Source organism: Procambarus clarkii, chromosome 19 (genome assembly GCF_040958095.1).
Source record: "Procambarus clarkii isolate CNS0578487 chromosome 19, FALCON_Pclarkii_2.0, whole genome shotgun sequence".
NCBI classification, from domain to species: domain Eukaryota; kingdom Metazoa; phylum Arthropoda; class Malacostraca; order Decapoda; family Cambaridae; genus Procambarus; species Procambarus clarkii.
The window spans coordinates 5,196,350-5,268,438 of record NC_091168.1 but is presented as its reverse complement, the minus strand read 5'-3'; positions in this window follow the sequence as shown (position 1 = coordinate 5,268,438).

Sequence of the window (72,089 nt, the reverse complement as noted above, 5' to 3'; positions counted from 1 at the left end):
GACCTCCTAAAGTTTTAGTCTCTGACCGGGGTCAAGAATTCAATGGGAATATATTTAGAGAAGTTTGTAAGATTTTAGAGACAACTTCGGCTTTTACAACGGCCTACCACCCACAAGCAAACGGAATGACGGAGCGGACTAATCGTTCAGTCAAGGATATGCTTGCAATCCTTGCTGAACATGATGCAAACGCCTGGGATGAACACCTACCCTATGTTCAGTTCGCCTTGAATACTGCCATCCACCAATCAATTAACACCCAACCACTTCATTTGTTTACTGGTAATTCATGCAATTTCCCGTCAGGTCTGCTTAACAGACATAATGTTGCATACGGGGAGGACTATCCTTCAGAGGTCCTGGGTAAAATGAGAAATGCATGGAATATTGCAGCTGAAGCGTCCAAGAAGGCACGGACTCGGTATGCTCATTTTTATGACAAGAAAGTGCGCCCTCTTGAGTTGAAGGAAGGAAGCCTCGTATTGAGAGTGAATGAGGCTGCGCCCGCCAATCAGAGCAGGAAACTAGCTCCGAGGTGGCGAGGACCATATAGAGTAATTAAAAGGGCGGGGCCGGTTAATCTTATTATAAAAGGAGTGTTCGAGGACCAGGTGGAAAGGACAATTCACGTAAATAAATTGAAACAATATCATGCTAGAGAGGAATTAGAACTGCCTTCAGCGGGTCTAGTTCCTGACTCAGCAGTGCTGACTCATGGCTTCACCGACGAGTCAGAGGATGAGGATGACCCTCTGTCATCACTCATCAGTAGTCAGGTGCAGTCTCGCCACCCTATGGTGACGAGATCTCGCGCTATACAGTAAAGTAACTTCCTTGGTTAGTATAATTTAGTATTCATTAGATTTTCCTGTAAAGGCAATGAGATGTACTATGTCTATACTTGACTCAGGTAGCAACTTTTACCGTGCTCTGGGGTTCCACCTCCACCAAACCCAGAGTATATCTATGCTTCCGCTGTGTTGTGTCTGTCTGTTCCCAGGTCTGATTGGTACACCGACCCAGTTGTTCCAGCCACACGTGAACCCTTGTCTGTAAAGACCGAGGGGGGAGGCACGTTACACAAAGCCCTCCCCCCACTAGACCCAGTAACCCATACATCAGTTACTTTGGGGATGAGTGACTGTCCAAGAGTCACCCGGCCGACGCCTCACGTCACTAACGAGGTTGTCAGGGCCAGCGAGCTGTCCACATTATAGCAGTCACCGGAGGTGCCATACAACGCCGGGGTAGCTGTCTCGAGATCACCAATACCCACCTGCTGCGTCATCAAGACTGCAGTCATTCCAGCAGTGTTGGAGGAGAGGTCAAGAAATGGAAAGCACGTAGCAGTACTCAAGAATTTCGCCGGAAGATTAATGATTACGTCATCTGAAGTAACAAGAAAGCAGAAGTAAGGCGGTCACAGGTGGAAGGCACGGTTTCCCTACAGAGTACCGGGACTCGCCAATAGAAGGTCGCAAAATTGTCTCCTTTGGCCTAAAGTCGGCGGTACGAGGGTATACACAGTTGGTGTTTACGGCCTAGTAACCTGGTGACATCAAGAAACGCCTGAGATGACGTGACCAATGATGGAAGACGAGATTCACCTGTTCTGCAAACAAGCAACCCGCCTCTACGACCTTCTGACACCACTCCTGCTAAGAGACACCGTTGGTACATCCAGTCCTGCTCTGCTGTGGTCATCTGCGACGTCAAGTTAACATCAAGACTGCCGTGTGAACTGTGATTGATACGAAGGCGTGTGGACTGTCGAGAGCAAGATTAATGGCCGAAGTAACAGTATTCTACAGCTGTCACTTGGCACTCCGCTCTACTACACTCTGTCGTCATTCAGGAGTACCGGATGGGAGTACAAGAGGACCAGGTATTGATGTCTACACATGAAGAAGCAAGATCGACACCGTCATCGTCAGCGACTACATTCAGCATCCAGCAGCATCGATTTTTTTCTCGATTACTCAATATGAACAATTGATACAAACAACAAAGTTGGCTCTGAACATCTGTGTAAAGAACATCTGGACACTTTTGTTTAAATGTTGAAAAACAGATTTAGAATCAATACTTTATAAATGTTGAAAAACAGATTTAAAATAATAATTCTAGTATAATATATGAATTTTACTCTATAAATTGGTCAGTAATCAAAATCGAAGCCCCTGTGTAATTGTCTCAGCCCAGAACAAACGGTTATGGAAAATTATGTTGTGCTATTTTTTTCAGAATGTTTGAACACAGGAGAGGCGGACCAATATAAACATTGACACTTCTAGTGAGTGAGAACACTTGGCTGTACAGTCAGCTGAAACCTGTGATATAGTATAGGATTTTTTTTTAAATTTTTTAGATACATGTAATAAACGTTAGGTGTGTTCCTTAACATGTCAAGGTTGACATTGATGGGGAGTGGTTAGTACACGGATGTGAGCTTGATAGTTCCGTAGTACGCTCCCGGATGACTGAAAGTTCAGTCTGATGATATAACTTTAATGTTTGTTTGAGCACGGTGTGGCCGGCTCTAGAGGACACATGGACTTGGCTAGTGAAGAGCCAAGAGAGTTTAATAGCTAGTTTTTTGATGGTAGAGTAGGGACATGTTATTTAGCTATGTCAGTAAGGATAGGATGTATGTTTCCTGATGTTAGAGGATTGCTGTCAGTTGACAGCTGAGAAATTTATGAAATATGAACATGGTTATTATGATGTTGGACTATTATTTGTCAAAGTTTATTAGTTAGGTTAGCTTTTGTTTGTGGCATGAGTTGAATTGTGGGTTCGGATACTAAACCTCGTGAATTTTAACAAATTAACAAGGTTTACTAAGTGCTTGTGCGGGGGGGTTGTAACAAACTAGGCTGTTGTAAGAATTATCCAGAGTGGTTTATCGACAAAAGAGAATGGGAAGCTGAGCCGCATGGTGACCTGACCCCAGGGGGATTCGCGGTGGAAATAACCGACGCGTTGTTCATAGCTGTGTATAATGAATCATCCTATAGTATTCAGTAATTTAGAGAAATTAGCCTTTATTCATTTTGTATTAAAATTGTATTGTATAATAGTACTGGATACAATATCAAGAGTATTCTAATTATTGAGTTTAAGTCACCATCAGTGACGTCACGAATCAGATCTAACTTTTAAGGCGGAGTGACCGGCGGTCATAGGTCAGCAGGGTTGACATGTCTAGTATTTCTCAAAGTTCAATTAACCATTTTGGGGATCGGGAACAGCTCTGCCGTTAGATGTTTGTAATTTAATTCAGTAAAATAATTCAACCAGTCTGGATCAATTAAGTACAACAGAGGTTAATTGTTATAACTTAAACCTGGCTAGTAACTTGGTAAAACTTTGACTAGGCGGAAGGATACAATACTCTGTCTGGGGTAGACCAGACAAGGAAGAAGTCAGTGTGAATACGGGAGCAGCTGGGAGAGGTCAACCATCTTACCTCTCCCCAAGACCAGCACAACAGCTAGAGCTGGTCGCCCAAGGTATAGTTGCAATTGCTAATTATAGGGATAGTCTTCTCATTTGCCATTCAGGTCAAGTAGGGAGTGTTAAAGTGATAGGGAGTGAACATATTTAGATTTTGTTTTAGTTTTCTTTTAATAAATTAAATTTGTTATTAATTTGCATTTTATTGTTTCCATTTGGTTATGTGTATACTTGTCCTGGTCACGTGGTCCACACGAGGCAGAGTTGGATTGGGCGCCGATTCTAACATCGAATCATTCCCGTGTAATTAATTCCACACTCAAGTTTCCGAGGTTATAAACTACTAGTGGGGATCAAGCCCCAAGGTTGATTAATTAGCGTGATCGATCCAGACCTCGATCATTGCTCTGTGTTACTGGTCTGGTGGTGGCAGCAGAGGTGACTCTAGGGTTTTGCTCAGAGCTTAGGTCACGTCATACTGGGTGTAGAATCCTAAGTCGGTCAATCGTCTTAGGACCACGTGGCGTGGAGTTGGCTTTGGTAAAAGTTTTGGAGTCCCTTGGTAGAGAATAAAAAGTAAGAATACGGGTAGAGGGAGTAGAAGGTAGAGAAGATAAGTAGAGGGGAACCCTAACCCGTGTTACAGTGAGGCGCCCATAATGAGGAGCCAGTATTGAGGCGTCCATAGTGAGGAGCCCATAGTGAGACGTCCATAGTGAAGAGTCCATAGTGAGGCGCCCATACTGAGGAGCCCATAGTGTGACATCCAGAGTGAAGAGTCCATAGTGAGGCGCCCATATTGAGGCGTCCATAGTGAGGAGCCAGTATTGAGGCGTCCATAGTGAGGAGCCCATAGTGTGACATCCATAGTGAAGAGTCCATAGTGAGGCGCCAATGTTGATTCGTCCATAGTGAGGAGCCCATAGTGAGGCGCTCATAATGAGGAGCCCATAGTGAGGCGCCCATAATGAGGAGCCCATACCCTGGAAACACAAACCGAAACTGTCTCTATTTTCCGCTTGTAACAACTTGTAATAAAGTTGTTACATCTTGGCTTAACGTGTTTATGACGTATTGGAACGTTGTTACAACTTGATATATTGGTTGTTATAACTGGTAAGGTGGTGTTACAACTTGTTCGAACGTTGTACCAACGTCGTAGTTTCGGTGTGTGTTTGGAGGGTACTGAGTAGCCCATAGTGAGGCGTCCATAGTGATGCGCCCATAGTCAGGAGCCCATAGTGAGGCGCCCATAGTGAGGAGCCCATAGTCAGGAGCCCATAGTGAGGCGCCCATAGTGAGGAGCCCATTGTGAGGCGCCCATAATGAGGAGCCCATAGTGAGGCGCCCATAGTCAGGAGCCCATTGTGAGGCGCCCATAGTCAGGAGCCCATTGTGAGGCGCCCATAGTCAGGAGCCCATTGTGAGGCGCCCATAGTCAGGAGCCCATTGTGAGGCGCCCATAATAAGGAGCCCATAATGAGGAGTCCATACTGAGGAGCCCATAGTGAGATCCCCATAGTGAGGAGCCCAAAGTGAGGAGCTATTATGTGGTGGGTTGGTGTTGTCTTGTCGTTGTCGTTGTGTTGTTGATCCTTCTTTACGGACAACCCAACCCACAACTCGGTAGAGTGCCTATACTTTACCAGGAGATCACACTGGGCGCTTCTGGCTCTTGGAGAGGGGCTGAACGTCACACGTTAGGGGATACGGCTCCAATACTTAGCCTCGTTGTCACGTGCACACACCCACTCGAGCCGCTGTGACTCCCCACTCTCTCCTTATGATATGATCTCCTCAATCCCCTTTGACTTATTAGTATTACCTTCTACCCTGTCCACAGCGGTGGTTCTTGGTTCTTTCTCTCTCTCTCTCCTTCTTTACTACATCCTGGGAAGCCTCACTAGGACAAGGGCAAACACCAGCAAATTTGAATACATTTACTGGACAAAACACATACACAATACATACACACATATAATAATAATGAATCCTATACTCTATACTATTTCGGTCAGGTTACACTCCAACACCATCAGAACTCAATCGTCTACTTATCAAGTGGTGTTCTATCTCCTGATTCACCACCTACCAACCTCTTCAAGTAGGCCAAGTCTTATAATTCAATGTTGCACTATCGGCAAGAGAATATATATCTATAAACATGTACAAGGAAAATCAGCGTATGAATGCAATAACATATATATCAGTACAAATGTTCCTTGATACACAACAATGATCAATCGATCACCCTATCAGTCCTAGAACACATACATTTGTAGGTAATTCAGCCTACCACTGTAACTCTATACTTCAGTATAAACACTTCTCGGCACAAGAATGGCAAACAATCACTCACCTCTCACTGCGTCTTGCATGCTAATGACAACCAAGCACTCTATCACCTCCCTACAAGTACAACCAGAACTTTCCTTCCACATCTGGAAGTTCACTACCCTGATCTCATCAGGTTCTTCCGGGTTTAACTACCAGGATCCTCTGCAGCACTTCTTGGCTGCTACACCATGAAGTCTTCCTTGAGCAACTATGGTGCTCCACCACTTCTACTAGGGTCCTCCACAGCTCTCCTGGCTGCTACACCATGAAGTTCCCTCGAGCAACTATGGTGCTCCACCACCTCTACAGAAGCACGTGACACTCCTCTTCACTGCTTCTCCTCACAGCTCAAGGTCCTCTCCTCCACTACCTTGGAGTCTCATCAACTACTCCCTCTGTGCTGGCTTCAAAGTTCTCAGCAACTTCTTCCCCAAAGACTAACCTGCAACCCATTGACACTCTAATAAAAACGTTTCCCCTTAAACACATAAACAAAAATAACCACACAATATGTTTGCCTCCACATCTATCTGCTCTCTACATACTTTGAGAGTGGACTCCCCCGTTTTAGGCTGGTCCATGCTCCGCCTTGTCCGGCGGTCCTCACTCACTCTGGGAGGATCCTCCACCGCCAGGAGCTGGGCTCCTTCAGTCACTGCCAGCACTCAGAGGAGACGGACGTCGCTCCGTCCTCCAGAATGTTCCTCCCTCTCCACTCTCTTATTTTAGGCCTTCTGCCATATTAAAACATTTCTAACTTATCAATAAACATTGCTACTGTCGCTGGGCACACGACCAACTACAAGTAATCACTATAGATTGGCTTAAATCGTGCTTACCACAGATTGTCTAGTCGAGGGCGCTCCTCCCTCTGACAGAGTCTGGTCAGGGCACTCCCACGGCCCACAATAATGTCTCTGGGCGGCTTAATAAACACTCCTCGCTGTCCAGGACTTGAGACCACAACGTTCCCAGCTCGATTCCAACAGCTGGAATGCCTGCACACTTCTCTTCTCTTGGAGATATATCACTAGGGGTCCCTCTCTGACAGGAGCTCAAACGGAGCACGGCTTTCCCCTGCAATGTCTGGCACTCAAGTGGGGTCAAAGCCCTCCCGAAGCTAGCCTCACGCCTCCAGCAAATTATCTACATCTCCTAACCAGTCATTTATCTATTTTCTTATTCACTGCCCATAATCTTAAACTCTGTGTAAAATTTACCCAATTATTTTTACATATGAATCTTCATGTCTGTATTTCCGACCTCCTAGCCAGGTCAGGCTTGATAGAATAATTCTCAAAGGGGAGACTCGTTTTTCGGCTACCTGGGATCATAACAGAGCCCATAGTGATGAGCTCATAGTGAGGCACCCTTAGTGAGGAGCCCATAGTGAGGTGCCTGTAGTGAGGCACCCATAGTGAGGCGTCCAAAGTGAAGAGCAAGTAGTGAGGCGTCCATAGTGAAGAGCCCATAGTGAGGCGCCAATAGTGAGGAGGCCATAGTGAGGCACCCATAGTGAGGCGCCTATAGTAAGGCGTCCATTGTGAGGCACCCATAGTGAGGAGCTCATAGTTAGGAACTCATAGTGAGGCGTCCATAGTGAGGAGCCCATAGTGAGGAGCCCATAGTGAGGTGCCCATAGTGAGGCACCCATAGTGAGGTGCCCATAGTGAAGAGCAAATAGTGAGGCATCCATAGTGAAGAGCCCATAGTGAAGAGCAAATAGTGAGGCATCCATAGTCAGGAGCCCATAGTGAAGAGCAAATAGTGAGGCGTCCATAGTGAGGCGTCCATAGTGAGGAACCCATAGTGAGGTGCCCATAGTGAGGAGCCCATAGCGAGGTGCCCATAGTGAAGAGCCCATAGTGAGGAGCCCATAGCGAGGTGCCCATAGTGAGGAGCCCATAGTGAGGAGCCCATAGTGAGGAGCCCATAGCGAGGTGCCCATAGTGAGGAGCCCATAGTGAGAAGCCCATACTGAGGAGCCGGCATTGGGAAACTCCATGATGATATTCAATAAGATGATGCTGTGGATATTTTCCACAATTAGTGTGAGACCTGGTTAATGATAATTAGTGTGAGGACTATTTGAGTATAATTAGTTTAAGGACTTGTTGTGGTGTAATTTGTGTGAGGACTTTGGAAATGTAATTAGTATGAATGCTAGTTAAGTATATTTAGTGGAAGTATGACAACTGAGCCTAATTATAGTGAGAGCTAGTTGATTATAACTATTATGAGGACTAGTTATGTATAATTAATGTGAGGACTATTTTATTATAATTAATGTGAAGACTAGTTTATTATAATTACCGTGGGGACTAGTTGACTGTAATTAGTGTGATTGTTAATTGATTACGATTAGTGTGAGAACAAATTGTATAGATTAAGAGTCACAAAAAGAGAATATCCTATGCGAGGACAAATTCAGTATATATTCTTAGTTGACAAGTTGAGTATATTTCTAGTGAGTAGAAGTTGAGTATATTTAGTGTGAGGACATGTCGAGTACATTTAATGTGAGGTCAAGTTGAGTATATTTAGTGTGAGAACAAGTTGAGCATATTTAGTATGAGGACAGGTTGAGCATATTTAGGGTGAGGTCAAGTTGAGCATTTTTAGTGTGAGGACAAGTTGAGCATATTTAGCGTGACGTCAAGTTGTGTATATATATATATATATATATATATATATATATATATATATATATATATATATATATATATATATATATATATATATATATATATATATATATATATATTTATATAGAAGATAAATGGTATATAATTTGTTTTGAAGACAGGTTGTGCATATTTAGTGTAAGCAGAAGCTGTGTATAACTAGTGTGAGGAAAAGCTGGTTATAGTTACTATAAGATCAGGTTTAATATAATTAATATGATAACGATTTTAGTATAATTATTGTAGGGACAAGTTAAGGAATATTTTTCCAACTGTAACAGGAAAATCACCAATATAGAAATATGTGCTTCTGACAGTTCCCTGCAATATTGTTTCTGATTGAAATAATAATTTCGAAATTAAAATCCATGTATAAAACAATTGTAAAGAATTAATTGGCATAGTGCTAAGACACTAGCCTGGCGTTTCGCAAGCGCTTTGGCCTGGGTTCGTGTCCTGGCTGGGGGGGGGATTTACTGGGTGTCAAGCCTTAACTGTAGCCTTTGTTTACCCAACAGTAAAATGGGTACTTGGTTGTTAAACGATTTGGCGGGTCGTATTCCGGAGAATATTAGGATAAAGGTCTTGCCTGAAACGCTATGCGTGCTAGTGGCTGTACAAGAATGTAAAATCTCTAGTATATATAAATAAATACAAATAAATAAAATTAAAATATATATTGTTGGTTCAATTCAATCATAGTGTGATAAGTGTGGTCACGTTTTCTTTCACCTGCGGCCTTTGTTCACCTAGCAATGAATAGGTACCTGGGAGTTAGTCGACTGTTGTGGCTTGCATCCTGGGAATAGTCTTTCAAAAGTAATGGGAAATGTGATCAACCTAAGAGGCATCGTTCCCAGACATAGGACCACCATGTCAAGTATAAAGATCACGCCAGTACCCGGAGTATATGGCTGATACACTAACTCTAACTTGATCATATAATTCACATGTGAGATGCCCGACCTATGAACCAACGGCACTAAGCTTGTGTACTCCTTACAGAAGTCCAATGGGACGTGTCAAGTCCTGTACACCTACCTGTGTTATGGAGACTCTGTCAACCTCGTCAGCGACCCTGGCTGGAACTACTACGACATGGAGAACTCTCAGGATCCGGTAAGTGTCTTGGGAGGGAGAGTGGACATACCTGGGAGAGATGGGGTGGGGGAGTGAACACACCTAGGAGAGGTGGGAGGGGACATACTAGGGAGAGGTGGAAAGGGACAGACCAGGGAGAGGTGGAAGGGGACATACCTGGGAGAGGTGGGAGGGAACATACCAGGGAGAAGTGGGAGGGGAGAGAGGTATGTACCCTGGGAAGCTAGATGTCCTGATTGGGGCAACTTCGACCTGAAAACCATGAGAATCTTTGAGGCCACTCAGAAGGGAAAACTTGGGGAAGACGGTAGAGCGATGGTCTTGCTTCCAGCAGGTCCGCGTTAGTAGTGGGAGTTATGACTTTACCCGACAATTTTTTTTTCTCATGTATAGTCACAGACGTATTTTCATATTTTTCCCATGCCGGGAATAGTTATAGGAGAGATTTTCATATTTTTCCTATGCCGGGCAAAGTCATAGGGGTGTTTTAAATATTTTCCCCGACAGCTGGGCATAGGCATAGGGGGTGTTTTTTACTTATCATTTATCAAGTTCTCCCTCATAATCATTTATAATCATCATTTATCAACTGCTCTCAATCATCATATATAATTTGCTAAAAGGGGGAAGGGGATTAAACTGCTCCTTTCTAGCCCCTACTGTTTCTGGCAGAGATTAAACTGCAGGCTTCCGTCATACCCAAATTTCGTCACCTCTTTGACCCTGCACATACATCAGTAATGGTCCATGACGTCAGTCAATCTTCATCTTCCCTTAATAAATCTGTTTTCTGTTATGGTGTATTTATTCCCACGTTCAATATTTATGTCAAGGGGATTAAAAGGCCGCCTTTCGTCAAGCCCAGTGTGCAATGACGTTATCCATAATCTTCCCATAGTAATCCCGTATTCAGTAATAGCATATTCAAACCCATTTTTCTTATTGTTTCCCCCAATTTCAAAATTTTATTTTTTCTAGTCAAGACCGCATATGGAATATAAGAAATGAAATTGCAGAAGGCTTCAGTAGGGAACCATACAGGATCTCCTATTTCTTACTGCTCACGTTAAACATAGAACAAAACTCAACCCCCTGGTTGAAGTCACCAAGTACATGCGAATATGTGTTATTATACAATTTTCAAAACAAAAGCTATATTATCACTTATAATATATTATTATCAGACATTTTCATATATTCCTCCCTCACTGATAATCCCGTGTATGCCTCATAATCGCTTAAAAAACATGTTTCCTCCACACCCCACTGTAGCATATACCCATCTATGCCGAATCAAAATACTCATTCAGTGTACACATATATGAACTAGATTGGGTAAATATATATGGAAACTGCCTCATATGTGTAAAATTGGCCTTCTGCAGTTACCTTCATTCTTATGTTCTCATACCCTTAATAGAAATGTCATCATCCCTAATGAAGTCTGCTCCACCAATAGGGTACGATGCTTTAGCTGCCCATGACGTCAGAAAGCGGCTCGAGTGGGGGATTTCTTCAACACCATCTCCAACCTAAATTATCCTCATCACTGGTTTAAGAATATACATTTTATACATTTCCATTCTAATACCCGTGATCATAGACTAGTCATTCCCAGACCTTGAAAATATACAAAAAATATAAATAAATCTAAAGCTGTTATCATTTATTATGCAGTTCTAAGTTCAACCAAAATTAGCTGTCCAAATATCGTACCTCAATTCATACATCTCACAACTCAGCTTGGGACTAGTCATTATATTCTTCATCACTACATGTAACACCATGGGTGCCACCATGACTACATGTAACACCATGGGTACCACCATGACTACATGTAACACCATGGGTACCACCATGACTACATGTAACACCATGGGTACCACCATGACTACATGGAACACCATGGGTACCACCATGACTACATGTAACACCATGGGTACCACCATGACTACATGTAACACCATGGGTACCACCATGACTACATGTAACACCATGGGTACCACCATGACTACATGTAACACCATGGGTACCACCATGACTACATGTAACACCATGGGTACCACCATGACTACATGTAACACCATGGGTACCACCATGACTACATGGAACACCATGGGTACCACCATGACTACATGGAACACCATGGGTACCACCATGACTACATGTAACACCATGGGTACCACCATGACTACATGTAACACCATGGGTACCACCATGACTACATGGAACACCATGGGTACCACCATGACTACATGTAACACCATGGGTACCACCACTACCACTACATGTAACACTATGGGTACCACAACAACATGTAACTCCATGGGAACCACCACTACCCGTAACACGAGGGGTACCGCCACTTCATGTAACACCATGGGTATCACCACAACATGAAACACCATGGGTTCTACTCCCACATATATCACCATGGGTTCTACTTCCACATATTACACCATGGATTCTACTTCCACATGTAACACCATGGGTACCACAACTACATGTAACACCATGAGTATCATCACAACAAGTGACACCATAGGTACCACCACCACTACATGTAACTCTATGGATACAAACACCACCACTACATGTAACACCATGAGTATCATCACAACAAGTGACACCATAGGTACCACCACCACTACATGTAACTCTATGGATACAAACACCACCACTACATGTAACACCATGGGTAAAACAACGACATGTAACACCATTGGTACTACCACAACCACTACATGTAACACAATTGGTACCACCACAACATATAACACCATACGTACTACTACTACATTTAACACCATGGGTACCACCACCACCACCACTACATGTAACACCATGGATACCACCACCACTACATTTAACACCATTGGTACCACAACAATATTTAACTCCATGGGAACCACCACTAACCGTAACACGAGGGGTACCACCACTACATGTAACACCGTGGGTACTACTACTACATGTAACACCATAGGTACCACCACTACATGTTACGCCATAGTTACTACTACTACTACATGTAACACCATGAGTACCACCACAACATGTAACACCATGTGTACCTCCACTACATGTAACACCATGGGTACCACCACAACATGTAACACCATGTGTACCTCCACTACATGTAACACCATGTGTGTTATAACCCTTGAAGTCTAGGTATGGTTCTTTTGCTTGCAGTAATCAAAAAATAATAATTTCGGCCTTGTCTCAAAGTTTGTCTAGGGTATGATTGAAAGACACTGCTTAACATGCAAAACAATGTACTGTACTTATGGGTAACAAGACATATCAAACAGATAAGTGGTAAAAATTATAAGAAGCCAGAATTATCTTTCAGCATGCAATAATATCATGAAATCACTTAATGAGCACAGACAATCTCTTAAACACATGAATGCATAAATGGAGTAGCACAAAATAGTCTTACCAAGAGAATTAACTAAGTATTAAGCAAAATAAACAAAATACACCGACTTATCTCCAATACATGTCTCCTCCCATCGAGCTAACCCACGCGACTAGCTAGCTTCCCGCCAGCATGGCAGGCGTCCTACCAAAAGATCAACTTAGCCCCCTCATGATCTCTCGTGAAAACTCTACTAACAGAGTGTAATACAAAAGAACAATATAATCAGTGGTCTTAATAGTATATAATACTGTTACAGTAATCACAGGAAATAATTACAATCAATAACAAGAAATATTCAAAGGGGGAAATATTGACGCTAGCTTGACAACAGGACGCACACTGGAATCATCCAAATATGGTCATCCCCCTACGGAGAAGCCACCAACTCCCTCCAACATGAAATAACTTGCACAAGCCTATCTAAAATAAGGCAACTCAGGCACACTACAGCATGCTACAATATATATCATGCAATATTAACTGGAACACATATGGATACCATACTAATAATTGTACTGGACAGGGAAAGGATTAAATGCTATACATAGTTGTCATGAATAATGGTAGGATCAATCATAGATTCGTAACAGTGTGTGGGGAAATCTGGCTCTAGTTTAATACTAATAAAATGTATAATTCTATAAATGCAAAACAATGATTAAATCTAAGATAGCTCGAAGGACCAGAATGCATTATTAAATGAGAGAACCAGTGACTTATGGATCTCTATAATTGTACGTGAATAAATTCTATTGAGCAATGATTGTAAATTCTATGCATGCCAGAACCAGCTTCCTATGACACATTTTGGGGGTATTCTATGAGATGAATCTATGTGCAACATATATTATGTAATAATATTAATGATAATATGCACATACATAGATAATGATAAGAAAAAGGTAATGCCAAAAATACTACTGCACATTAAAATTCAAATCATGCATCTGATTAATATGCAATGATTAGAAATGCTTGACCCTCAATAATTAAATTCTACTATCTACAATGAAAACTGATTTAATCTCAGCTGTGACAGAGGGATGTAAGTGTAGTCCAATCTCTACAACAGTCTGGAAACAGCTTGAGATAATGATTTTTGGAACACGTGAGTATGTGTTTGCACACACGCTTCCTCAGTGGTGTTACACCAGGCTGCAATAATTAAATCCCGTAATTTCCACTCCAAATTAGTATTCACACGCATAAATGAAATATATAAATATTTGGAGGGGTAGAAACAGCACTCACATTCGGGGTTATTTTATCGCCTGCAGCGTCACATGGCACCTATATTAATTATTACCAGAGCTCAAAATCATAACTAAAAAGGGTAAAAATGCCTGCCAAACTGGTGTCCGTGATTCTGGTAAGCTGCGTCTTCAACCTGAAGCCCGATGATGTACAGATGCTTGCTAGATTGTAAGATTTATAGGGACCGCTTCGGTACACCGTACCACTAGTTGATCGAAAATGGCCAGAGTCCCCTTCCTGCTCGAAAGTTGCGCATGCGCATAGCTCCCAGTAGGGGCTCGAGCATAAATTATATTTATTTATTAAAGCAAAATAGGGAAGGAAGTGTTTATGAATATTTTATATTTTAATCAAATACTTTATGAGGTGATGTTTGATTCTCACAGTGCAGATCAGTTAATGTTGACTGCACAAATAAAACGAGAATCATTTGGAGGTGGAAATTATTTTAGATTATGATATTATTTACTGGAAAAGCGATCAAGCTGGGTAAAGGAATTCCAGTAAACTGTTGTATACTAAATAAAGTAAACCTATTAGTTAATAATTATCCCTAATAACGGAAAGTAAATGGTTGAACTTCTATTAGATCTACAGATATGTGGAAATTTATTCTCCGTGGGTGGCTAACGCAACACTGCACAATTCTAGGAGGGAAGGGAACTATCAGGGGGAAAGCGCCAAGCCATTACAACTATATAGCACTGGGAAGGGGTCAGGATAAGGATTTGGGATGGGACGGGGGGAAGGAATGGTACCCAACCACTTGGACGGTCGGGGATTGAACGCCGACCTGCTAGAAGCGAGACCGTCGCTCTACCGTCCGACCAAAGTGGTTGGACACACAATTCTAGAAGAAATTACATGATGTTCCACATCCTAATACAATGAATTCTATGATACTAAACTACGGATTAGTAGTATTAGTTAATTATGACAGTACAAGAAATACATCCCATTGTATTAAGGATTAGTAAATGAGTATTAAATGAGTATGAAGCCTAATACAGGAAATACATCCTATTGTATTACGGAGGAGAATAACTGTTGGAAATTTCCAACAATGGGTACTACCACTACATGTAACACCATGGGTACCACCACAACATGTAACACCATGGGCACCACCACTGCATGTAATACCATGGTTACTACTACTACATGTAACACCATGGGTGTTACATGTAGTAGTAACCATGGGTACTACCACTTCTACATGTAACACCATAGGTACCACCATGGTTACTACTACTACATGTAATACCATTGGTACCACCACTGCATGTAATACCATGGGGACCACCTCTGCATGTAATACCATGGTGACCACCTCTGCATGTAATACCATGGGGACCACCTCTGCATGTAATACCATGGTGACCACCTCTGCATGTAATACCATGGGGACCACCTCTGCATGTAATACCATGGGGACCACCTCTGCATGTAATACCATGGGGACCACCTCTGCATGTAATACCATGGGGACCACCTCTGCATGTAATACCATGGGGACCACCTCTGCATGTAATACCATGGGGACCACCTCTGCATGTAATACCATGGGGACCACCTCTGCATGTAATACCATGGTTACTACAACTACATGTAACACCATGGGTACCACCACAACATGTTACACCATGCATACCACTACTACAAGTAACACTATGGGTACCACCACTACACGTAACACCACTACTTGTAACACCATGGGGTACCACCACTACTTGTAACACCATGGGGTACCACCACTACTTGTAACACCATGGGGTACCACCACTACTTGTAACACCATGGGGTACCACCACTACATGTAACACCATGGGTACCACCACTATACGTAACACCATGGGGTACCACCACTATACGTAACACCATGGGGTACCACCACTACATGTAACACCATGGGTACCACCACTACATGTAACACCATGGGTACCACCACTACATGTAACACCATGGGGTACCACCACTACACGTAACACCATGGGGTACCACCACTACACGTAACACCATGGGTACCACCACTACATGTAACACCATGGGTACCACCACTACATGTAACACCATGGGTACCACCACGACATGTAACACCATGGGGTACCACCACTACACGTAACACCATGGGGTACCACCACTACACGTAACACCATGGGTACCACCACTACACGTAACACCATGGGTACCACCACTACACGTAACACCATGGGTACCACCACTACATGTAACACCATGGGGTACCACCACTACATGTAACACCATGGGTACTGCCACTACATATAACACCATGGGTACCACCACTACACGTAACACCATGGGTACCACCACTACATGTAACACCATGGGTACCACCACTACATGTAACACCATGGGTACCACCACTACACGTAACACCATGGGTACCACCACTACACGTAACACCATGGGGTACCACCACTACATGTAACACCATGGGTACCACCACTACATGTAACACCATGGGTACCACCACTACACGTAACACCATGGGTACCACCACTACACGTAACACCATGGGGTACCACCTCTACATGTAAAACCATGGGTACCACCACTACATGTAATACCATGGGTACCACCACTACACGTAACACCATGGGTACCACCACTCCAGGTAACACCATGGGTACCACCACTACATGTAACACCATGGGTACCACCACTACATGTAACACAATGGGGTAGCACCATGGGTACCACCACTACATGTAACACCATGGGTACCACCACTACATGTAACACCATGGGTACCACCACTACACGTAACACCATGGGTACCACCTCTACATGTAACACCATGGGTACCACCACTACACGTAACACCATGGGGTACCACCACTACACGTAACACCATGGGTACCACCACTATATGTAACACCATGGGTACCATCACTACACGTAACACCATGGGTACCACCACTAAATGTAACACCATGGGTACCACCACTACATGTAACACCATGGGTACCATCACTACACGTAACACCATGGGTACCACCACTAAATGTAACACCATGGGTACCACCACTGCATGTAACACCATGGGTACCACCACTACACGTAACACCATGGGTACCACCACTACACGTAACACCATGGGGTACCACCACTACACGTAACACCATGGGTACCAGCACTACATGTAACACCATGGGTACCACCACTACACGTAACACCATGGGTACCACCACTACACGTAACACCATGGGGTACCACCACTACACGTAACACCATGGGGTACCACCACTACATGTAACACCATGGGTACCACCACTACACGTAACACCATGGGTACCACCACTACACGTAACACCATGGGGTACCACCACTACATGTAACACCATGGGGTACCACCACTACACGTAACACCATGGGGTACCACCACTACTTGTAACACCATGGGTACCACCACTACATGTAACACCATGGGTACCACCACTACATGTAACACCATGGGTACCACCACTACATGTAACACCATGGGTACCACCACTACACGTAACACCATGGGTACCACCACTACACGTAACACCATGGGTACCACCACTACATTGTAACACCATGGGTACCACCACTACATGTAACACCATGGGTACCACCACTACACGTAACACCATGGGTACCACCACTACACGTAACACCATGGGTACCACCACTACATGTAACACCATGGGTACCACCACTACATGTAACACCATGGGTACCACCATACTGTAACACCATGGGTACCACCACTACACTGTAACACCATGGGTACCACCACTACATGTAACACCATGGGTACCACCACTACATGTAACACCATGGGTACCACCACTACATGTAACACCATGGGGTACCACCACTACATGTAACACCATGGGGTACCACCACTACATGTAACACCATGGGTACCACCACTACATGTAACACCATGGGTACCACCACTACATGTAACACCAATGGGTACCACCACTACATGTAACACCATGGGTACCACCACTACATGTAACACCATGGGTACCACCACTACATGTAACACCATGGGGTACCACCACTACACTGTAACACCATGGGGTACCACCACTACACGTAACACCATGGGTACCACCACTACATTGTAACACCATGGGTACCACCACTACATGTAACACCATGGGTACCACCACTACACGTAAACACCATGGGTACCACCACTACATGTAACACCATGGGTACCACCACTACATGTAACACCATGGGTACCACCACTAGCATGTAACACCATGGGTACCACCACTAATGTAACACCATGGGTACCACCACTACATGTTAACACCATGGGTACCACCACTACACGTAACACCATGGTACCAGCCACTACATGTAACACCATGGGTACCACCACTACATGTAACACCATGGGTACCACCCACCTACAATGTAACCACCATGGGTACACCCACTACACGTAACACCATGGGTACCAGACCACCATGGGTACCACCACTACATGTAACACATGGGTACCACCACTACACGTAACACCATGGGTACCACCACTACATGTAACACCATGGGTACCACCACTACATGTAACACCATGGGGTACCACCACTACTTGTAACTCCATGGGTACCACCACTACATGTAACACCATGGGTACCACCACTACATGTAACACCATGGGTACCACCACTACACGTAACACCATGGGGTACCACCACTACACGTAACACCATGGGTACCACCACTACACGTAACACCATGGGGTACCACCACTACATGTAACACCATGGGTACCACCACTACACGTAACACCATGGGTACCACCACTACACGTAACACCATGGGTACCACCACTACATGTAACACCATGGGTACCACCACTACATGTAACACCATGGGTACCACCACTACACGTAACACCATGGGTACCACCACTACATGTAACACCATGGGTACCACCACTACACGTAACACCATGGGTACCACCACTACATGTAACACCATGGTACCACCACTACTTGTAACACCATGGGTACCACCACTACATGTAACACCATGGGTACCACCACTACACGTAACACCATGGGTACCACCACTACATGTAACACCATGGGTACCAGCACTACATGTAACACCATGGGTACCACCACTAACATGTAACACCATGGGTACCACCACTACATGTAACACCATGGGGTACCACCACTACATGGTAACACCATGGGTACAACCACTACATGTAACACCATGGGACCAGCACTAACACGTAACACCATGGGTACCACACTACATGTAACACCATGGGTACCACCACTACATGTAACACCATGGGTACCACCACTACATGTAACACCATGGGGTACCACCACTACATGTAACCCATGGGTACCACCACTACATGTAACACCATGGGTACCACCACTAAATGTAACACCATGTGTACCACCACTACACGTAACACCATGGGTACCACCACTACATGTAACACCATGGGTACCACCACTACAGTGTAAACACCATGGGGTACCACCACTACACGTAACACCATGGGTACCAACCACTACATGTAACACTCATGGGTACCACCACTACATGTAACACCATGGGTACCACCACTACATGTAACCACCATGGGTACCACCACTACATGTAACACCATGGGTACCACCACTCAACTGTAACACCATGGGTACCACCACTACATGTAACACCATGGGTACCACCACTACATGTAACACCATGGGTACCACCACTACATGTAACACCATGGGTACCACCACTACACTGTAACACCATGGTACCACCACTACACGTAACACCATGGGGTACCACCACTACACGTAACACCATGGGTACCATCCACTACATGTAACACCATGGGTACCACCACTACATGTAACACCATGGGTACCACCACTACATGTAACACCATGGGGTACCACCACTACATGTAACACCATGGGTACCACCACTACACGTAACACCATGGGTACCACCACTACATGTAACACCATGGGTACCACCACTACATGTAACACCATGGGTACCACCACTACATGTAAACACCATGGGTACCACCCACTACATGTAACACCATGGGTACCACCACTACATGTAACACCATGGGTACCACCACTACACGTAACACCATGGGTACCACCACTTACATGTAACACCATGGTTACCACAACTACATGTAACACCATGGGTACCACCACTACACTGTAACACCAATGGGTACAACCACTACAATGTAACACCATGGGTACCACCACTACATCGATAACACCATGGGTACCATCACTACATGTCACAACCATGGGTACCACCACTAACATGTAACCACTATGGGTACCACCACTAGCACTGTAACAACCATGGGTAACCACACCACTACATGTAACACCATGGGGTACACCCGTACATGTACACACCATCGGGTACCAGCCACTACAATGTAACACCATGCGGTACCACCACTACAGGCGTAACACCATGGGTACCACCACTACACGTTAACCAACATGGGGGACCACCAACACTACATGTCAACACCATGGGTACCACCACCACCACATGTAACACCATGGGGTACCACCACTACATGTAACACCATGGGACCACCACTCACATGTAACACCATGGGTACCACCACTACATGTAACACCATGGGTACCACCACTCCATGTAACACCATGGGTACCACCACTACATGTAACACCCTGTGGGTACCACCACTGCATGGTACCCCATGGGTACCACCACTACATGTAACACCATGGGTACCACCACTACATGTAACACCATGGGTACCACCACTACACGTAACACCATGGGTACCACCACTACACTGTAACACCATGGGGTACCACCACTACATGTAACACCATGGGTACCACCACTACATGTAACACCATGGGTACCACCACTACATGTAACACCATGGGTACCACCACTACATGTAACACCATGGTACCACCACTACATGTAACACCATGGGTACCACCACTACACGTAACACCATGGGTACCACCACTACATGTAACACCATGGGTACCACCACTACATGTAACACCATGGGTACCACCACTACATGTAACACCATGGGTACCACCACTACACGTAACACCATGGGTACCACCACTACATGTAACACCATGGGTAGCACCACTACATGTAACACCATGGGGTACCACCACTAAATGTAACACCATGGTACCACCACTACACGTAACACCATGGGTACCACCACTACATGTAACACCATGGGTACCACCACTACATAACACCATGGGTACCACCACTACACGTAACACCATGGGTACCACCACTACATGTAACACCATGGGTACCACCACTACATGTAACACCATGGGTACCACCACTACATGTAACACCATGGGTACCACCACTACACGTAACACCATGGGTACCACCACTACATGTAACACCATGGGTACCACCACTACATGTAACACCATGGGTACCACCATTACATGTAACACCATGGGTACCACCTCTACATGTAACACCATGGTACCACCACTACATGTAACACCATGGGTACCACCACTACACGTAACACCATGGGTACCACCACTACATGTAACACCATGGGTACCACCACTACATGTAACACCATGGGTACCACCACTACATGTAACACCATGGGTACCACCACTACATGTAACACCATGTACACCATGTATGGTGGTACCCATGGGTACACCACTACACGTAACACCATGGGTACCATAACTACATGTAACACCATGGGTACCACTACATGTAACACCATGGGTACCACCACTACATGTAACACCATGGGTACCACCACTACATGTAACACCATGGGTACCACCACTACATGTAACACCATGGGTACCACCACTACATGTAACACCATGGGTACCACCACTACATGTAACACCATGGGTACCACCACTACATGTAACACCATGGGTACCACCACTACCATGTAACACCATGGGTACCACCACTACACGTAACACCATGGGGTACCACCATCTACATGTAACACCATGGGGTACCACCACTACACGTAACACCATGGGTACCACCACTACCGTAACCCATGAGTACCACCACTATCATGTAACACCATGGGTACCATCCACTACACGTAACACCATGGGTACCACCACTAAATGTAACACCATGGGTACCACCACTCCATGAAACACCATGGGTACCATCACTACACGTAACACCATGGGTACCACCACTAAACGTAACACCATGGGTACCACCACTGCATGTAACACCATGGGTACCACCACTACACGTAACACCATGGGGGTACCACCACTAACACGTAACACCATGGTACAGCACTACATGTAACACCATGGGTACCCCCTACCACGTAACACCATGGGTACCACCACTACACGTAACACCATGGGGTACCACCACTACACGTAACACCCATGGTGTACCACCACCACTACTTGTAACACCATGGGGTACAACCACTACCACGTAACCACATGGTACCAGCCCACTACACGTAACACCAATGGGGTACCACCACTACATGTAACACCATGGGGTACCACCACATACCGTAACACCATGGGGTACCACCACTACTATTGTAACTCCATGGGTACCACCTACTACTATGTACACCATGGGTACCACCACTACATGTAACACCATGGGTACCACCACTACACGTAACACCATGGGGTACCACCACTACACGTAACACCATGGGTACCACCACTACACGTAACACCTTGGGTACCACCACTACATGTAACACCATGGGTACCACCACTACACGTAACACCATGGGTACCACCACTACACGTAACACCATGGGGTACCACCACTATTTGTAACACCATGGGTACCACCAGTACATGTAACACCATGGGTACCACCACTACACGTAACACCATGGGTACCACCACTACATGTAACACCATGGGTACCACCACTACATGTAACACCATGGGTACCACCACTACATGTAACACCATGGGGTACCACCACTACACGTAACACCATGGGGTACCACCACTACATGTAACACCATGGGTACCACCACTACGTGTAACACCATGGGTACCACCACTACATGTAACACCATGGGTACCACCACTACATGTAACACCATGGGTACCACCACTACATGTAACACCATGGGTACCACCACTACATGTAACACCATGGGGTACCACCACTACATGTAACACCATGGGGTACCACCACTACACGTAATACCATGGGTACCACCACTACATGTAACACCATGGGTACCACCACTACATGTATCACCATGGGTACCACCACTACACGTAACACCATGGGGTACCACCACTACGTAACACCATGGGGTACCACCACTACATGTAACACCATGGGAAACCACCACTACGTGTAACACCATGGGTACCACCACTACATGTAACACAATGGGTACCACCACTACATGTAACACCATGGGTACCACCAGTACACGTAACACCATGGGTACCACCACTACATGTAACACCATGGGTACCACCACTACACGTAACCCATGGGGTACCACCACTACAACGTAACCCATGGGTACCACCACTACATGTAACACCATGGGTACCACACTACACGTAACACCATGGGTACCACCACTACATGTAACACCATGGGACCACCACTACATGTAACACCATGGGTACCACCACTACATGTAACACCATGGGTACCACCACTACATGTAACACCATGGGTACCACCACTACATGTAACACCATGGTACCACCACTACACGTAACACCATGGGTACCACCACTACATGTAACACCATGGGTACACACTACTGTAACACCATGGGTACCACCACTACATGTAACACCATGGGTACCACCACTACATGTAACACCATGGGTACCACCACTACACGTAACACCATGGGTACCACCACTACTGTAACACCATGGGTACCACCACTACATGTAACACCATGGGTACCACCACTACACGTAACACCATGGGGTACCACCACTCATGTAACACCATGGGTACCACCACTACACGTAACACCATGGGTACCACCACTACTGTAACACCATGGGTACCACCACTACATGTAACACCATGGGTACCACCACTACATGTAACACCATGGGTACCACCACTACACGTACAACCATGGGGTACCACCACTACACGTAACACCATGGGTACCACCACTACACGTAACACACATGGGGTACCACCACTACATGTAACACCATGGGTACCACCACTACACGTAACACCATGGGTACCACCACTACACGTAACACCATGGGTACCACCACTACATGTAACACCATGGGTACCACCACTACACGTAACACCATGGGTACCACCACTACTGTAACACCATGGGTACCACCACTACATGTAAACCATGGGTACCACCACTACATGTAACACCATGGGTACCACCACTACATGTAACACCATGGGTACCACCACTACATGTAACACCATGGGTACCACCACTACATGTAACACCATGGGGTACCACCACTACATGTAACACCATGGGTACCACCACTACATAACACCATGGGTACCACCACTACACGTAACACCATGGGGTACCACCACTACATGTAACACCATGGGTACCACCACTACTAACACCATGGGTACCACCACTACATGTAACACCATGGGTACCACCACTACACGTAACACCATGGGTACCACCACTACATGTAACACCATGGGTACCACCACTACATGTAACACCATGTAACACCATGGGTACCAACCACTACACGTAACACCATGGGTACCACCACTACATGTAACACCATGGGTACCACCACTACAGTAACACCATGGTACCACCACTACATGTAACACCATGGGTACCACCACTACATGTAACACCATGGGTACCACCACTACATGTAACACCATGGGTACCACCACTACATGTAACACCATGGGTACCACCACTACATGTAACACCATGGGTACCACCACTACATGTAACACCATGGGTACCACCACTACACGTAACACCATGGGTACCACCACTACATGTAACACCATGGGTACCACCACTACATGTAACACCATGGGTACCACCACTACATGTAACACCATGGGTACCACCACTACATGTAACCCATGGGTACCACCACTACATGTAACACCATGGGTACCACCACTACATGTAACACCATGGGTACCACCACTACATGTAACACCATGGGTACCACCACTACATGTAACACCATGGGTACCACCACTACATGTAACACCATGGGTACCACCACTACATGTAACACCATGGGTACCACCACTACATGTAACACCATGGGTACCACCACCACTATGTAACACCATGGGTACCACCACTACATGTAACACCATGGGTACCACCACTACATGTAACACCATGGGTACCACCACTACATGTAACACCATGGGGTACCACCACTACATGTAACACCATGGGTACCACCACTACACGTAACACCATGGGTACCACCACTACATGTAACACCATGGGTACCACCACTACATGTAACACCATGGGTACCACCACTACACGTAACACCATGGTACCACCACTACATGTAACACCATGGGTACCACCACTACATGTAACACCATGGGTACCACACTACAGTAACACCATGGGTACCACCACTACATGTAACACCATGGGTACCACCACTACATGTAACACCATGGGTACCACCACTACACGTAACACCATGGGTACCACCACTACATGTAACACCATGGGGTACCACCACTACATGTAACACCATGGGTACCACCACTACACGTAACACACACCATGGGTACCACCACTACATAACACCATGGGTACCACCACTACATGTAACACATGGGGTACCACCACTACATGTAACACCATGGGTACCACCACTACACGTAACACCATGGGTACCACCACTACATGTAACACCATGGGTACCACCACTACATGTAACACCATGGGTACCACCACTACATGTAACACCATGGGTACCACCACTACATAACACCATGGGTACCACCACTACATGTAACACCATGGGTACCACCACTACATGTAACACCATGGGGTACCACCACTACATGTAACACCATGGGTACCACCACTACACGTAACACCATGGGTACCACCACTACATGTAACACCATGGGTACCACCACTACATGTAACACCATGGGTACCACCACTACACGTAACACCATGGGTACCACCACTACATGTAACACCATGGGTACCACCACTACATGTAACACCATGGGTACCACCACTACATGTAACACCATGGGTACCACCACTACATGTAACACCATGGGTACCACCACTACATGTAACACCATGGGTACCACCACTACATGTAACACCATGGGTACCACCATACATGTAACACCATGGTACCACCACTACATGTAACACCATGGGTACCACCACTACATGTAACACCATGGGTACCACCACTACACGTAACACCATGGGTACCACCACTACATGTAACACCATGGGTACCACCACTACATGTAACACCATGGGTACCACCACTACATGTAACACCATGGGTACCACCACTACATGTAACACCATGGGTAACACCATGAATGTAAACCATGGGTACACCACTACACGTAACACCATGGGTACCACCACTACATGTAACACCATGGGTACCACCACTACATGTAACACCATGGGTACCACCACTACATGTAACACCATGGGTACCACCACTACATGTAACACCATGGGTACCACCACTACATGTAACACCATGGGTACCACCACTACACGTAACACCATGGGTACCACCACTACATGTAACACCATGGGTACCACCACTACATGTAACACCATGGGTACCACCACTACATGTAACACCATGGGTACCACCACTACACGTAACACCATGGGTACCACCACTACATGTAACACCATGGGTACCACCACTACACGTAACACCATGGGTACCACCACTACATGTAACACCATGGGTACCACCACTACATGTAACACCATGGGTACCACACTACATGTAACACCATGGGTACCACCACTAAATGTAACACCATGGGTACCACCACTACATGTAACACCATGGGTACCACTCACTACGTAACACCATGGGTACCACCACTACACGTAACACCATGGGTACCACCACTGCATGTAACACCATGGGTACCACCACTACACGTAACACCATGGGGTACCACCACTACACGTAACACCATGGGTACCAGCACTACATGTAACACCATGGGTACCACCACTACACGTAACACCATGGGTACCACCACTACACGTAACACCATGGGTACCACCACTACATGTAACACCATGGGGTACCACCACTACACTGTAACACCATGGGTACCACCACTACACGTAACACCATGGGTACCACCACTACTACGTAACACCATGGGTACCACCACTACATGTAACACCATGGGGTACCACCACTACACGTAACACCATGGGGTACCACCACTACTTGTAACTCCATGGGTACCACCACTACATGTAACACCATGGGTACCACCACTACATGTAACACCATGGGTACCACCACTACACGTAACACCATGGGGTACCACCACTACACGTAACACCATGGGTACCACCACTACACGTAACACCATGGGGTACCACCACTACATGTAACACCATGGGTACCACCACTACACGTAACACCATGGGTACCACCACTACACGTAACACCATGGGGTACCACACTACATGTAACACCATGGGTACCACCACTACACGTAACACCATGGGTACCACCACTACTGTAACACCATGGGTACCACCACTACATGTAACACCATGGGTACCACCACTACATGTAACACCATGGGTACCACCACTACATGTAACACCATGGGTACCACCACTACACGTAACACCATGGGTACCACCACTACACGTAACACCATGGGTACCACCACTACACGTAACACCATGGGTACCACCACTACATGTAACACCATGGGTACCACCACTACACGTAACACCATGGGTACCACCACTACACGTAACACCATGGGTACCACCACTACATGTAACACCATGGGTACCACCACTACACGTAACACCATGGGTACCACCACTACTGTAACACCATGGGTACCACCACTACATGTAACACCATGGTACCACCACTACATGTAACACCATGGGTACCACCACTACATGTAACACCATGGTACCACCACTACACGTAACACCATGGGTACCACCACTACATGTAACACCATGGGTACCACCACTACATGTAACACCATGGGTACCACCACTACATAACACCATGGGTACCACCACTACATGTAACACCATGGGTACCACCACTACATGTAACACCATGGGTACCACCACTACATGTAACACCATGGGTACCACCACTACACGTAACACCATGGGTACCACCACTACATGTAACACCATGGGTACCACCACTACATGTAACACCATGGGTACCACCACTACATGTAACACCATGGGTACCACCACTACATGTAACACCATGGGTACCACCACTACATGTAACACCATGGGTACCACCACTACACGTAACACCATGGGTACCACCACTACATGTAACACCATGGGTACCACCACTACATGTAACACCATGGGTACCACCACTACATGTAACACCATGGGTACCACCACTACATGTAACACCATGGGTACCACCACTACACGTAACACCATGGGTACCACCACTACATGTAACACCATGGGTACCACCACTACATGTAACACCATGGGTACCACCACTACATGTAACACCATGGGTACCACCACTACATGTACACCATGGGTACACCACTACTGTAACACCATGGGTACACCACTACATGTAACACCATGGGTACCACCACTACATGTAACACCATGGGTACCACCACTACATGTAACACCATGGGTACCACCACTACATGTAACACCATGGGTACCACCACTACATGTAACACCATGGGTACCACCACTACATGTAACACCATGGGTACCACACTACATGTAACACCATGGGTACCACCACTACATGTAACACCATGGGTACCACCACTACATGTAACACCATGGGTACCACCACTACATGTAACACCATGGGTACCACCACTACATGTAACACCATGGGTACCACCACTACATGTAACACCATGGGTACCACCACTACAGTAACACCATGGGTACCACCACTACAGTAACACCATGGGTACCACCACTACATGTAACACCATGGGTACCACCACTACACGTAACACCATGGGTACCACCACTACATGTAACACCATGGGTACCACCACTACATGTAACACCATGGGTACCACACTACACGTAACACCATGGGTACCACCACTACATGTAACACCATGGGTACCACCACTACATGTACACCATGGGTACCACCACTACACGTAACACCATGGGTACCACCACTACAGTAACACCATGGGTACCACCACTACATGTAACACCATGGGTACCACCACTACACGTAACACCATGGGTACCACCACTACACGTAACACCATGGGTACCACCACTACACGTAACACCATGGGTACCACCACTACATGTAACACCATGGGTACCACCACTACATAACACCATGGGTACCACCACTACACGTAACACCATGGGTACCACCACTACATGTAACACCATGGGTACCACCACTACACGTAACACCATGGGTACCACCACTACTGTAACACCATGGGTACCACCACTACATGTAACACCATGGGTACCACCACTACATGTAACACCATGGGTACCACCACTACACGTAACACCATGGGTACCACCACTACACGTAACACCATGGGTACCACCACTACATGTAACACCATGGGTACCACCACTACATGTAACACCATGGGTACCACCACTACACGTAACACCATGGGTACCACCACTACATGTAACACCATGGGTACCACCACTACATGTAACACCATGGGTACCACCACTACATGTAACACCATGGGTACCACCACTACATGTAACACCATGGGTACCACCACTACATGTAACACCATGGGTACCACCACTACACGTAACACCATGGGTACCACCACTACATGTAACACCATGGGTACCACCACTACATGTAACACCATGGGTACCACCACTACATGTAACACCATGGGTACCACCACTACATGTAACACCATGGGTACCACCACTACATGTAACACCATGGGTACCACCACTACATGTAACACCATGGGTACCACCACTACATGTAACACCATGGGTACCACCACTACATTAACACCATGGGTACCACCACTACATGTAACACCATGGGTACCACCACTACATAACACCATGGGTACCACCACTACATGTAACACCATGGGTACCACCACTACATGTAACACCATGTACCACCACTACATGTAACACCATGGGTACCACCACTACACAACACCATGGGTACCACCACTACATGTAACACCATGGGTACCACCACTACACGTAACACCATGGGTACCACCACTACATGTAACACCATGGGTACCACCACTACATGTAACACCATGGGTACCACCACTACATGTAACACCATGGGTACCACCACTACATGTAACACCATGGGTACCACCACTACATGTAACACCATGGGTACCACCACTACATGTAACACCATGGGTACCACCACTACATGTAACACCATGGGTACCACCACTACATGTAACACCATGGGTACCACCACTACATGTAACACCATGGGTACCACCACTACATGTAACACCATGGGTACCACCACTACATGTAACACCATGGGTACCACCACTACATGTAACACCATGGGTACCACCACTACACGTAACACCATGGGTACCACCACTACATGTAACACCATGGGTACCACCACTACATGTAACACCATGGGTACCACCACTACATGTAACACCATGGGTACCACCACTACATGTAACACCATGGGTACCACCACTACATGTAACACCATGGGTACCACCACTACATGTAACACCATGGGTACCACCACTACATGTAACACCATGGGTACCACCACTACATGTAACACCATGGGTACCACCACTACATGTAACACCATGGGTAACCACTACATGTAACACCCATGGGTACCACTACATGTAACACCATGGGTACCACCACTACATGTAACACCATGGGTACCACCACTACATGTAACACCATGGGTACCACCACTACATGTAACACCATGGGTACCACCACTACATGTAACACCATGGGTACCACCACTACATGTAACACCATGGGTACCACCACTACATGTAACACCATGGGTACCACCACTACATGTAACACCATGGGTACCACCACTACATGTAACACCATGGGTACCACCACTACATGTAACACCATGGGTACCACCACTACATGTAACACCATGGGTACCACCACTACATGTAACACCATGGGTACCACCACTACATGTAACACCATGGGTACCACCACTACATGTAACACCATGGGTACCACCACTACATGTAACACCATGGGTACCACCACTACATTAACACCATGGGTACCACCACTACATGTAACACCATGGGTACCACCACTACACGTAACACCATGGGTACCACCACTACATGTAACACCATGGGTACCACCACTACATGTAACACCATGTAACACCATAGTGGTACCCATGGGTACACCACTACATGTAACACCATGGGTACCACCACTACATGTAACACCATGGGTACCACCACTACATGTAACACCATGGGTACCACCACTACATGTAACACCATGGGTACCACCACTACATGTAACACCATGGGTACCACCACTACATAACACCATGGGTACCACCACTACATGTAACACCATGGGTACCACCACTACATGTAACACCATGGGTACCACCACTACATGTAACACCATGGGTACCACCACTACACGTAACACCATGGGTACCACCACTACATGTAACACCATGGGTACCACCACTACATGTAACACCATGGGTACCACCACTACATGTAACACCATGGGTACCACCACTACATGTAACACCATGGGTACCACCACTACATGTAACACCATGGGTACCACCACTACGTAACACCATGGGTACCACCACTACATGTAACACCATGGGTACCACCACTACATGTAACACCATGGGTACCACCACTACATGTAACACCATGGGTACCACCACTACATGTAACACCATGGGTACCACCACTACACGTAACACCATGGGTACCACCACTACATGTAACACCATGGGTACCACCACTACATGTAACACCATGGGTACCACCACTACATGTAACACCATGGGTACCACCACTACATGTAACACCATGTACACCACTATGTATACCATGGGTACACCACTACACGTAACACCATGGGTACCACCACTACATGTAACACCATGGGTACCACCACTACATGTAACACCATGGGTACCACCACTACATGTAACACCATGGGTACCACCACTACATGTAACACCATGGGTACCACCACTACATGTAACACCATGGGTACCACCACTACATGTAACACCATGGGTACCACCACTACATGTAACACCATGGGTACCACCACTACATGTAACACCATGGGTACCACCACTACATGTAACACCATGGGTACCACCACTACACGTAACACCATGGGTACCACCACTACATGTAACACCATGGGTACCACCACTACATGTAACACCATGGGTACCACCACTACACGTAACACCATGGGTACCACCACTACATGTAACACCATGGGTACCACCACTACACGTAACACCATGGGTACCACCACTACATGTAACACCATGGGTACCACCACTACATGTAACACCATGGGTACCACCACTACACGTAACACCATGGGTACCACCACTACATGTAACACCATGGGTACCACCACTACATGTAACACCATGGGTACCACCACTACACGTAACACCATGGGTACCACCACTACATGTAACACCATGGGTACCACCACTACATGTAACACCATGGGTACCACCACTACATGTAACACCATGGGTACCACCACTACACGTAACACCATGGGTACCACCACTACACGTAACACCATGGGTACCACCACTACATGTAACACCATGGGTACCACCACTACATGTAACACCATGGGTACCACCACTACGTAACACCATGGGTACCACCACTACATGTAACACCATGGGGTACCACCACTACACGTAACACCATGGGTACCACCACTACATGTAACACCATGGGTACCACCACTACATGTAACACCATGGGTACCACCACTACATGTAACACCATGGGTACCACCACTACATGTAACACCATGGGTACCACCACTACACGTAACACCATGGGTACCACCACTACATGTAACACCATGGGTACCACCACTACATGTAACACCATGGGTACCACCACTACATGTAACACCATGGGTACCACCACTACACGTAACACCATGGGTACCACCACTACATGTAACACCATGGGTACCACCACTACACGTAACACCATGGGTACCACCACTACATGTAACACCATGGGTACCACCACTACATGTAACACCATGGGTACCACCACTACATGTAACACCATGGGTACCACCACTACATGTAACACCATGGGTACCACCACTACATGTAACACCATGGGTACCACCACTACATGTAACACCATGGGTACCACCACTACGTAACACCATGGGTACCACCACTACATGTAACACCATGGGTACCACCACTACATGTAACACCATGGGTACCACCACTACATGTAACACCATGGGTACCACCACTACATGTAACACCATGGGTACCACCACTACATGTAACACCATGGGTACCACCACTACACGTAACACCATGGGTACCACCACTACATGTAACACCATGGGTACCACCACTACATGTAACACCAGTAACACCAATGGTACACATGGGTACACCACTACACGTAACACCATGGGGTACCACCACTACATGTAACACCATGGGTACCACCACTACACGTAACACCATGGGTACCACCACTACATGTAACACCATGGGTACCACCACTACATGTAACACCATGGGTACCACCACTACACGTAACACCATGGGTACCACCACTACATGTAACACCATGGGTACCACCACTACATGTAACACCATGGGTACCACCACTACATGTAACACCATGGGTACCACCACTACACGTAACACCATGGGTACCACCACTACATGTAACACCATGGGTACCACCACTACATGTAACACCATGGGTACCACCACTACATGTAACACCATGGGTACCACCACTACATGTAACACCATGGGTACCACCACTACATGTAACACCATGGGTACCACCACTACATGTAACACCATGGGTACCACCACTACATGTAACACCATGGGTACCACCACTACATGTAACACCATGGGTACCACCACTACATGTAACACCATGGGTACCACCACTACATGTAACACCATGGGTACCACCACTACATGTAACACCATGGGTACCACCACTACATGTAACACCATGGGTACCACCACTACATGTAACACCATGGGTACCACCACTACGTAACACCATGGGTACCACCACTACATGTAACACCATGGGTACCACCACTACATGTAACACCATGGGTACCACCACTACACGTAACACCATGGGTACCACCACTACATGTAACACCATGGGTACCACCACTACATGTAACACCATGGGTACCACCACTACATGTAACACCATGGGTACCACCACTACGTAACACCATGGGTACCACCACTACATGTAACACCATGGGTACCACCACTACATGTAACACCATGGGTACCACCACTACATGTAACACCATGGGTACCACCACTACACGTAACACCATGGGTACCACCACTACATGTAACACCATGGGTACCACCACTACATGTAACACCATGGGTACCACCACTACATGTAACACCATGGGTACCACCACTACACGTAACACCATGGGTACCACCACTACATGTAACACCATGGGTACCACCACTACATGTAACACCATGGGTACCACCACTACACGTAACACCATGGGTACCACCACTACATGTAACACCATGGGTACCACCACTACATGTAACACCATGGGTACCACCACTACATGTAACACCATGGGTACCACCACTACACGTAACACCATGGGTACCACCACTACATGTAACACCATGGGTACCACCACTACATGTAACACCATGGGTACCACCACTACATGTAACACCATGGGTACCACCACTACATGTAACACCATGGGTACCACCACTACATGTAACACCATGGGTACCACCACTACACGTAACACCATGGGTACCACCACTACATGTAACACCATGGGTACCACCACTACATGTAACACCATGGGTACCACCACTACATGTAACACCATGGGTACCACCACTACATGTAACACCATGGGTACCACCACTACATGTAACACCATGTACCACCACTACATGTACACCATGGGTACCACCACTACATGTAACACCATGGGTACCACCACTACATGTAACACCATGGGTACCACCACTACATGTAACACCATGGGTACCACCACTACATGTAACACCATGGGTACCACCACTACATGTAACACCATGGGTACCACCACTACATGTAACACCATGGGTACCACCACTACATGTAACACCATGGGTACCACCACTACATGTAACACCATGGGTACCACCACTACATGTAACACCATGGGTACCACCACTACATGTAACACCATGGGTACCACCACTACATGTAACACCATGGGTACCACCACTACATGTAACACCATGTAACACCATGTATGTACACCATGGGTACACCACTACACGTAACACCATGGGTACCACCACTACATGTAACACCATGGGTACCACCACTACATGTAACACCATGGGTACCACCACTACATGTAACACCATGGGTACCACCACTACATGTAACACCATGGGTACCACCACTACATGTAACACCATGGGTACCACCACTACATGTAACACCATGGGTACCACCACTACATGTAACACCATGGGTACCACCACTACATGTAACACCATGGGTACCACCACTACATGTAACACCATGGGTACCACCACTACGTAACACCATGGGTACCACCACTACATGTAACACCATGGGTACCACCACTACATGTAACACCATGGGTACCACCACTACATGTAACACCATGGGTACCACCACTACATGTAACACCATGGGTACCACCACTACATGTAACACCATGGGTACCACCACTACATGTAACACCATGGGTACCACCACTACATGTAACACCATGGGTACCACCACTACATGTAACACCATGGGTACCACCACTACATGTAACACCATGGGTACCACCACTACATGTAACACCATGGGTACCACCACTACATGTAACACCATGGGTACCACCACTACATGTAACACCATGGGTACCACCACTACATGTAACACCATGGGTACCACCACTACATGTAACACCATGGGTACCACCACTACATGTAACACCATGGGTACCACCACTAATGTAACACCATGGGTACCACCACTACATGTAACACCATGGGTACCACCACTACATGTAACACCATGGGTACCACCATACATGTAACACCATGGGTACCACCACTACATGTAACACCATGGGTACCACCACTACATGTAACACCATGGGTACCACCACTACATGTAACACCATGGGTACCACCACTACATGTAACACCATGGGTACCACCACTACATGTAACACCATGGGTACCACCACTACATGTAACACCATGGGTACCACCACTACATGTAACACCATGGGTACCACCACTACATGTAACACCATGGGTACCACCACTAATGTAACACCATGGGTACCACCACTACACGTAACACCATGGGTACCACCACTACATGTAACACCATGGGTACCACCACTACATGTAACACCATGGGTACCACCACTACATGTAACACCATGGGTACCACCACTACACGTAACACCATGGGTACCACCACTACATGTAACACCATGGGTACCACCACTACATGTAACACCATGGGTACCACCACTACATGTAACACCATGGGTACCACCACTACATGTAACACCATGGGTACCACCACTACATGTAACACCATGGGTACCACCACTACACGTAACACCATGGGTACCACCACTACATGTAACACCATGGGTACCACCACTACATGTAACACCATGGGTACCACCACTACATGTAACACCATGGGTACCACCACTACATGTAACACCATGGGTACCACCACTACATGTAACACCATGGGTACCACCACTACGTAACACCATGGGTACCACCACTACATGTAACACCATGGGTACCACCACTACATGTAACACCATGGGTACCACCACTACACGTAACACCATGGGTACCACCACTTACATGTAACACCCATGGGTACCACCACTACATGTAACACCATGGGGTACCACCACTACATGTAACACCATGGGTACCACCACTACATGTAACACCATGGGTACCACCACTACATGTAACACCATGGGTACCACCACTACATGTAACACCATGGGTACCACCACTACATGTAACACCATGGGTACCACCACTACATGTAACACCATGGGTACCACCACTACATGTAACACCATGGGTACCACCACTACATGTAACACCATGGGTACCACCACTACATGTAACACCATGGGTACCACCACTACATGTAACACCATGGGTACCACCACTACATGTAACACCATGGGTACCACCACTACATGTAACACCATGGGTACCACCACTACATGTAACACCATGGGTACCACCACTACATGTAACACCATGGGTACCACCACTACATGTAACACCATGGGTACCACCACTACATGTAACACCATGGGTACCACCACTCATGTAACCCATGGGTACCACCACTACATGTAACACCATGGGGTACCACCACTACATGTAACACCATGGGTACCACCACTACATGTAACACCATGGGTACACCACTACATGTAACACCATGGGTACCACCACTACATGTAACACCATGGGTACCACCACTACATGTAACACCATGGGTACCACCACTACATGTAACACCATGGGTACCACCACTACATGTAACACCATGGGTACCACCACTACATGTAACACCATGGGTACCACCACTACATGTAACACCATGGGTACCACCACTACATGTAACACCATGGGTACCACCACTACATGTAACACCATGGGTACCACCACTACATGTAACACCATGGGTACCACCACTACATGTAACACCATGGGTACCACCACTACATGTAACACCATGGGTACCACCACTACATGTAACACCATGGGTACCACCACTACATGTAACACCATGGGTACCACCACTACATGTAACACCATGGGTACCACCACTACATGTAACACCATGGGTACCACCACTACATGTAACACCATGGGTACCACCACTACATGTAACACCATGGGTACCACCACTACATGTAACACCATGGGTACCACCACTACATGTAACACCATGGGTACCACCACTACATGTAACACCATGGGGTACCACCACTACATGTAACACCATGGGTACCACCACTACATGTAACACCATGGGTACCACCACTACATGTAACACCATGGGTACCACCACTACATGTAACACCATGGGTACCACCACTACATGTAACACCATGGGTACCACCACTACATGTAACACCATGGGTACCACCACTACACTGTAACACCATGGGTACCACCACTACATGTAACACCATGGGTACCACCACTACATGTAACACCATGGGTACCACCACTACATGTAACACCATGGGTACCACCACTACATGTAACACCATGGGTACCACCACTACATGTAACACCATGGGTACCACCACTACATGTAACACCATGGGTACCACCACTACATGTAACACCATGGGTACCACCACTACATGTAACACCATGGGTACCACCACTACATGTAACACCATGGGGTACCACCACTACACTGTAACACCATGGGTACCACCACTACATGTAACACCATGGGTACCACCACTACATGTAACACCATGGGGTACCACCACTACATGTAACACCATGGGTACCACCACTACATGTAACACCATGGGTACCACCACTACATGTAACACCATGGGTACCACCACTACATGTAACACCATGGGTACCACCACTACATGTAACACCATGGGTACCACCACTACATGTAACACCATGGGTACCACCACTACACTGTAACACCATGGGTACCACCACTACATGTAACACCATGGGTACCACCACTACATGTAACACCATGGGTACCACCACTACATGTAACACCATGGGTACCACCACTACATGTAACACCATGGGTACCACCACTACATGTAACACCATGGGTACCACCACTACATGTAACACCATGGGTACCACCACTACATGTAACACCATGGGTACCACCACTACATGTAACACCATGGGTACCACCACTACACGTAACACCATGGGTACCACCACTACATGTAACACCATGGGTACCACCACTACATGTAACACCATGGGTACCACCACTACATGTAACACCATGGGTACCACCACTACATGTAACACCATGGGTAACACCATGTACACGTGGGTGGTAACACCATGGTTGACCACCACTACATGTAACACCATGGGGGACCACCACTACATGTAACACCATGGGTACCACACTACCTGTAACACATGGGTAACCACCATACATGTACACAATGGTACCACCACTACAGTAACATCCATGAGGGTACCACCACTAAAATGTAACAGCCATGGGTACCACCACTACATGTAACACCATGGGTACAATCACTACATGTAACACCATGGGTACCACCAATTACATAGTAACACCAGGGGTACCAACAATACATGTACACCATGGGTAACCACCACTACACTGTAAACACCAATGGGTACCACCACTACATGTAAACACCATGGTAACACCACTGTAGTGGTGGTAACACCATGGTGGTACAACCACTAGACGTAACACCATGGGGTACCACCACTACATGTAACACCATGGGTACCACCACTACATGTAACACCATGGGAGTACCACCACTACATGTAAAACACCATGGGGTACCACCACTAACATGTAAAACCATGGTACCACCACTACATGTAAACACCATGGGGTACCACCACTACATGTAACACCATGGGTACCACCACTACATGTAACACCATGGGTACCACCACTACATGTAACACCATGGGTACCACCACTACATGTAACACCATGGGTACCACCACTACATGTAACACCATGGGTACCACCACTACATGTAACAACCATGGGTACCACCACTACATGTAACACCATGTAACACCATGTAGTGGTGGTACCCATGGTGTTACACCACTACACGTAACACCATGGGGTACCACCACTTAATGTAACACCATGGGTACCACACTACATGTAACACCATGGGTACCACCACTACATGTAACACCTACTGGGTTACCACCACTACATGTAACACCATGGTTACCACCACTACATGTAACACCAGGGGTACCACCACTACATGTAACACCATGGGTACCACCACTACATTGTAACACCATGGGTACACCACACATGTAACACCATGGGTACCACACTACAGGTAACACCATGGGTTACCACCACTACATGTAACACCATGGGTACCACCACTACATGTAAACACCAGGTAACACCATGGGGTACCAGCACTAAATGTAACACCATGGGTACCACCACTACATGTAACACCATGGGGTACACCACTGACATGTAACACCATGGGTACCAGCACTACATGTAACACGCATGGGTACCACCACTACATGTAACACCATGGGTACCACCACTACATGTACACCATGGGTACCACCACTACATGGTAACACCATGGGTACCACCACTACATGTAACACCATGGGTACCACCACTACATGTAACACCATGGGTACCACCACTACATGTAACACCATGGGTACCACCACTACATGTAACACCATGGGTACCACCACTACATGTAACACCATGGGTACCACCACTACATGTAACACCATGGGTACCACCACTACATGTAACACCATGGGTACCACCACTACATGTAACACCATGGGTACCACCACTACATGTAACACCATGGGGTACCACCACTACATGTAACACCATGGGTACCAGCACTACATGTAACACCATGGGTACCACCACTACATGTAACACCATGGGTACCACCACTACATGTAACACCATGGGTACCACCACTACATGTAACACCATGGGTACCACCACTACATGTAACACCATGGGTACCACCACTACATGTAACACCATGGGTACCACCACTACATGTAACACCATGGGTACCACCACTACATGTAACACCATGGGTACCACCACTACATGTAACACCATGGGTACCACCACTACATGTAACACCATGGGTACCACCACTACATGTAACACCATGGGTACCAGCACTACATGTAACACCATGGGTACCACCACTAAATGTAACACCATGGGTACCACCACTACACGTAACACCATGGGTACCAGCACTAAATGTAACACCATGGGTACCAGCACTACATGTAACACAATGGGTACCAGCACTACATGTAACACCATGGGTACCACCACTAAATGTAACACCATGGGTACCAGCACTACATGTAACACCATGGGGTACCACCACTACACGTAACACCATGGGTACCACCACTACATGTAACACCATGGGTACCACCACTACATGTAACACCATGGGTACTACCACTACATGTAACACCATGGGTACCACCACTACATGTAACACCATGGGTACCACCACTAAATGTAACACCATGGGTACCACCACTACACGTAACACCATGGGTACCACCACTACATGTAACACCATGGGTACCACCACTACATGTAACACCATGGGGTACCACCACTACACGTAACACCATGGGTACCACCACTACATGTAACACCATGGGTACCACCACTACATGTAACACCATGGGGTACCACCACTACACGTAACACCATGGGTACCACCACTACATGTAACACCATGGGGTACCACCACTACATGTAACACCATGGGGTACCACCACTACACGTAACACCATGGGTACCACCACTACATGTAACACCGTGGGTACCACCACTACATGTAACACCATGGGTACCACCACTACATGTAACACCATGGGTACCACCACTACACGTAACACCATGGGTACCACCACTACATGTAACACCATGGGTACCACCACTATATGTAACACCATGGGGTACCACCACTACATGTAACACCATGGGTACCACCACTACACGTAACACCATGGGTACCACCACTACATGTAACACCATGGGGTACCACCACTACACGTAACACCATGGGTACCACCACTACATGTAACACCATGGGGTACCACCACTACATGTAACACCATGGGGTACCACCACTACACGTAACACCATGGGTACCACCACTACATGTAACACCGTGGGTACCACCACTACATGTAACACCATGGGTACCACCACTACATGTAACACCATGGGTACCACCACTACACGTAACACCATGGGTACCACCACTACATGTAACACCATGGGTACCACCACTACATGTAACACCATGGGGTACCACCACTACATGTAACACCATGGGTACCACCACTACACGTAACACCATGGGTACCACCACTACATGTAACACCATGGGTACCAGCACTACATGTAACACCATGGGTACCAGCACTACCATAATAACATGGTTTCCACCACCTCCCCTACCAGACTGTGGCCACACCGCTCCTGCAGGACGCAGCGTGCATTAACCTGGGACTCTGCTCCAGCAAGTGCTGTAAGTATACACTAATGTATCTTTGTCTGCTCTTTCTTGCTGATCCAGCAGAGATTGTTTTACAGTTCACTACTGCTTCATTTTTAAGATGGTCAATAATATTATTTGCTGTACTTTTTTCCTGAGAAAATCAAATAGCATCTCTGATGAGTTTTCTTAAGGAAATGTTACTCAATTGGATAGGTCGATGTAGACACGACTCATTTTCAAAATTCGATTCCCTTTGGTCCATATGGTTGGGAATCATTCTTTCGCTCTGTTCTCACATCCCAGATTCCAGATTGTCCTCATTCTATACGAATATCATATACTAATCCTTCCTAAAATTCTTACACAACTGCTGAGTTATGGTGTTGCAGTACGGAAGTTGTTGGACACGTGTAGGTCCTCAGACCAGTGCCTGGCGCCCGTTACGGGCAACAGCAGCTGTGCCGGAGGACAGTGTTTGTGTGCTCCCATCACACCATACTTCGGTCTTCAGTGGCTGAACCAGACCAACGTTTGCGCTCCTGTGCCCAGTAAGTCTTAGTTATCTTGCATGATATATGAAGGGCCCTCACTGGGTGTTATACCTATATTGGGGTTTTCAGGCTAGTCTTCAAGTTTTACTGGTTTTTTTTTGCCGTTAATTGGTTTTTTCAAATTAAAACCAATTAAGTATCAGGTCAGAGAAATATAAGAAATGGTTAAGGATGAAGCCACACACCATTTTGTCTCAGTATTATTACAGTGACGATGTTACTAACAGGGGGCACTGACTCACTAAAGAAACAGTTGGTCTAAACACTTTAACTGAGAGATTGGGAAACACGCAAGAAATTACCTTACTCAAATTAATACAACATTTCGGTCACCTTTTGATAATTTCCCTGTTTCAACGTTCCCACAGCCCGATATCTGACCAGGCCTAGTCCAATCTGTCCTAAAATTCACTGTGAATTTCTTAAGACACATTGCAGGTTTGTTATTTGTGCTTGTGGGGGCTAAGCATCGGCTCTTTGGAATCGATAAACAGGTTCCTGCGCCTACTGGGTTTAAGCTCTCTGTAACTGAGTCTATTTTGTATTTACCTCCACCTATTTGTGCATCTTAATTAAATTGAGAAACACGTCTAAACCGCATGTTTATGTTAAACAAATGCAACACTCACTTGTATAATCACCAAGTGTCAACACACAATAAATCATAAGGGGTATTGAAAGCAAAAGTCAATCTTACTAATATGCTCCCTCCCTTCCTGGCCTGTTGTTGCCGTGAGGGGGCTTGGTAGGCAGCTGCCAGAGTGTGATGCTCCATGAGTTGGTCATCTGTCCTTTTGAAGCCTTATACTCCTGCTGCTGTATTCACCAATTTTGCCAGAAATCTTTTCCTTTACCTTGAGTATCATTCCCCCCCCCCTCTTCTACTTTCTAATTGTCATTTCCTGCCGACCTTTTGCCTGTCTTGATTATTGTTTCGGACTTCTGTTTTGATGCCAGGCTGTTTGGGGAGGCATACTCTCTCACCCGTAGAACTGTAGTACCCAACCTCTCATGTGAGGGGACCCTTTTATTGTCAATCCTCCTTTCGTCGCTGAACCCGATCTCGACGGACTTATGGTTCTTAAGGTTGCGATTGTGGGGCGTATACTGTTATGATCCCAGGTAGCTGAGAAACGAGTCCACCTTGAGAGTTATTCTGCAAGACCTGACCTATATAAGATGTCACAAAAAATAGACATGAAGATACATACGTAAAACAATTGGGTAAATTTGACAGACAGTTTAAGAATATGAGCAGTGAATCAGGATATAGATAAATGACTGGTTATGATTATGTGGAGAGTTGGCTGAAGGCGTGAGGCTCGTTTTTTCAGAGGAACTTAAGTACTTGAGCTGAAGAACTTGTGAGGGGAGGGCGTGCTCAGTTTGAGCCCCTGGTGAAGAGGAACCCCTGTTTGATATACCTTCAAGAGGAAGGGAGTGGACAGACGTTTCGACTGTGGAATATGTTTGTGAATGTGCCAGCTCGAGTCGTGAACTGCAGAAGGTGTTGAGGGGGCAGTTAAAGCAGTTCTGTGGGTAGCCTGAGGCGCCCTGAGTGTCGCCGCCCTGTCAGAGAGCACCCTTCAAGAGACCTTTTGTGGTAAGCACAATTCTAACCAGTTATTAGTGATTGATCGTGTGCCCAGCGATCGTAGCAAGTTTCTGTTGATATGTTAGGCATATTTTGATAAGGCAGAAGGCCTAAATAAGAGAGTAAAGAACGTTCTGAGGAGGACGGTTGCCCTTGTCCTAGGGAGGCTTCCCAGAAAGTAGAAAAGAGAGAGAGAGAGAAAGAACCACAGCTGTGGACAGGGCAGATCAGAATAATAATAAGAGAGAGGGAATTGAGGAGGTCATACCAAATAAGGAGAGAGTGGGGAGTCACAGCGGCGCGAGTGGGTGTGTGCACATGACAACGAGGTCAGTATTGGAGCCGCATCCCCTAAACGAGTGACGTTGAGCCCCTCTCCAAGTGCTAGAAGCACCCAGGGTGATCTCCTAGTCAAAATAAGCACTCTACGGAATTTTGGGTTGGTTGTCCGAAAGGAAGGACGGATAACCGACTGACATTATTAACATCAACATCATCATAATAATACTCACAAAGCACAAAAAGGGGCCCCGGCAAGATCGTCAACATGTATCTTGTTGGGTGTCCTATCCTCTAATTGTGACTCTGAGATGGGTACGGGGGCATATTCGTGAATGAAAGTATTACCTCTCGTTTCGATGTCGCTGAATACTGTTCCTTTTATGACGTGTCGGGCTCGTAGGGAGGGCAACCAAGCCCTCGAGTTGGACTGTGTTGGAAGACTGGACTCTGTAGCCCCCGCTACATTGGGCCCATACCTAGCTCCTCCTTTGACCCTCCTGACTACTCCCCCCAGCTCCCCTCCTTCCTCAGTGGCTGGGTCGAGCCACACGGCCCCAGCGGTGACCACCTCGTCCCCTGGCATGGCTCAGTCTCTCATTGTGACTAATGTGCCTTTCAAACCTTCTCTCTCTGGTGGTTCTCAATGCCGTCCCCGCAACGGCTGCACTCGTACGATTCCTTCCTATACTAATACGTACCAAGCCTTGTTTGGTCCTGCTTCGTTGGCTAAATACTTTGATCTCCTCCCTCTGGATTTTACACCTCCTGACGATTTCTCCCTCCTTAAAAACCTCGTTGATTTGGTGGATGCCACTATTACTTTTAACCCCACCCGTTTCGGTACACATGTCATCACCGCCCCTTCACTGGATGCAGCTACCCACTTAGCCGTATTGTCCTGCATTGGGGAGACCCCTTTTTCGGATCTCCAAAAACGCTCGGTTAAATGCCAGTGTTGGCACCATTCTCCTCCCGCACCATGTTGCAACTGGTGTTAGGGACATGAAAGACTGCCATGAGGATATGAAACATATCCTCGAAGCCCAAGGCCATCCTGTCCTCCAGGTGGACACGTTCACTCGTCGCCCCTCGTGGTCGCCATCAACCCCTTGGAGTTGTGAAAATTACCTTTTATAGTAGGAGCCTTCCGCCTTCTATCATTCTTGCTGGTGCCAGGTGCTCCGTTCAGGAGTACATACCCTCTCCTAGACTTTGTAATAAGTGCTGGAAGTTCGGACACGGTGCCCTCAAATGCACAAGTCTTGTTTCTTTATGCCCCCATATGTGGGAACGATAGCCACTCTAAGACAGATTGCTCATCTCCCCAGGCTCGCTGCCTCAATTGCGGTGAGGCCCACCCTCCCTTCTCCCGCACGTGTATCCACTACAAGCTTGAGGAAGCAGTCCTCAACTTGAAACACGGGGATCGTTTTACCTTTCCTGAGGCGAGACACCAAGTCCGCCGTCTCCACCCTTTCACTGGCATATGTTATGCTCTCATGTTGCGTTCTACCTCTCCTCGTCCTTCCCACCTTCCTCGGTCCCACAACCGTTTCCAGGCCTTGGACTCGGACATGCCCACCACCTCCTCCCCAGATCCTTTACGTCCTTCTCGGAAAGTCTCCCTCCTGATTCTCCTTCTGGAGTATCCCACCTTCCTACCCTGTCCGCCATGTCTCCTGTGTCTTCTTTTCCTTCTTCCCCTGATCCTTCTTCCTGTTCCTCTCCACTATCTGTTGGCCCTCCACGCCATCTGTCTGTCCAGGCTGATATCCATCATCCTCCCAGCATTCCTGATGTTGTTCACTCCCGTTCTTCTCCTGCTGAGACCCTTGAGTCTATCGCCAAGTATGTTGTTGCTGGAACACCTGTCTCTCCGAGTCAGAAACGTAAGCTTGGCTCCTTTCCTTCCTCCTACCCAGCGGGTAAGAAGGCATCGTTTTTTTCCTCGCCCTCGCCGAGACATGGGATACCGGGGAGCCGGTCGGCCGAGCAGACAGCACACTGGACTTGTGATCCTGTGGTCCCGGGTTCGATCCCGGGCGCCGGCGAGAAACAATGGGCAGAGTTTCTTTCACCCTATGCCCCCTGTTACCTAGCAGTAAAATAGGTACCTGGGTGTTAGTCAGCTGTCACGAGCTGCTTTCTGAGGGTGGAGGCCTGGTCGAGGACCAGGCCGCGGGGACACTAATAAGCCCCGAAATCATCTCAAGATAACCTATAACCTCAATATAACCTAAGCACCCCCAGCTCTGACTCATCACTTCATCCTCTCCCATTTCGGTGGTCAGGCCCCCTGTCCCAGACTGCCCTGTTGTCCTTGACAGCTCCTCTCAATTGTCTACCCCTTCTCTGGACTCCCGTATGTCTGCCTCTGGTCTGTAATTCCACTCCCTTCCCTTCATCCTAACTAAGTTTACCCATGCCCCCTAACCCAACCCTGATTTTGCTGACCCTGATCCTGATCCTGATCTTGAGCTTATTTAATATGCTGTGTTATTTTTTACCTTTGTTTCTTCATTGTTCTCTGTTGCTGTCCTTTCTCTTTTTGATAATGTCTATTTTTCTTTTGATAATGGTCTATTCTATTCTATTCGTGGATTTTATGCCAACTTCTATGAGCGCCAACTAATGATTACACACTTTTCACCACTTTGTGTTTGTCTCCAGGAGCTGATGCTTGGTGCTCGTCCTGGTCACTTTCGTGGTTATTCCTTTCTTTCTCCCCCCCCCCCCCATAGCTCTTGCTGGGGCCCATACCTCTACTGCCCTCTTGATTCGTACTGATATTCCCTTCGTCCCCCTACTGTTTCCATCGCATATCCAATGTTCTGCTGCCCGTGTTTTTGTGAGTAAATGGTATACAGTCTGTTCCATTTATCTCCCCCCAAATGTCCCGCTTTCCCTTCCTGATATTAAGCACCTCCTGGACTCCTTGCCAGAGCCGGTGCTCCTGTTGGGTGATTTCAACTGTCGACATATCCTCTGGGGTGATGTTCTGACCAACACCCGAGGCCGCCTTCTCGAATCGTTCGTCCTCTCTTCTTCCCTGTCTCTTCTGAATTCTGGTGAGCCTACCCATGTGGACTCTCGAACTCGCACCCTTTCCTGTCTTGATCTTTCTATCTGCTCGTCGTTCCTTTACTTAGATCTCACGTGGTGGGTTCTGGATGACCTCCAAAACAGTGACCATTTTCCCCATCCTTGTTTCCTTTTTCTCTTCACCCAACCCTCTCCTTCCCTAGGTGGCAGTTTGCCAAAGCTGACTGGAACCTATTTACCCTCCGTGCTATTCTCTCTGACCTCTCCTCTCTGCCTCTTCCTCGCGCCCTCCTTTTTCATGACACTGTCTTGGACGCTGCCCTCAGCTCTATTCCTTGCTCTAACTCCCAAGGTACACAGAAGTGCGTTCCCTGGTGGAATGCTTATGTTTCCACCATTATGTCCGATACTCCTCTGCAGCAGATCTGGAAGAAGATATGCAAGATTGCAGGTAAGTTCGTTCCAGGATGTCTCGCCGGTTCTTCACCTCCGTGGTACTCTGGTGGCGGACCCAGTGTAGGTAGCGACCGAACTGGGTTCTGACTTTTCTTTTGTTAGCTCTGGTTCTCATCTTCCTCAATCCTTCATTCTTCGTAAGCCCGTTCTTGAATCTCATCCCTTAGATTTCCACACTCATCTCCGCCTTCCCTATAACGATCCCTTCTCTCTCTCTGAACTTCAGTCTGCCCTGGCCGTCTGCGGTTCAATGGCACGGGCTCATTCATTATGAGATACTTCGCCATCTCTCTCCTTGTAAGTCTCAGTATGTACTGGGTCTGTATAACCAGGTCTGGGAGTCGTCGTCAGTCTCTAAACAGCTAGGTGCTGCTTTACTTCCCATTCGGAAACCGGGGTCTCCCAGGACATCCCCTAAGGACTTTCGCCCTATTGCCCTTACGAGTTGTGTCTGCAAACTCAATGAGCGTATTGTAAATGTTCGTCTGATGTGGTTCTTGGAACACCATCACCACCTCTCCCCTTCTCAATTTGATTTTCGCAAGTGCTGTAGCACGACAGATGTCCTGGTGAACTTGGAGGTCTATATTCGTACTGATTTTGCTGCGAAGACTTCCGTTGTTGCTGTTCTTTTTGACCTGGAAATGGCTTGTAACACAACCTGGAGATACCATATTCTGTCCCAACTTCGTTCTTTTGGCCTTCGTGCTAATCTCGTTCTCTTCCCCTTAAGCATCCTCTCTCGTCGTTCCTTTCGAGTCAGGCTTGGTGCCACACTCTGGCTCTTTTCGGCAATATGAACTTGTACCGCAAGGTACTGTTCTGAGCATTACTCTTTTTCTGGTTGCCCTCAATGATCTTCTTTCCCTTCCTTTCCTTCTGGCATCTTCTCCGCTCTTAATGCCGACGATCTTTCTCTTTACTGTCTAAGTGATGATTCGCCTCTCCTTCAATGGCGGATTCAACATGCGATTGATGCCGTGTCGTCTTGGCTCACCAATCATGGCTTCAAATTCTCTGCCACTAAGACTTGTGCTATGACTTTTACTCGAAAGCATGTCGTCCTTCATCCTTCTTTATCGCTTTATGGTCATCCCCTTGTGTACAAAGATTCCGGAGGTAAGAGATGTCGCCCCACATCTCTTACCTCCGTGTTGAATGATCTAAGGTCCTTAACCTACTTAAGGTTCTGTCACATACTTCTTGGAGAGCGGATAGGCGCATGCTCCTCTCTCTACATTCTTCTTTCATACTGTCTAAACTCAATTATTGTTGCCCTGCTTACTCTTCTGCTTCTCCTTCTACTCTTCGCCGTCTTGATCCTTTGCACCATACTGGGTTGCGCCTCAGCTCTGGTGCCTATCGTTCGACTCCTACCCCTCAGCTTGTGTGTTGACACTGGCTTCCTGTCTCTCCAGGACCGCTGAGATCGCTACTGTCTTTGCAACCTTGCGCGGTCCTTACAACACCCTCACTCTCGCCTGTGTCGTGCTTTGACTTTTTCCCCTCCTGTAGTTCCTTTTCCCCTTCACCACCTCCCTCTTTCTGTCCGGTTGTCTCGTTTGCAACGTTTTCTTTCAGTTAGCATTACTAATATTTCCTCTCGTGTTGTTCCGTCCTTGCCCCCGTGGAGGGTCCTCCCTTCCTCAATATTGCAAATCCCTGACCCACATCACTAAAGATTTTACCCCTCCTACAGTTCTGAAACGCCTTTTCCTTGAACACTTTTCTTCACATTCTCGCTCAGTTTCCATCTTCACCGATGGGTCGAAATCTGCAGACGGTGTTGACTACTGTTGTTTTTCCTGACCACACCAATATTTGTCGCCTGCCTTCGGAGACTAACATCTTCACGGCAGAACTTTATGCTATTCTCTTTGCTCTTCGTCTCCTGCTTTCTCGCTGTCAATCCTCCTTTGTGGTTGTAGTTGACTCTCGCAGTGCCCTCATGGCTCTGGAGTCTTTTAATCCAGTCCATCCGGTGGTCATTGAGATTCAACATTGGCTGTTTTTTATCACCAATAGATTTAAGGCAGTTGAGTTTTGCTGGGTTCCCAGCCAAATTGGTGTCTTTTTATATGAGCGTGTGGACGCTGCCACTAAGGAAGCTATCCGCATTTGTCCCATTTCCTATAAAGTATTCCTTATTCCGACTTTTACCCAGTTATTCATTCCTCCATCCTTGCCCGTTGGCAAAGTTGTTGGCCTTCTGGTAACAAACTGCGTATTCTTAAGGGTTGTGTGTCCCTGTGGCCTTCCTCCTCCTACCGTAACCGGTGATGGGAAACAGCTCTGGCAAGGCTGCGGGTTGGCCATATGCACTTAACTCACGGACACTTAATGGAACGCCGCCCTGCTCCTTATTGTCGTAACTGCATTGTTCCTCTTACAGTTGTGCATATCCTTGTTGAATGTCCTGACTTCAAGGACGAGCATGTCGTGCTTTCCGACTGTTCCCGGCGCATATTTTTCCTTCGATAGAATTCTTGATGAATCGGATAATTTTGATATCGTTCACCTAATGCGTTTCTGTTCTCTTATTGGCATCCTCAGTGATATTTACCGCCCTCTGATTATTCTGCACATTTGATGGTGCTACATAGCCTTCCCGGCTTGGTGCCTTCTTTGATAATTACTTACTTACTTACTAATATGAAAATAGCATTGGTAATATTTAACTCTACAAATCACATTCAATACTAACCATCCTTCCCTTTTAAATCAAATCTACCTCTTACAGTTTAAGCCAATTAGGAAGACACGTAACATTTCTTAAACTATTCACTCTACCCACCATGAAAGTGAGAACACTCTATACCCACCATGAAAGTGAGAACACTCTATACCCACCATGAAAGTGAGAGCACTCTATACCCACCATGAAAGTGAGAACACTCTATACCCACCATGAAAGTGAGAACACTCTATACCCACCATGAAAGTGAGAACACTCTATACCCACCATGAAAGTGAGAACACTCTATACCCACCATGAAAGTGAGAACACTCTATACCCACCATGAAAGTGAGAACACTCTATACCCACCATGAAAGTGAGAACACTCTATACCCACCATGAAAGTGAGAACACTCTATACCCACCATGAAAGTGAGAGCACTCTATACCCACCATGAAAGTGAGAGCACTCTACCCACCATGAAAGTGAGAGCACTCTACCCACCATGAAAGTGAGAGCACTCTATACCCACCATGAAAGTGAGAGCACTCTATACCCACCATGAAAGTGAGAGCACTCTACCCACCATGAAAGTGAGAGCACTCTACCCACCATGAAAATAAGAGCACTCTACCCACCATGAAAGTGAGAGAGCTCTACCCACCATAAAAGTGAGAGCACTCTACCCACCATGAAAATAAGAGCACTCTACCCACCATGAAAGTGAGAGAGCTCTACCCACCATGAAAGTGAGAGCACTCTACCCACCATGAAAGTGAGAGCACTCTACCCACCATGAAAATAAGAGCACTCTACCCACCATGAAAATAAGAGCACTCTACCCACCATGAAAGTGAGAGCACTCTACCCACCATGAAAGTGAGAGCACTCTACCCACCATGAAAGTGAGAGCACTCTAGCCACCATGAAAGTGAGAGAGCTCTACCCACTATGAAAGTGAGAGCACTCTACCCACCATGAAAGTGAGAGAGCTCTACCCACCATGAGAGTGAGAGCACTCTACCCACCATGAGAGTGAGAGCACTCTGCCCACCATGAAAATGAGAGCACTCTACCCACCATGAAAGTGAGAGAGCTCTACCCACCATGAGAGTGAGAGCACTCTACCCACCATGAAAGTGAGAGCACTCTACCCACCATGAAAGTGAGAGCACTCTACCCACCATGAAAGTGAGAGCACTCTACCCACCATGAAAGTGAGAGCACTCTACCCACCATGAAAGTGAGAGCACTCTACCCACCATGAAAGTGAGAGCACTCTACCCACCATGAAAGTGAGAGCACTCTACCCACCATGAAAGTGAGAGCACTCTACCCACCATGAAAGTGAGAGAGCTCTACCCACCATGAGAGTGAGAGCACTCTACCCACCATGAAAGTGAGAGCACTCTACCCACCATGAAAGTGAGAGAGCTCTACCCACCATGAGAGTGAGAGCACTCTACCCACCATGAAAGTGAGAGCACTCTACCCACCATGAAAGTGAGAGAGCTCTACCGACCATGAGAGTGAGAGCACTCTACCCACCATGAAAGTGAGAGCACTCTACCCACCATGAAAGTGAGAGAGCTCTACCCACTATGAAAATGAGAGCACTCTACCCACCATGAAAGTGAGAGCTCTCTACCCACCATGAAAGTGAGAGAGCTCTACCCACCATGAAAGTGAGAGCACTCTACCCACCATGAGTGAGAGCACTCTACCCACCATGAAAGTGAGAGCACTCTACCCACCATGAAAGTGAGAGAGCTCTACCCACCATGAAAGTGAGAGCACTCTACCCACCATGAAAGTGAGAGCACTCTACCCACCATGAAAGTGAGAGCACTCTACCCACCATGAAAGTGAGAGCACTCTACCCACCATGAGAGTGAGAGCACTCTACCCACCATGAGAGTGAGAGCACTCTACCCACCATGAGAGTGAGAGCACTCTACCCACCATGAGAGTGAGAGCACTCTACCCACCATGAGAGTGAGAGCACGCTACCCACCATGAGAGTGAGAGCACGCTACCCACCATGAGAGTGAGAGCACTCTACCCACCATGAAAGTGAGAGCACTCTACCCACCATGAGAGTGAGAGCACTCTTCCCACCATGAGAGTGAGAGCACGCTACCCACCATGAGAGTGAGAGCACGCTACCCACCATGAGAGTGAGAGCACGCTACCCACCATGAGAGTGAGAGCACTCTACCCACCATGAGAGTGAGAGCACTCTACCCACCATGAGAGTGAGAGCACTCTACCCACCATGAGAGTGAGAGCACTCTACCCACCATAAAAGTGAGAGCAAGACCGGAACTCGAAGATGCCAACACTGACGTCACTGCCCAAACCGCCATGGTCATTACACATGGCAGTTTTTTTACCTATCGATTACACATGACATATTTTTATGTATCTGACCTCACAACAGTATAAATTCGACACTTCTTTCCTGTCCCATTTTGTCAAAACAATTCAGAGTACAGCCAATCACTCAATTCCACTGAAAAACAGTCCACCAGACACCACAAAGATCACTGGTACTATTGAGAATGTATCAAAGAACTCAATCACAGACTCAACAGAACCAAGATGCTATACAAAAAGCAGCCAAGTGACCGAAACAGGACCTTACTTTGTAAGGTCAAGGAACAAGTGCACCAAAAGACCCGGAAAATCAAAGAACGTAGTGGCTGGAAGGGTGTTCACATCTGAATGAACACACGCTTCTCTTGGAGAGATGTAGCAGCAAATCGAAAGGGCCAAAGGAAATAAAACACCTAAAGCCCCACACCCTAAAGATCCTCAACAGGAAGCCGAAGTACTGGCAACCAAATTTGCAGAAAGAGTAGCCAGTAATTAGCTTCCATCAGATATACTAGCAGTGCAGACAGGATTAGCGGAAGAAAGGTGGGACAGAATCCTTTCAGCATGTGCAGAAGTCTCTGACACTAATGCCCCTTTCACACTGGATGAGCTCAATCGGGCTAAGAAAAACTCCATGGATACATCCCCTGGAGACGACAAAATAATCTATAAAATAATTAGAAACCTCGGCCAAGAAGAAGATGCTACATACCTTTGGTTAATTAATTTAGCCTGGACTTCTCAAACCAGACCTACAGCATGGAATAGAGCAGACATAGTGTCGATTCCAAAACCCAATGATCCAGCGAATCCCAGGCCCATCTCTCTCCAAAACTGTGCAGCCACGACGGCTGACAGAATGGCACTCAACAGACTTGAGTGTAAAATGCCTAAACTGCACCAGGAGATGTATGCCTTCTTGAGGTTATCTTGAGATGATTTCGGGGCTTTTTTTAGTGTCCCCGCGGCCCGGTCCTCGACCAGGCCTCCACCCCCAGGAAGCAGCCCGTGACAGCTGACTAACACCCAGGTACCTATTTACTGCTAGGTAACAGGGGCATTCAGGGTGAAAGAAACTTTGCCCATTTGTTTCTGCCTCGTGCGGGAATCGAACCCGCGCCACAGAATCACGAGTCCTGCGCGCTATCCACCAGGCTACGAGGTCCCACCTAGAGAAATCTAGGTGGGAAATCCACCTCTACGAGGTGCCTAGAGAAAAGTGAGTTGGTACAGTGGAATGTATTACAACTCTGTTAGCCCACTTGAATGACAGACCAGGAATACTGATATTCCTGGACCTCGAGAAAGCCTTTGAATTGGCGAGCGCCCCAGCTATTCTCTGCTGCCTCATCGACAAGGAGGTCAAAGGCAACCTGCTCTCCTGGACCAAAAGCTGTCTCATAAACAGAGAAGCAAGAATAAAACTTCATGGCACAGTCGCTGTATACAACAGACATGAAAATGGTACACCGCAAGGAGGCATTCTCAGCTCCCCTTCTCTTTAACTGTTTAATGGAAAAATTAATGAGGCTGAAACATCCACAACACTTCAGGCTGCTAAACTATGCAGACGTCTGTCATCATTATAAAAGGAGGCGATGCAAATCGCCTTGCACCCAATTACTTAGACTGCATCAGTGAAGAGGCAAAGCAGATTGGTATCAAACTTAACCCCACCCCGCCGAATAACCAACATCAGTCGAATAACTGGAGAAAATAAAGCACTACTCCACAAGGCAACAATAACCGAACAGATCAGGGCAGCACAATTAATACACCTGCTATAGTCTTTCAAACATGCCAAGCAAGAATGACGACCCCCTACATCATCAAATGACCCAGTAGCTGGATGCAGCAAAGACACCACGATCCAACCCAGAGTCTCCTCACCTGCAAGGAAAAAAGAAAGGCAGCCTAAGGCATATAAAGTGATTACTGTGCCAATGATTGCCTCCCTGACAGAGACCGTCAGCAAGATGCTTGACACTAATCTTGTAATCGGCCATTACAAGCACTGGAACAGACCAACCCACAGTCAAGGAAGGATATGTTAACAGAGTTCAAAAAACAATCTACTGAACTTATTTCTTCCACACTTCTACAACCACTACCTGAAAAGGTCGACGAAGTAGGAGTCGAAGAAGGTGTCGAAACTGAACTGTTTCAGCACCCAATGGCAGTCTCCATTTCAGCAAAGACACAAACCATCGGAGAAATTAGCACATTAGAAACGACTATGGACTGAATGGTTTTAACTCTAACATAATAATGAACAATTTCGAGATTATACAATTGAATATCCAAGGATTCAAAAAGCACAAACACTCAGAGCAGTACTTCTAAAGGACTGCATTGATATTGTTTTACTTCAAGAAACACTTACCAGGTCTGAAAGAAGCATCAATATCTCAGGGTATCATGGTTTCCACTGCCCAATTGCACAAGGTGGTACCAGAGGCACGTCAGTACTAATAAGAAATCATATCAATGCCACGGCAATCACAGATCTGTCTAACTGTGGTGAGACCGTCAAAATTATTGGCGTTAATCTCACCATGAGGAACTCAATGATGTCCCTCTTCAATGTATACAGGAGCCATAGCGAACACGATATGGATTTCTCTGCAATCTTTGAAATAGCAGTCACTACACCTACTATCATCTTGGGTAACTTCAACGCTCATAGTGAATTACTACTTGAATCACCAAGAACCGACGGCAATGGAAGACATAATGAACACCTTTTGAATGAAGTGCCTGAAGTGCCTAATAAATCAATAGAGTTAGGAAGAGTGCCAGAGTCATGGAAGGTAGCTAATGTGGTACCAATTTTTAAGAAAGGAGATAGATCACTTGCGTCAAACTATCGGCCAATTAGCCTAACGTCTATTGTGGGAAAGTTACTTGAATCGATAATTGCAAATACAATTCGTCTTCATCTTGAAAAACATAAATTAATAAATGAGTCGCAACATGGTTTTACAAATGGCCGTTCATGTTTAACAAATTTGCTATCTTTTTATGCCAGCATAGTTGAGGCAGTTGATAGTGGTAAGGATTGTGATGTTGTGTACCTTGACTTTAGCAAAGCTTTTGATACAGTGCCACATGAAAGACTGATTAAAAAAATAGAGGCTCATGGTTTTGGGGGTGCTATATTAAGTTGGATTAGGGCATGGCTATTCCAAAGGAAACAGGGAAGTAGCATAATTGGGGTATTAAAAGTAGTATTAAGTCAGAGTGGGATAATGATGCTAGTGGAGTACCTCAGGGCTCTGTCCTGGGATCTCTGTTGTTTGTAATATATATAAATGATTTAGATTCAGGTTTGAGTATCAACATCTGCAAATTTGCAGATGATACAAAAATCGGTAGGGAAATTAACACCGAAGAAGACTCACTATCACTTCAAGTTGATCTAAATAGGGTTTTGAAATGGTCAAAAGATTGGCAGATGCAGTTTAATGCTGATAAATGTAAAGTTCTGGGGCTAGGTAATGATGATAGAGTTACAAGATACGAGCTTGATGGTGTTGAGATTGCGAAGTCGGATTGCGAAAGGGATCTGGGAGTTATGATTAGTAAGAATTTAAAACAAAAGGATCAATGCCTGAATGTTCGTAATAAGGCAAATAGGACACGGATTTATTAATCGAAGCGTTAGTAACAAGACACCAGGTGGTGTTCTTCAGCTATATCTTGCTCTGGTTAGGCCCCATTTAGATTATGCAGTTCAGTTTTGGTCACCATACTATAGAATGGATATAAATTCACTTGAATGTGTCCAGCATAGGATGACTAAGTTAATTCCCCAAATTAGAAATCTTTCATATGAAGAAACCTGGTGACACCTGGTGAAACCTGGTGAATAGGGACCTGGTGACTCTAGTGGGAGCCCTGAGGACAGAGTTGAACTCTCTGCGGGAGGAGGTGCATCACTGAAAGAACAACGAGAAGTAACGAAGGAGGAGACCAGTAGTAAAGGGAACCTCGTCTTGAAGAGTTGTGAAAGACAGGGGCCTTAAGAAGACTTTGATAAAGCCGCTTTCAAACGCCATAGCAACTTCTAATTCATTTGACGTTTTGGAGGACGAGTGCTGTGGTGAGACTGCGGATCGCGCAAAAGGGAAAGCAACGAAGAGCAAGGAAGCGCAGGCCCCTCAGAGAGTAAAGGAAGTACCTAAGCAAACTTTAGTTGTGGGAGATTCCCAGATAAGGTATTTGGATAGAACGTTTTGTGCTAGAGATAGGGGGAACAGGTTAAGGGTTTGCTATCCCGGAGCTGGCATTGGTGATATTATAAACAACATGAATGATATTATGGCTGGAAATGGGAACAATCCCATTATTTGCATTAGCGTGGGAGGAAATGATGTTGGTCGAGTTAGGAGTGAGGAACTGATTCAGAGGTATAAAAACGCCATAGAATTAGTTAGGAGCAAGGGAGGAATCCCGATCATATGTGGCATTCTTCCAAGAAAGGGAGTGGGAAATGAATGGATATCGAGGGCACTTGGTGTCAATTGCCGGCTGGAAAGGTATTGCAAATCAAATGCAATATCTTTCATAGACAACTGGGAACACTTCTATAAAGAAATGAAATGTATGCTCGTGATGGGGTGCATCTATCGAGAGCTGGGGTTGTTGCTGTTGCGAACTCGTTGGAAGAAGTGGTTAGAGGTGTTTGTTTGGGTTTAAACTGTTAGTAGATAGAGGTATGGGAATTGATTTCGAGGAAGGCGGTAATAAAAGTATGTGTTTGTGGGAGAAAGGAATTGGCAAAATGATCAGGGAAAGAGAAGGGCCTCAAAATAACAATTCACTTAGGGTATATTACACTAACAGTAGAAGTCTAAGAAATAAAATTAACGAATTAAATGCTCTTGTCTGCACAGAAAAAATAGATATTATTGCACTTACCGAAACGTGGATGAATGTAGAAAATAGAGAACTATTAGCTGAATATCAAATAAATGGATTTAAACTATTTCACACAGATAGATATATTAGACGAGGAGGTGGAGTAGCCATATATGTTAGGGACAATTTGAAATGTAGTCTCAAAGAGGGAATCAAAACTGAGCCACACACAGAAACTATTTGGATAGAATTAAACGAAAAAGCTAATAATATTATGATAGGAGTTATATATAGGCCACCAAATTTAGACAGAATGGAAGCAAAGCACCTATGGGATGAAATATCTAGAGCATCTAGATCTAACAGTATTTATGTCATGGGTGACTTTAATTTTAGCGGAATAAACTGGTTGAACAAAACAGGGAATAGTGAAGCAGAAGATTTTCTAGAATTAATTGACGATTGCTTTCTTACGCAACACATTAAGGAACCAACACGGGAAAATAATATTTTAGATTTAGTGTTAACTAACAGGGAAACACAAATTAATGACATCGAAATAGGGAGTGAGCTAGGGAACAGTGATCACAAAGAAATCAGATTTAGCATAGAATGGAATAGACCTGTAGGAGAAAATTCTGTTAAAGTGCCAGATTTTCGAAAAGCTGATTTTAATAGCCTAAGAATTTTTTTGGGTCAAATTGATTGGAAAATCTTGGGTATGGGGTGTGGGCCGGTCTTGGAGCGAGACATGAACCCAGCGATAGGTGACTTAAATGGGGATTTCGATGTGGATTCAATATATAACTTATTTAAGAATATTCTAAACAAAGCACAGGAACGTAGTATACCATACAAATTGAATAGATCGAATACTAATGACCCAAAGTGGATAACAAAGAATTTGAAGAACCTTATAGGTAAAAAGAGAGCTTGGTACAAAAGGATTAAAAATGGGGAGGTCACTTTAGAACAGGAATTCGTACAACTGGTTAGAAATGTTAAAAAAGAGATAAGGAAAGCAAAAAGAAACTATGAAGTTCGCATAGCAGGACAAGCAAAGACAAATCCTAAAGGGTTTTTTCAGTTATATCGTACTAAGACTAGGGAAAGGATAGGTCCATTAAAAACTGAGACAGGTCAAATAACAGATAGTGATGAAGAGATGAGTAGTATTTTTAATAAATATTTTGTATCTGTTTTTACTAAAGAGGAACTTAACAATATGCCTTCAGCCGAACAAGCCTATGTGGGTGGGGACGAGGACAGGTTGACGAGTTTAGCAGTTACCAGGGAGGATGTTCTAAAACAAATAGTAAAACTCAAACCAAACAAATCCCCAGGGCCGGATGAAGTGTTTGCCAGGGTGCTTAAAGAATGCAAAGAGGAGCTTTGTGACCCACTGTCAACCATATTTAATAAATCAATAGAGTCAGGCAGAGTGCCAGAGTTTTGGAAAGTTGCTAATGTGATACCAGTTTTTAAGAAAGGAGATAGATCACTTGCGTCTAACTATCGACCAATTAGCCTAACGTCTATTGTGGGAAAGTTACTCGAATCTATAATAGCAAATAAAATTCGTCTTCATCTTGAAAAACATAAATTAATAATTGAGTCGCAACATGGTTTTATTATTGGCCGTTCATGTTTAACAAATTTGTTATCTTTTTATTCTAGCATAGTTGAGGCAGTTGATAGTGGTAAGGATTGTGATGTTGTGTACCTTGACTTTAGCAAAGCTTTTGATACAGTGCCACATGAAAGACTGATTAAAAAGATAGAGTCTCATGGTATTGGGGGTGCTATATTAAGCTGGATTAGGGCATGGCTATACCAAAGGAAACAGAGAGTTAGTATAAATGAAATCAAGTCAGAGTGGGAAAATGTTGTAAGTGGAGTGCCTCTAGGCTCTGTCCTGGGACCTCTGTTGTTTTTAATATATATAAATGATTTAGATTCAGGTTTGAGTAGCAACATTGGCAAATTTGCCGATGATACGAAAATCGGTAGGGAAATTAATTCGGAGGAGGACTCACTATCACTTCAAGTTGATCTAGATAGGGTTTTGAAATGGTCAAAGGATTGGCAGATGCAGTTTAATGCTGATAAATGTAAAGTTCTGAGGTTAGGTAATGATGATAGAGTTACAAGATACGAGCTAGATGGTGTTGAGATTGCGAAGTCGGATTGCGAAAGGGATCTGGGAGTTATGATTAGTAAGAATTTAAAACAAAAGGATCAATGCATAAATGTTCGTAATAAGGCAAATCGGACACTTGGATTTATTAATCGCAGCGTTAGTAACAAGACACCTGGTGTGGTTCTCAAGCTATATCTTGCTCTAGTTAGGCCCCATTTAGATTATGCAGTTCAGTTTTGGTCGCTATATTATAGAATGGATATAAATTCACTTGAACGTGTCCAGCGTAGGATGACTAAGTTAATTCCCCAAATTAGAAATCTTTCATATGAAGAAAGATTAACAAAGCTTAAGTGGCATTCACTGGAAAGGCGAAGAGTTAGGGGTGACATGATAGAGGTTTACAAGTGGGTGAATGGACATAACAAAGGGGATATTAATAGGGTATTAAAAGTATCAACACAAGACAGAAACGAAACAATGGGTATAAATTGGATAAGTTTAGATTTAGGAAAGACTTGGGTAAGTACTGGTTCAGTAACAGGGTTGTTGATTTGTGGAACCAATTACCGCGTAACGTGCTGGAGGTGGGGTCCCTCGATTGTTTCAAGCGTGGGTTGCACAAGTATATGAGTGGGATTGGGTGGTTATAAATAGGAGCTGCCTCGTATGGGCCAATAGGCCTTCTGCAGTTACCTTGTTCTTATGTTCTTATGTTAGTCTGCTTAACTCGACGGAACCAACCTATATTGGTGGGGGGAAGGCTGAACCTCACATTTGTCTCCAGCAGTATTTATGAGTTGTGTCATTGGTGAGTTGAACACGTACTGACTAAGGATCACTTTGGTACAGGAACAGTTATTAATATAGCATTACCTCCCAGACCTCCAGCTCCCGAGTCCGGATGGGCTTTTATCAAAGCAGATTAGACGACGTTACAGGAATCTCTCGAAACATGGCACCAAAAGTACACACCTCCCAACAACACGGATGAAATGAAAAAAAAATAATTAGTTAATGAAATGCATAGAGCATCAAATCACACCATCCCCAAGAAGAAAACAATTATCCAACAACATAAGGACCTTAGGTATTACTGTGATAGGATAAAAGATCTACATAAGAGACTTAATTGTGCACAAAAGAATTTCAAAAGAGATAGAACTGAAGCTAATCTGGACGTCTTAGAGCTGTCTGAGATCCTGTGCATGAAGAAACAGCAAAAATCAAAGAAGAAAAATAGTTCGAGTAGTGTGCCAAGCTAAATGCCAAGGTCAATGTAAAATCGCCTCCTGCTCCACCCCATCATGTCCATCCAGAGCAAGAAGCAGGAAGATTAGCAAATCTATTTGCTTCAAGAGCAAGTTCCACTCAACTTCCACAAGCCACTTTGACTCACCAACAGAGACTTCAAGCAGCAAGATGAAAAAATAATAGACGATGTTTTAGCGTTACCTGACAAACTAGACCAACCTTTCAATCTGAAAGAACTCAGAAGAGCAACAAAGAAAACTCAAAACCACATCTCCAGGTGAGGACAAAAACACTTACAACATGTTGGCCATGCTAGGACAAAAGGGTGAAGAAGCCTTCTTGAATCTCATCTACAGAGTATAGGTGACAAGAACTCGACCACTCTCTTGAAATAGTGCAATTATAGTTTTCATTCAAAAAACCAAAGACCCAGGAAATCCAAGACCCATCTCATTAACAAGCTGTCTGGCTAAAACTGTGGAAGGAATGGCTTTTAATCGAATTGAATGGAAAGACAATCCACTGCACCAAAACGTTTGCTTACAGAAAAGATGTTGGAACCACAGAATGCCTTACTTCCCTCCTGTATAAAATCAATGACAAACCTGGAATCCTTATTTTTCTAGATCCAGAAAAAGCCTTCGAGTTAGCCAATCCTCCACCTACACTGTGCTGTCTGGTGTATAAAGAAATCAAAGGACACGTTTGCCAAAGGAAGCCTGCTTAACCGAGAAGCGAAAGTCAAACTCCAAGGAAAAATATCCTCATCAAGAGACTGGAAAATGGGACTCTGCAGGGAGGAATACTAAGCCTCTTCCTCTTCGTCTCAAGGAACAATTCATGAAGTTCAAGTTACTAAAAGCCAAACTGCTTAACTATGCAGACGACTTTGTGGTCATCATCAATGGCAAAGGCGCTAGGAACCATGCACAAAAATGCCTAGACATCATCAGCAGTGAAGCGGAATGCAAAGCATTGAAAATAAACAGCAATAAAACCACAGCAATGGCCGTTAAAATGAGAACTTAAGACATCAGACTCGCAATACAAGGACAAGAAATTGGGTGGGTTACCTCTTTTCAATACCTTGGAGCCATAATAGACAGACGAAATTCACTCAAGAAATTGAATATCTTCAGCAACGCAGTAAAGCCAGAAACTCAGCTTTGCGCTCCCTGACAAGTCTTAGAGATGGTTCATCTCAATCAGTACTCAATATACTACGTTCAAGCAGTTAAACTTGAAAATTAAACATAGTCAGATTACCACTGACTATGCAAAATGTCACAAAATGATACCCTCAGAACAATGCTGGGAGCATCTATGTGCATGCGGGAAGAAATTCTAAGAATGGAAACCAACTAGCCAGCCTTAGAAAACAGGATACCTCGGCTCTCGGGAAACAGGTATCGTGTTTTAAGTGCATCGAGCTCACAGTGAACCAGATTATATTGTGTAGTAATACATCACGAAATTATACAATCGTGTTAGTGTCACCCCCTCTGTCCCTCCCCCCTCCCCATACCCGCTAGTGTGTTCCGTCACCCAACTCAAGAGCAACCAAAGAGTATCAACCAGTATCAAAGAGTATCAATATCAAGAGATATTTGGTATCAACCAAAGATACCCTCCCAAAGAGGGTATCAATCAAGGCCCAACTCCAGCAGTCAGGGAAAACACCTCCAACAGCCTCATTTCGACTGAGAATCTACTAGAAGCCATCATCTCACTATACTGCAATGGAACTGTAATGGAGTTCGCAACAGAATTAATGACATCATACAGTACGTCCGTGAACACCAAACTGACGTCATAGTGCTACAGGAGACGATGGTAGGTGATGACTTCAACCCAAGGTTCAGCGGTTATCGCAAGTTCTCCCTGCCCTCTGGGGAAAGAAAACGGGGTCTCATCACTTTTGTAAATAACAACATTCCCGCACAGATTATTGATGACCTGCACATGGGGGATGAGTTTGAATCACTGGGAGTAACCCTTTACTTAAACAATAATGCTCTACATATAATCAACCTATATGTGCCACAGAGTAAACTTGACCTTGACACACTGCCTGAGTTTGTTAATGAAGAACCAACCCTGCTGGTTGGTGACCTGAATGCCAGACACCCACACTTTGGTGCCAACTGTCATCAGCCCAATGCCAATGGACGGAAACTGTCACTCTTTGTCAGGGGAAGTGAAAACCTTAGGGTCCTGGGTGATGAACAGCCAACTCACCTCAGAGGAGGAAGACTAGACTATGCTCTCCTGCTGAATGCACAGGACACGGATGCCAGTACACATATTGTGCACAGTTTATGTAGTGACCATTGGGCACTAATTACCACCGTCGACATGAGCAAGAGAAGGAAAGAGACGAATAAAAGAAAAAGGTTATCACTCGGACCAGATATGAGGCCGCACTTCATAAACAGGATGAGTGACTGGTTCACGGAATACCAAATCCCAGAAGTCATTGACACATTTGTTGATGACCTTAATCACCAAATTGAGAGCTGTCTAAGAGTTCCGCGCCGTACACCTGGGCGAAGTAACCCTCAGAGGAAGATAATAAAATGGTATGAGAATGATTACATAAAGATGCTTAACGCAAATGTGCGAGACATGAGTAGAGAGTACCGGAGACACCCCACTGAAAGTAACCAAGAGTTGTTTAAAACTGTGTGTCAAGTAGCCAGGGAAGAGAAGATTAAAGAGCGGGAAAGACAATGGCTTGAGTTCACTAGCTCTATTGGACGAGAAACATCTGCAAGACAAGTGTGGGCAAAAATTCAGATAGCTAAGAGGGGCAGAGCCCGGCCTGCGGCTCACAAAGACCCCCATGGTAAGGCTGAGGAACTACTTCACAAGTGGAGTGATGCAGCATCCTCCTCCTCTCTCCCTGCAGAAATCAGCAGGGAACAGCTCCTGCGACATGATGACAGAAGAATTAGGATAACCAGAGCACTGTCTAGTGATGACGAATATGGGGAACCAATCACAGCCCAAGAAGTAAGGGGCGCTATGAAAAAGGGTAAAAGTACAGCACCTGGTGAAGATGGCGTCACCTACGACATACTCAATGCACTGTGTGAAGTGTCTGGGAATCCACTACTCCACCTGTTTAACAAGTCATTCCTAAGTGGAGTGTTGCCCACACAATAGAAACACGCAATAATTGTTCCCATACCGAAGCCTAATGACCCTGGTAATTACAGACCTATCAGTCTCGTGTCATGCACTTGCAAGATGCTTGAAAGGATCATCCTAAACCGACTGTTGCACAAAATAGGCAGGTTAGGGGAGGGGGTCAATGGATTTGTTAAAGGACGGAGCACAGCAAATTACACAGCACAGTTAATTACTTGGCTAATGACACGGCTAGGTACTCTGTATTTGTTGACATCAAAGGAGCCTTTGACAAAGCACAGGGGATTGCGATCCTGGACGAGCTTGCATGCATGGGTGTCAAGGGGAGACTCATGAAATGGGTTGAAGACTACCTCACAGGAAGGAAAGCTAAGGTTTGCTTCAATGGAACAGTCTCCAGAACAATGAATATGGAACTCGGGACCCCCCAAGGCGGAGTCTTAAGCCCTACACTATTCAATGTACTTATGAACGCCATTGCAAATATTGATTTTCCGGAAGGAACACAACAAGTGGGATATGCAGATGATGTCCTAATACAAGCTCCCACCTTGGGAAAAAATGAACAGTTCATTGAACTCCTCGGGAGGAAATGTATTGAGCTCGGTTTCACTCTCTCCACAAACAAGACGAAGGCATACTCCCATCACAATCGGAGAGCAAATGAAGAACTGCAAATTAATGGTGTAACACTTGAATGGGTTGACCACTATCGGTACCTTGGCGTCACTGTCGGCTCTAACAAGGGAAAGAAAGAGGAGCTCAATCAACTCATAGGAACATGCAAAAGTCGACTCAGGGCACCGAAAGCTATGACCTGGAATGGACATGGAGCCTCTATTGCCGTGCTTAAAATGATGTACACAGCCTATGTGCGCTCCGTCATAGACTATGCCGCACCAGTTCTGTACACCTACTCCCAAAGCGATATGAAAAGGCTTGAAAGCATTCAAAATGAAGCCATGACAATCATTCTTGGAGTTCCAAGGACTGCCAAAACGTCTAATCGACGAGAGGAGTTGTCCCTTCCCAGTGTTAAAAGCAAAATTCAGGAGCTGAATGCTAAGCTTGCAATTAGGATAACCAGAGATCCCCATTACAATGATATTGCCAAGAAAAAACTGAGCTCTGTGCTACTTTCAGGGGAAAACAGGAGAAGCAAAAAATGGCATTACAGAGCAGTCTGCTACCTTGAAGAGCTTCACCTGCTTGAGCAAGCCCGTGAGCTCCTGCCTGTAGAGAGGTTACCTCCCTGGGAGGATGACTCATGCAAGATCATCATCAATGAAATGGCAATGAAAAAATCCAACATGATACCACAAGAAATGAGGCACAAATATATCGAGGAAATTTATAAAGAAGCCAGAGATGAACTAGATCAAATCTACACTGACGGGTCATCTAATCCTATCAATGGCAGGGCTGGTGCAGCATACACGGTAATCAAGGATAATACCTTCCAACGCAGAAATGAAGAAAAAGCACGTATTGAGAACTATGCCTCTTCAACGCAAGCAGAGCTAACTGCCATTGTTATGGCGTTAAGGTTTCTTGAACGGAACACTAATGGTGCAGTGATTTGCACCGATTCAAAAGCAGCACTGCAAAGCCTAAGTAAAAATCAGGCAGAAAATCTTGCAATAGTCGCTGAAATTAAGAGAGCTGTGAGAGTACTTACCAATCAGGGAAGAGTCATCAAGTTTCTGTGGATCCCCTCCCATGTTGGAATATGTGGGAATGAACGAGCAGATGTGCTGGCTGCTGAAGGCGCTGAAGGAGACCATATTGAATACTTCATACCCAAGACTCAACTACAAATTAGAGGTATTATCAGGCAACATCACCGTGACAAGGTAACTGAGGAAAGGAGGATAGAAGCACAAACCAGTGAATCTGTACTATGGTACAACATGGTTGCAGCTGGCAATCCCAATCATTATGACCGAAGAGGAGGACGACGAGGGAGAGAATCAGTAATAGCGAGAATCCGTCTTGGATACAAATATCCATGGAGATTTGGAATGGAAACAACAGTTGATCAGCGAAGTTGCAGAATCTGTGGTGAGAGTGATGGACACCGCCTTGACCACTATCTACATGAATGTGAACACCTGAGAGAAATTAGGAATATGTGTAGAATAATAAATCCCACATTGTTTGAGTTAGGAAAACACTATTTGTCAAATATTGATACTGTTCTTAAAAGATTTCCCCATTTTGCACCCCCAAGATAACATAAGCTTTTAAGGGTTGATAAATGTTAATCTTCTTGTTTGAGGACCTGTTCACTTGAGACAGTTAAGCAAGTCCCAGCTGTTTCTGGGTACAAGTGACAGGATGAACAACCCAGCGGGTTTTCTTCCTATTGGGGAGTGTTGTACATTCTGCTATGGCGGTATGTTCACTCACAAGATGAGTGGCGCTGCCCAATAAACTCGCCCCTCGGGGCAAAATTTAAAAAAAATTTAAAAATTCAAGAGTAACCCCCTCCCCCCCCCCCTGCCCCAACCGCGACCGCTACCTCCCTGTGTCCACCCCCTCTCGCTACGTCCGCCCAGCGCCCGCCCGGCGCCCACCCAGCGCCCGCCGATATCGCAGGTCACGACTGACAGCCAGGCTTCTCTCAGCCAAGAGGAGCCATCAATCGACGACAGGTGTGGCACGTGGCACATGCCAAGTGTGTGACAAGGTGTGGAGACTCAAGCGCAACGGAGATGTGCGCAAGCATGCTCACAACGGAACCGATTGTCCGGGTATGTGGCGCCCTCCTAAAGAGGGTATCAATCAAGGCCCAACTCCAGCAGTCAGGGAAAACACCTCCAACAGCCTCATTTCGACTGAGAATCTGCTAGAAGCCATCAAAGCAACATCGCTTGGGACCTTGCAGCACATCCCCAAAGCTGCCCGGCCCCAGGCAGCAGCCAAACTATCCAGCCTCTTGAAAAAGGTCAATGACTCTCCCGGAACCATCCAAGCATGACGCAACCTTCTCCTGTTTGGAAACATATGCCTAGCTGTCCCTGCAAGGAGAGACAAATCACTAGCTTCGTCGGTCATTATAGCTATAAATAGTTTTCCTAGAGAGGACAACCAGGCACCCCTCCCCACCCGTGCCAAAAACACCCACGGCAGGAAAGGTATCAACAGCAGAACCGAGGCCTCCAAAATCAGAGCAACAGTCAGCAAGAAAATAGAAGAAGGCAACACAATAGGGGCGATCAGAGTCATCACCAGTGAAGACACAGTTGCCACCAGGGATGCCGATACAGCACAAGCCCTGAGGGAAAAACACCCACCCAGAGCTCCTCGTGACGACAGTGTTCCCCTAGTCGGTGTCACCAGAGCAGAACCCCTGTGTGTGCTCGAATCCATGGTGCATAAAGCAGCTTTATCCTTCCCACCAGGATCAGCAGGTGGGTTCATAGGACTAACACCCAACCACATCAAACAAATGCTCAACCCTGCACTGGGAGACATTGCACAGGGCCTCCTGGTGGAACTAACTAGATTCGCCAACACATGTCTAGCTGGCAACATACCAGAGACCATACGGCCTCTCTTTTTTGGCGCTACCCTCTGTGCTCTGAGGAAAAAAGATGGAGGAATCAGACCGATAGCTGTGGGCAATTCACTCCGGCGTCTCGTCGCTAAAGCTGCTGCTAGAGCAGCTAGTCAGGCAGTAGTCGACATGCTGAAGCCAAAACAGCTTGGGTTTGGCATTCCCCAAGGGTGTGAGGCAGCGGCTCATGCAGCTAGAGCCTACATTGCCAACATTACGGATGAAAAAGCCCTGATAAAGCTGGACTTCAAAAATGCTTTCAATCTGGTTAGAAGGGATGCAGTACTCAGTGCAGTTCATCGCCTTTTTCCTTCCCTCTACCCGTTCGTAAACTCATGCTACAGCAAGAATCTAACTCTGCTTTTTGAAATTGAATCACAAGAAGGTGTCCAACAGGGTGACCCCCTTGCTCCTTTTCTTTTCTGCCTAGTTATCAAGGAAGTCACCGATAACCTGTTCAGTGAGCTCAACATTTGGTTTTTGGACGATGGTACTCTAGCCGGCTCCCCAGCCTCACTCTTGGACGACATAAGAATAATTCAGGAGCAAGGAACAAGCCTAGGCCTCACCCTGAACCCTTCCAAGTGCGAAATAACCTCCACCAACCAGTGCATAATAGAGCAAATAAAGGTTGTTTTGCCTGACATTCATACAACCAGCCCTGAGGACAGCACACTCCTAGGTGCTCCTCTTGGAAGGAATGCCATCGACGGGGTCCTCGGTAAGAAGATCACTGACCTGAAGAGGATGAACGAGAGGATTGAAGACATCGATGCTCATGATGCAATTTACCTCATCGCCAGATGCTTGTCCCTCCCCAGGCAGACCTACTTTCTAAGATGTTTGCCATCATTCAACAATATTAAATTAGAAGAGTACGACAGCTTGCTGAAATCAATACTAGAAAAAGCCCTCAATCTTTCCCTCAGCGACTCACAGTGGAAACAGGCCTCCCTGCCTGTCAGACTCGGGGGGCCTTGGCGTTCGCACAGCAACACAAATTGTTGTACCAGCGTTCCTGTCCTCTTCAGTGGGGTCTAACAACTTGGTGAAGAAAATCCTACCTGAGCACCTAGTTCAACAGGCAGGGGTACATGATCCCAGCTTCACAGACTGAACAACCAAATGGGTCTCTCTCGCAGGACCAGCACCCCAACTACCGCCTTCTGAAGCCCATAAGCAATCCAGCTGGGATCGCCCCATTGCCGACCAAGAAGCTGCGACTTTGCTAGAAGCTGCGACAACACCACATGACACTGCCCGACTTAGAGCTGTAGCAGCTTCCCATGCAGGTGATTTCCTATTAGCAACCCCAATATCAGCAACCGGCACCCGTCTCACACCGCAGGCCCTCCGAATTGCCGTGGCTCTCCGTCTCGCTGCCCCAATCCACACCGAATACAGGTGTATTTGCAGCAAGGCAGAGGCCGACAGATATGGACGGCAAGGCCTTCTCTGCCAAAGGACAGGAGGATGGCATGCAAGACACGGCGAGGTCAATGACATTATTAAGAGAAGCCTTACCACAGCTGGTTGTCCAGCAGAGAGAGAGCCCCGTTACCTAATGTCCCGCAACTCTGATGAGCCTGTCGGTCGCCCAGACGGAATCACGGTGAACCCATGGAAGAATGGTAGACAGTTGGTGTGGGACTACACTTGCGTTTCAACTTTAGCCAATACCTATGTTGACTTCAGTGCTACACAAGCAGGAGGAGCTGTCAATCACCGGGAAGCGGCCAAGTCACGTAAATACAGAGACCTTGAGCACCACTTCAATTTTGTCCCCATTGCCTCAGAGACACTTGGTGCCTGGGGTAAAAGTGCTGCTAGCTTTTTGAAGGAGTTGGGGTCTAAGCTAATCGAAACAACTAGAGACCCTAGAGCTGCCACTTTTCTTTTTCAGCGCCTTAGTGTGGCAATCCAGAGAGGAAATGCTCACTGCATCCATGGTTCCTGCCCGCCATCTGAGGAGCTGGAGGAGCTGTTCAACTTATGACAAACTGCCTTGTACCCTGCATGTAATCAATATTGTAACTTTTTTTGTGTAATGACATTTTCAAATAAAGTTAGATAAATATACACACATACCAAAAGAATAGGGGTGGTAGGAGAAGAAAATATCAAAGTGTACAGAGAGGATCCACACGATCTTCTCTGAGTACTCTTTATTTTCTTCTCCGAGGCTATGGGTCCCTACACTTGCACCAGAAGTGGTACCCCTTCTAGGTTATATATATATATATATATATATATATATATATATATATATATATATATATATATATATATATATATATATATATATATATATATATATATATATATATATATATATATGTATATATATATATATATGTCGTACCTAGTAGCCAGAACGCACTTCTCTGCTTACTATGCAAGGCCCGATTTGCCTAATAAGCCAAGTTTTCATGAATTAATTGTTTTTCGACTACCTAACCTAACTTTTTCGGCTACCTAACCAAACCTAACCTATAAAGATAGGTTAGGTTAGGTTAGGTAGGGTTGGTTAGGTTCGGTCATATATCTACATTAATTTTAACTCCAATAAAAAATATTGACCTCATACATAATGAAATGGGTAGCTTTATCATTGCATAAGAAAAAAAATTAGAGTAAATATATTAATTCAGGAAAACTTGGCTTATTAGGCAAATCGAGTCTTGCATAGTAGGCCGACAAGTGCGTTCTGGCTACTAGGTACGACATATATATGTATATATATATATATAATATATATATATATATATATATATATATATATATATATATATATATATATATATATATATATATATATATATATATATATATATATATATATATATATATATATATATATATATATATATATATATTATTAAATATGACCGAAAAAGTAAGATTAATAATTATAACACGAATTTTCTCAATCTTTCGTACATTTCTTTTCACTGTTGGAGGTAATTC